Genomic DNA, 70,644 nt, shown 5'->3' with positions numbered 1-70,644 from the left:
CAGCCAGAGAAAGCCTCCAGTGGATGCAAAACAAGTCGAAGAGGCCAGGAAGATTTTCAAGTTTTAGTGAGGCTGCGTTGACTGAGACCTCATGTCCCAGTCTCTCTGACATATTGCAAAAATGTGAAGCAGCTGCTGATCTTGCTCTTTTGAGATAATAAACATGAACAAACGCTTTATGTATCTGGTGTGTTTGAAGTGTGTGTGATCTGGGGTTCCCGGTGTTACATCTAAAGAGGAAAGCTAACTAAACTCTCTTCAAGGAAAACAAAGCTTGTAAAGGAATGAACATAAAAAACACTAACCAGGCCTAGTGGTGAGTCCCTTAATCCCAGCACTTGGGAGGCAGAGGCAGGAGGAATTTTGTGAGTGTGGCTAGGCCAGCCTGGACTACAAATCGAGTCCATGTCAGCCAGGGCTACAGAGAAAAACTGTCTCAACACCCTCCCCAACCCAAATAAATCACTAGAGAGTGAAGGGGGGACTAACATCAATGTAGAATAAACCAAAATGTTTAAACATAAAATTAATTTAAAAGATTAGGGAATGAAAAAAAAAATGCAGAAAAAAACTTAAAGAGTGAAAAGAAAGACTACAAGCTGGGGGACCAGTCATTAGGTAGCTAGTGAAATAATTTTTTTTAAAAAAGGAAAATATAATGAAGAAAAAGAAACACAATATTAACTATTTAAAATACTGAAGGAGGATTTGGAGGGCCAGCTCAGAGGTGTAGAGCATGGGTTAATCTTACTGAGGACGCAGGTTAGGTCCCCAGCATCTCTACAACATCTCACAACCATCTCCAGGTCCAGGTCCATAGAACCTGATGTCCTCTTCCGGCCTCTGTGAGCACTGGACGCCCATGACATGCATACATGCATGCAGTCAGAACATCTCAACACATAAAATAAATTTAAAAAATATTTTAAAAGTAAAAATATATAGACAGGAAAAAAAATACTCATCCGAGAAAAAGAACAATAAGAGAAAGTATCTTTGAAATTTTTCAGTCTTTAGCCACATAAGGTAGCACACGCTATTCATCCCAGCACTTGGGAGACAGAGAACATGGATCTCTATGAGTCTGAGGCTAGCCTGGTCTACATAGTGAGTTTCAGGACAGCCAGAGCTACAGAATGTAGAGATACCCTGTCTTAACAACAACAACAACAACAAAGCGAAACAGAGTTCTGTCCTGGCCCACTGCGATCCCCTGACTTCACCCTGAAGGAGTCTGGTAACAGAAATTTGCCTCTTGGCCTTGGCAGATGTTGGGCTAATGCAAAGTTCAGTTTCTCAGAGCCTGACCTTGACAGTTTCTCCAGCAGGGTGCTTGCTCTGTTCCTGAGAACTAGATAACAAACCTCGTGTAACCTTGAGTGAATCCTTGGGTGTTTTGCCAAGTGAAGAAAATGGACTTTTGCCATGAGAAAGTTGCTTGTGGCTTTTGGCTTTAAAAAAGCCGTTTGAGAGCCTAATAAACGAGTTTCTTTCTCTGCCATGAGCTCAAAGCCTGTGACATGGGCTCTTTCATGACCAGTGTTCAAACACAACTCATCTCTGTGACTGAGACTTCCTCAGGAACCTGAGATCCTGTGAGTGCTCACATGCACACCCTAGAATGCAGCACTGCTAGATTTTAGAAACGTGAACTGCCCTTGAGGAATGAAATGTTACAGTTGGGGAGACATTAGCAGAATTTACCAAGACAAAGAGAGGCCAGCCCCAGCCGCTGGTAGGGTGAACACACTCAGGTGAGTGATATGCATCGCTTTGGCCAACCAGATCATCAGGTAATGATTAAGAAACCAAGACCCATGAACCAGTGGTTGTAACTAAAATCACCAATCAGCATTTGGTCTATGAGTACAGTCAATGGTAGATGTCCTGGTTTGTGCATGAGAGATAGGATTCTGAACTTGGCACATTCTCACTAGCTTGGAAATGACATTGGTAATGATGACAAGGCAACTTTCCACAGCAGTGACACAGGAGCTCAAAGGCTGCACTGAGACCCAGAGCATGCTGGGACAGACTGTTAATGGTCATCCAGGTGCAGTTAAGTGAGTTGTGAAATTCCTTTCTGCCCTTGGACTCCTGATTAAAACAGGACAAAGATTACGACAGATATCGTGCTATTGCAGGATTTTAGCATGCTCCATGAGATAAAATAATCAGGGGCCAGTGTATCCTGCTGGTTCAACTTAGCCTTGAATTTGAAACATCGTATTAGTTCTGTAATTTAGGGCTACATCACAAACTACTCCTCAGACTGAGTAGGTCAAACACACATTTTGCTATGATAGCTGAGGGGTCCGTGGGTTGACTCGGTTAAGGGTCGTGCTATTCAAGACTCTCAAGCAGCTTTCCTTTCTCTCCTTTCCTTCATTACCATCCTTCCACTCCATGTATGTGTGTGTGTGTGTATGTGTGTGTGTGTGTGTGAGAGAGAGAGAGAATGATATTACTAACAGAGAAAAGAATCTCTCTCTAGACTTATGTATAGAAGCATGTGTGAGGGGCATTTACAGACTGCAGGAACCTTATCAGTGGCCATATTAAAGGACTCTAGATCTTCATGGAGGGAAGGGGACTCATGGGTCCCTCCTCCTGATTGGTCATCTTTCTTGTCTATCCTGAAACTCTGGAATCTTGAACTCTGTGGGTGTGTATGGGAGAGGCTGTTCTCCATTGGTCCCCACATCCTGGCTTACAATTGTCACCTTTTTAAAGCAGTTTCCACACTCATCTGGAGCTGGAGTTGGGGAGCTGAGTGGAGAGGAAGCCTGAGCCCTCAGGAGGTCAGTACTGTTTTTTATAACCTGTGTAATGTTTTCTCTTGTTTGTATCATTGGAAAATAGGTTTTCAGTGTTTAATCTAGCATGCAGTAATTGTGCAAAATGCTGGTATTATTATGTAATTTTTCACTCATATTTATAATATACTTTGATTATATTCACTGCCCATTGGCATTGATATGGTTCCAGCTTATATGAATTGCTTTGTGACTAAGCAAGCTATTTCTCCTCTTTTCCTTCTCTCTTTCTGTCCTCCTTCCCTCCCTCTCTTTTTCTCTTCCTACCTTCCCTTCTTCCTTTCTTCCTCTCTCCAGTCTTCATTCTTCCCTTCTTCCTTTCCTTTCTGGCTCTACTCTCCTCTTTTTCCTCCTCTGCTTCTCCGTCTTCTCCCTTCCTTCCTTCTCCTTCAGGGTCACTGAACCACAGGATGGGGTTCCATGTGTTTGTGAGGGAATCTGCATGCATGGGATTTAGGATAGTGAGGAGTGGACCTGGGTGGGGTCTCAGGCAAACCAATGATCATATATGTTCTTTTCTTGCACTGAGTGTGCCGATCCCACGGGGAACCTGCAAGCGTCCTCTCACTGGAGAAATGAATTTCACCCCAGACTCTCTCCCCAGGCTGCCCTCCCAAAGCACTTTCCGTATTTGGTTTTCTACGTTACTTGTTTGCCATGTGAATTGCCATTGCTTTGCTAACTCTCTTTAAATAGCAGAGTACCAGATTTCATAGTTAATGTTTGTTACTTTATTACTAGTTTACTATTTAATTACCCAGCACAACCTGTGTTTTTGCATGGTGAGCACCAGAAAAAAAAAGTGTGAATCTTGAACTATTGAGCCCTGGCATATCTGAGGACTGTGCAATGAATGTTCCATCAGATATGGGGGGAGAGGGGAGGCTGATTGCTTATTTCCTCTGTGATCACAGATGTGTGTGTGAGGGAATGAACAGCAGAAAAGAAAACAGTACTCTTTGGAAACTGTAAAAGTTCAGAAAACATCAGTAAGAAGATACAGACAGAAGGAATCAATCTGTAGAACGAGGTTAATACAAGCTCTGGCACTGAGTGGTCATGTGGCCAATCCCATGCTGATGCTCAAAGCATTAATCATGAATGTGGAGAGGGCCTGGGGACTCCTAGGCAGCATGCAGCTCCACTCTGCGTGGTTAAAGAGAGAGCCACACACGTCAGCATGGATGTCGTTTATGAGGCACTCGTCACCAAGAGGGCTGTAAGGCAGTAGGCCCAGAGATGCTCTACAGTGACAGCAGCATGGGGAGGACAGAGTCAAGGGCTTGTCCAAAAGCCTCAGCATCTCAGAGTGCCTATGACATCCCCGGGACAGAAGCTTCCAGAGTTCATGGGAGAAAACCAGGAAAGGGAAACAAAGACAAAGAGAACAGAGCATTGTAGTGCTCTGGAGCCAGCTGTTAGGTGCCCACTAGGAGCAGCTGTAACCTGAGGGGGTTGGGAAGCCAGTGTCTGAGGGGTAAGAATGCAGCTGATGCCAGGCCACACACCTGTAATCCCAGAACTTGGAAAGCAGAGGCAGGCAGATCATTCAGGGTCTGAGGCCAGCCTGGTCTACAAAGGGATTTCCAGGACAGCCAAGTCTACACAGAGAAACACTGTATCAAAACAAAACAAAACAAAACAAAACAAAACAAAACAAAACAAAACGAATGAAAGAAAAAAGAAAGAAAGAGAAAGAAAGAAAGAAAGAAAGAAAGAAAGAAAGAAAGAAAGAAAGAAAGAAAAGACAGTAAAAGATTAAAAAAAATAATAAAAATACTGCTGTGGCCTGGTAATGATGACCCAGCATTCAGAGCACACGAGGTCTAGAGAATCTGATGTCTTCTAGACATTGCAGCCACTGAACTCATGTGCACTTACTTACACACACACACACACACACACACACACACACACACACACACACACTTAAAAGTAAAAATAGAATTTTTTTAAAAGACAGAGTCTGAAATTTTCTGTCTATTCTTTCCCATGTTCAAGACATTGCCCATGACCCATGATGCTGACTTCCACACACTGAGTAGCAGGGACCCAGCATGTCTGCCCAGAGTGCAGGACTCCTCAGCTGCCCTCACCAGGGCTTCCTCATCATGTGACTGTATGGACATCAGTGTCTTCTGCAAACTTGCAACAGCGACAGCTCCAGACCAGGCACCTTTGCGGTGATTAAATGGAAGGCCTGGGGCCAGCTGAGACCGGTCTGGTGCAGTCTCAGGTTGGCGGTTAAGGATGGATGAGAAATGAAGTCAAGAAATCGCCCTGGACCCTGCAGCCATCCACGGAGTAGGCAGGCTGCCCTTGCCTAGTGCTGCATAACTAAACAGATCTGCACAGTCTGCCCTGGGGCTGACCTCTTTGCTTCTCCTCCCTAGTTGGTGAACCACAGTTGCTGCCATGGCTGGGAAGCCTGTGCTTCACTACGTGTCTGCTCGGGGCAAAATGGAGTGCATCAGATGGCTCCTGGCTGCGGCAGGGGTGGAGGTAGGTTGGGCATGGCTCTTCTGCAGCTGGAGCTCAGATCTGCTTTAAAATACTTCTCTAAGCCGAGAGGCTCCACACCAGGAAATGGGAATGAAGTTGTGTCACCTGCCAGCAGAGACACTTGAATACCACCTGAGAGAGGGTTGGGGAGAGAGAGACAGAGCGACACAGAGAAGGACACCAAGTCTACATGCTGATCAGTTTAATGGTCGTTAAGTTAACAGTGAAGTAGGCAAAAAGGTACAAGCAGTTTCTCACGCAGGCAATTTTACTTAGCCAAAACATAAAAGGGATTACTTAAGGTTACACAGAACCTGCTGTCTGGTTACCATGGTTACATGAAATCTATGGTCTAGTTCTCAGGCCCGGAGCCCTCTGCTGCTAAGGTCAATGGCTTAGCCACCAAACTTTAGATAGGAACCAGGATCGAGAGGCCAAATTCCCTTGTTGACATGTGCATGCCAATTTGCCAAATACTCCAAAAAGGCTGCCACAAAGTTGTGCCTTACATGGTAACTGTCTTGTTCCCAGAAGGAGATGGTCTGATTTGAAGAAATGACCATTTTACTATGCTCTCTCTAAAGAACACATTCACAATTAAAAGGTCTTTTCAGGAGAAAAATTAAATCTTTACTTGGTTACTTGCTTATTTGAGTTGATTCAAGTCACATAATGAGACATGGAAATAGCAACTTGAATGTTGATTATGAGGTAATGCTATTTGATTATTGCATATTTGTGGTGTGATACTGTGATTTTTGTTTTAGAAAGACTGCTTACATTTAGAGCTTTACGGTGAGGTGTTTGTAATGGCAAATTGTGCCACCTCAGGTCCTCTTGATATCACGGTCAGAGTCTCAGAGAAGATGGCAAAGGGAGGAGCAGGGTGGACTTTACCTGTGGGTTATTGGAGCTGGTGATTGACAGGTTGAGGAATTTAGCATCTTGTGTGAAGTTTTACAAAACAGAACCAGAATAAAAATGGCTTAAAGATGCGGGGGGACTGAAATGATGGTTCAGTGGTTAAATTCTCATGCTGTTTTTGTTTAGGTTTGGTTTGGTATTTTGAGACAGGGTTCCTCAGTCCTGTCCTGGACTTGCTTTGTAGACCAGGCTGGCCTCAAACTCACAGAGAGCCACCTGCTTCTGCCTCCTGAGTGCTGGGATCACAGGTGTGCAACACTGTGCCCAGCTGGCATACTGTTCTTGCAGAGGACTCACGAAGGCTGTAACAAACACCTGCCACTCTAGCCTGGAGGGTTCCTGAGCCTCTGACCGCTATGAGTCTTTGACAGCTATGGGTACTTGCAAACACACACACACACACACACACACACACACCTTTCTGCATATAGTATTAAAAAACATTAAAGTGGACAAACTATACCAGAAAAGCCAAACAGAGTTACCATTTAAAACACACACCACAAATGGGAGGCCCGACACAGAAAGTTGTCACAATCGGCCTGTCCAAACAGAGCAATACTCAGTAATCACTTTAGAGAGACTGTCAAGTCCTGGGTGCAGGCCTGGTCGGGAAGATACAGGTGGTGAACAGGAAAGAGCTCGCTTCCTCAGGGGACCCCATGTCTATGAGCCTTCAGGGAAGTGTGTGAGGGGTCCAAGTATGGGGCAGAAACAGCATTCTGCACTTCAATGTCTTCCTGTCTAGCTTTTGAGCAGAAAATGCTGGTAGCCTTGAGTGCCGCCCTCTAGAGGCCTTACTGGGAAAAGCAGTTCTGGTTCACACCAGGGGAGCTCAGCAGTTGGGATTCTTGGAGAGGAAGTCATGGGCACTACTAGCTGGAGATCTTGCCCCCAGACAGGAGCAGAATGGGGGCTTAAAGAGTGAAGGGGCGTCCCGTGAAGGCAGCTTTGGTGTTGTCTCTCAGTGTCATGGCAACGTGTTTACCTCAGTTGTGGAATCACATTTCTCCATTCCTAAATGAATAGGGCTTCAGCTGGGCCCTTTCAAAAGAAGGGGTGTGTGAGAACTGAGACACCCCAGAGCCATCCTCAGAGGAACGCTTTAAATCAGGGAACAATTGGGTGCCAGAGTCTATGTCTGCTTTGTGACTCAGGGATGTGTTCTCAGCCATTGGGCTGCTGAGTTCAGAGAAGAGGAAAGTGGGGTTGGGGCCTTCTCCCAGAAGCCCCCTTCTGTGTGGCATGGTGACTGAGAAGGCAGTGGGCAGGGCTGCTAGAGTCCCTAGCTCTAACCTTCCAGGTTCAATGGTCCCACAGACTGGCCTTGACTTCAGCCTCATCAGCAACCTCATAGCCACCAACCCATCCCAGTTCAGCCCCCTGTGTGTTGACTGTCACCACTCCCTGTGCCTCTGAATGCTGTGCAAGGTTTTGGCACTTATCATTACATTGTCTATCAATCCAATACTGTGTGTTATGAAATCATCAGCAGACTGTCACTCCAAGTAAGGTAGAAGCCCAGTTCATCCTTTCATGATTAAAATGTTTCTTTAAAATGTGAAAGGAAAAGAGTAGTTTAAATTGCTCTATCAGGCTGGGAAAATGGCTAGGTGACTACATATTAAAATGGATCGGCTCAGATGACAGGAATGCATGTGAAAGGCCACAGTAGGTTGTCATTGGGTATGTGCATATAAAAATTTGAGCGAATTTGAATTTCCAAGGGGCCACGATCAGATTCCCTTGTATCTACAAGAAGTTGTAACTTCTCCGAATAAAGTACCAGGCAGGGATCACTGAAGTTCCAGAGTCTACAGAACACAGGAGGAGCTAATAGAATGCATTTACTTTTTCTGCTTTCAGTTTGAAGAGAAGTTTATAAATACACCAGAAGATTTTGAAAAACTAAAAAAAGGTATCACCAAGTATCTGTGTGACTGCTGTGCCTCATAGAAGGCTTACCTGAAGGTGATGGTGGTGGGTGGTGGGTGAAATAGTCACAAATGGCAGAGTGGTATGAGGTAGGTTGTGGGGCTCCTTGAGTGTTGTGAGAATGGGAACAGTGATGGGGGGGTAGATTTCCCCATGGATTTGTCTGGTGACTTGTGAACGTTTTCTCGTTTCTGCATGGAGTCAGCTGTCTCACTCAGGCTCACTCACTCACTCATTCAGTCCATGTTTTACCCACTCTGTCCAACAACCACACAGACACATGACCATGGATTAAATCATGGATGGAGAAACAGCTGGGACAGTTTTCTGAGCATTTTTATTATAGCTGATGATGAGTTCCTATCTCCTGACAAACACAGGCTGGAGGAGTCTGTGTTTCCTCTGGTGACTCACTCCACAGGAAACTTCCTCACAACACCTTAACCTCATGAACATAATGGGACTTTCAAAGTCCCTACTTAGCTCTGCTTGCATGGTGGCCCTCTGCTGTCCCTTCCTCGCTTCTGACTGTATCTAGAGACATGACTTGAACATAAAATCATGTATGAGAGATAGAGCATGTATCTCTATAGGAAATAAAGATGAATGAGAGAAGCTCAAAAGGCAAAAGAAGATGGGTGAGACAGGGAGGAAACAGAGGCTAAAAGTAGATGAGATTGTGCTTGAAAGACTCCAGCCAATGCTTTATGTTTCCCCTGCATGTTCAGACATTTCAACACAACTTTTCTGCTCCTGAGAAGTGAGATTTGGACAGTTGATGGACCTTTTCCCTTTCTCCTTTCACAGATGGGAGTTTGATGTTTGAGCAAGTGCCTATGGTAGAGATTGATGGGATGAAGCTGGTACAGACCAGAGCCATTCTCAACTACATCGCCACCAAATATGACCTATATGGGAAGGACATGAAGGAGAGAGCCCTGTACGGTACATTTCCTATTGTTACCCCAATGGGTTCTGGGCATAAACACTTAGGTCAAGTCTGGCAGAGTCTACAGAGGGGAGGAAAAGCAAATGGGGTGGGTTCTGGTGAGTGTGGCTACAGCAGAGGATGATGTTGCCAGCACAGCACAGGGACAGAGCTACATGGACAGTGATTCCTGAGCATGATGGAATCATGACCCCAAGTTCTCAAGGCTTCAGTGACTAGACCTCAGCCAACATCTTAGGACAAAGGACACAGGGCCTGAGCCTAGAGGAGCATCCTATGAAAGGAAGGTAAAAGAAGCTGCTGTCCATGTGCCAGGAGAAAGAACAGTGCAGAGCAAGAACCTGACTTTAAGCCAGTTCTATGGACTGGGCAACTCGAGGAGGCTTAGATAAGCTGGTTCCCAGGGACCAGGGTCACCTGAAGAGTTCAATTCAGGACTAAAGCAGCCAGGCTGATGGTAGCACCCACACTGGGATCTACTCTGCTGTGACAGAATCCTTCATCCATAAACCACTGTGTGGGAGTATTGTAGTTGGTCAGAAAGCTAAACGTGGTGTTAGCTCCAATATGGGGAACATTATGTCTGTGGGATGTAAAGACATGGTTTCGGTAGGACTTGTATAGAAATATTCCTAGCAGCATTATTTATCATTTTCTCCTATGGAATCATCCAAAGTATTCAATAACAGATAAAAGAAGTGCACAAATTTTAAGTTTATTTTAAGAATAGATGATGTGGTGAGAGAAGGAAAACAAAGGTAGAGTGAGTGTTGTATTATATAAAGAAATCAGACACCAGAACCATAACTTCCATCTTTCATTTCATATGTAATGTTCCCACCCTCCAATGGATAAGAAGGAAGTGGGTTAGTCCTTCCAGGAGAAACTACCAGAGTGGCAGGACTGGGAGTGAGAGGGGAATCAAATCCTTCTAACATTGGAGCGTGTCACTATTGTTAGACTGCTACAGGTGTACTGAAACAGAGAATGCTATCCTTTGGAGGGAGCAAATATGGTAGGGTGTGAAAACATGACAGAGAATCTCTTTTACAAAAAGAATCGTAGAAAGCACTGTTTGGAAAGAGGGAATATACGTGTCCTGTGATGTGCTGTGGGTTAACTGAATAAAGAAATAGACAAGTCTGCCAAATGCCAACACAGCCAGAATCTGGCAGCAGCATGAGGCTCTCATGAGAAATAGATGAGGAACTTCTAACACTGACCAAGAAATACTCTGGACTGGAGGCAGAATGAGCGATGAGCAGAGAGGCTTCTGGTGGCTCAGCCAGAGGCTCTGTGTTGAGCTTACATGGGAGGAAGCATGTTAGCCCTGAGAATCTCAGCGTGATGGTTGAGAACAAACCATGTCAGAGAGAGAGAGAGAGAGAGAGAGAGAGAGAGAGAATGTTGTAGATTAATGATTGTCTTTTGGGAGGCCACCAGTGTCTGGTGACAGTCTCTCTGGATGAGCCACTGAAGTTCTCTGTGCTTGCACTGGGCCATATGTTTGTAATAAAAATTATTAAAAAAAACAAAACAAAACTGGAAGGTGTGGAGAGTAGAGGAGAATATAATGTGGTCTGCATATAATGTTTGAGAAAAGAATTGTTTTTATCATTTCTTACAATTTATTCAATTTATATCCCAGCTGTGGCCCCTCCCTTGTCTCTTCCCAATTCCATCCTCCCTCCCTCTTCTTTCCTTATGCTCCTCCTCTAGCCCACTGATAGGGGAGGTCCTCCTCCCCTTCCCTCTGACCCCAGCCTATCAGGTCTCATCAGGATTGTCTGCATTGTTTTCCTCTGTGGCCTGGTAAGGCTGCACCCCACTGCCAGGGGGAGGTAATCCAAGAGCCAGCCACTGAGTTCATGTCAGAGATAGGCCCTGTTCCCAACACAAGGGACCCCACTTGGAGACTGAGTCTATGGGCTACATGAGAAAAGAATTTTTAAAAATATTTTAAAAGTGTATCTGGCCTGACAGAGTGTTGTAGGGGGAAGTTAACACATCTGTCAAATATAAACAGACAATGACCCATTAAAGGCAAATAACTTTGCAACCACCTTTCAGTGTTTCTCAGGTTTTAAGGTTAAAACATAAAATAGGGAATACTTGAAAACTCTTGAAAATTTGGGTCATTCTGTCTTTCAGGATTGACATGTATGCAGAGGGTATTGAAGATCTTTGTCAAATGTTCAGGGTACTGGCAGTATGTCTCCCAGATGAAAAAGAATCTAAGACTTCCTTGATAAGAGACAGGACCAAAAACCGTTACCTGCCTGCCTTTGAAAAGGTAAGTAGGGCCTGGCATGCAGGAGAAAGAGGCAGTCAGATCTCTGAGTTTGAGGATGGCCTGGTCTATATAGTGAGTTTCAGGACAGTCAAGGCTACACAGAGAAACCCTGTCTTGGGGGGAAAAAAAGAGGAGGAAAGGAAGGAAGAAAGGAAGGAAAAGAAAAGAAGTAAATAGGCTCTTTGAAGTTGGGGACACTGAGTTTCAAGGACAAGAGAAAGGCAGAGGCTGGGAGAGAAAGGTTGCTGCAGAACCCACCTTCACTTCCATGAGCCTTCCTGTACAGCTCCTTGCCCCACAGGGCACTGTATAAAAATTGCCTGGGGAAAAAAAAAACACGTCATGGTCATGCCAGTCTAGGGGTTAGTGTTCAACAGGGTTCATGGCCACAGCCAGAACTGGATCTGTGGAAGGCTGAGCCACCCCAGAGGTGGACCTAGATTCTGCAGAATACAACGGGTCTCAATTCCAGAGCAAACTGCAGAAAACAACAGAGGAGAAAGTATTGTCCTATTCTGTTGCACAGGGAGGCCAGAAGACAGCTGCCCATCAGAAGTATGACAGCGCCTCAAAGACAGAGGAGAAGTATCTGAACAAGGACAGTGATGGAGGGGGGAGAGGAGGAGGTTGATGAAGAGATGTTAAGAAAAACTGAGCTGCAGAAATTGGGGTTATGGATGCCAGGTTTAAGGGGAAAGCCATGCACACTCCACAAATGAAGGTTTGTCTGTGTACACGAAATACCTCTCTTAGTCAGGGCTTCTCTTTGAAGGTAAACTGAGGACACTTCAAAAATACTTAAACTTCTATCCATTAAAAGATTAAAGGCAAAGCTATGATCCCAGAGGATGAGGGCACCTTACGAATTCCTAAGATACCTTGTTTACTGCTCCAGAGGAGGCGGGACCTGGGAGAATGGATTTGATAATGAGACTAACTAATGTCTCATAAAACAGACAAATTGATTCAGAGGATCAGACAGTTTTTACTCTGAGAGTTAAGAAGAGTTACATGAGTAAAGCACACAATCACAACAGCAAGCGATTTGTGGTGGCCAAGCTGCAAGTGACAAAAATTTGTTCTTCCATATAAACAAATAACAATAGTCAGGTGTAATGGATAATCTGAAGAAAACTCAACCCTATCCACTCTGCCTGAGAGGGACGCAAAAGCATAATCTAAAAACTAGCCCATGTTTTTAAAGAAACTGCGGTCAGATGCCCTTTGTCTTGATGTCTTAGTGTTTTCCCATGAGCACTCAGAAGTCTCCTCACACAAACACATTCTTGGACCATGTCCTGACAAGATCTCACTAAAACCCCATTTTATAAAGTATCAGCTTATTTTTCATGCTTTCACTGGAAATTCGCTCATCACTGCCCCTGCTCTATGGAAGCAATGAGGCTTTTAGGAGTCATCAGAGAACCAGGAGTCTCAAAGAACCAGGTGGCCTATGGTGCTGACAGTCAAGGTCCTGTCTCACAGGACACACTGTCCAGCCATCACAGCTTAAGTCGTCTCTTATAGGAGATTCAACGACTACAAGTACAGAATGGATTATGTCGTGAAGAACATTCATTGCTTCTTTTTGTATTTTTGGTTTTTCTCCTTTTGTTCTCATTTTCTTTCTTCTCATCCTCCTTCTTCTAGACAGAGTCTCTCTGTTATGTAGCTCTGGCTCTCCTGGATCTCTCTCATGTGGATGGGCCTGAGGCTCACAGAGGTCCACCTGCCTCTGCTCCTTGAGAGCTGGGATTTACCGTGCATGACACCACACCCGGCTTCTTTTTGTGTTTGAAGATGGCAGCGGTATTTTTTTTGTGTGTGTGTGTACATGTACAGTGTGATAAGGTGACCACGCCATGCTGCAGTAGTTCTTTGTGTGAAGCTCACCATGTGATATGTACTTTTCATCATGTGATATGATCATCTGCGACTTTCATATTGCTGGGATACGAAAGAAAATGCCATGTGAGCATTTCTTTAAGTGCTTCTCTGCCATTCTATATTCCTCTACAGAGAATTCTCTGTTTAGCTCTGTTCCCCATTTTTTAAGTGGATTACTTGGTTTGTTGCTTTTCAGCTTCTTTAGTTCTTTATGTATACTGCATATTACCTCTGTCAGATAAAGGGTTGGTGAAGATTCTTTCCCAATCTGTAGGCATTTGTTTTGTTTTGATGACGGTGTCCTTTGCTTTACAGAAGCTTTTCAGTTTCATGAGGTCCCATTTATTGATTGTTGCTCTTAGAGCCTGTGCTGTTTGTTTTTTGTTCAGGAAGTTGTCTCCTGTGCCAATGAGTTCTAAGGTCTTCCCTGCTTTTTCTTCTAACTGATTTAATATGTCTGATTTAATGTGTCTGCTCTCCACAAGGAGAGCAAAGAACCAGAAAATTTGAACACAGGGGTCTTTCCAAAGACTCATACTCCAACCAAGTACCATGCATGGAGATAACTTAACACCCCTGCACAGATGTATCCCATGGCAGTTCAGTGTCCAATTGGGTTACATAGTAAGGGGAAGAGGGACTACCTCTGACATAATCTGATTGTCCTGCTCTTTGATCACCTCCCCCTGAGGGGGGAGCAGCCTTACCAGGCCACAGAAGATGACAATGCAGCCACTCCTAATGAGATCTGATAGACTAAGATCAGAAGGAAGGAGAGGGGGACCTCCCCCATCAGTGAACTTAGGGAGAAGCATGTGTGAGGAAGGGGAAGGGAAGGTGGGATTAGAAGGGGAGGAGGGAGGGGTTTATGGGGGGGATACAAAGTGAATAAAGTGTAATTAATTAAAAAAATGCCATGTGAGTACAGCTAAAGCAGTGCTATTACTCAAAATTCATACAACCAGAAATGTCGAAATACATGTTCAATATATGTATATATATTTAAATCCAAAGCCAGCAACCAGACGACAAGATTGGCACCACGTGCTGCTGGTTTTGTCACAGGTGTTTATCTGTCCACTCACATCCCCATCACTGCAGTGTTCATTGGTTCTAAGTTACTTATATTCCCCAGCCCAGTTCACAGTTTACATGCTGTAAACTACAGCATGTCAGTGGTGACACAGTGAACCTTAGGAGTCAGAGCCAATGATGTAGTTCAGATTCCAGAGAAACAAGGAAGGCAGGCAAGGGCAGAGTACTGACACCGGATGTTCTCTGGGGTGAATGGCCTAAAGATGGAGTCTCTGTTCATGAAAGGCTGGAGGGGAGGGGGAATGTCCTGAAATCCCAGGGCTCTGTCACTTTAATATGAGGGGGAGGACCATGAAGTATCAAGGGCCAAACCCTTATCACATGTGGAAAATGCACGTAAGAGTGGACAGTGTGAAAGCCCCAGGGATGTGGCAATGACAGAGAAAGATCACCTGGGCGCTCAAGGGGTCACACACATCACTTCTCACTCTCCCTCCTGCATCCTAGGCTTAGAGAAATGGCTGCAGTTCTATACCTGCCCAGCAAAGGGACAGTGTCGCCTTGAGAGACTTGGGGAAAGTTAGCAGCTCCAGACCAACTCCATGTGCCCATAATCTGTCTCCTTTAATTTTGTAGGTGTTGAAGAGCCATGGACAAGACTACTTTGTAGGCAACAGGCTGACCAGGGTGGACATTCAACTGATGGAACTTCTCATCTATATTGAAGAGCTTGACCCCAGCCTTCTGGCCCCCTTCCCTCTGCTGAAGGTGAGACCACTCAGAGAGGTGGCCATCTCATGTGTCCTGTCTTTGCACACTCAGTGTCTGAGCAGCTGTCATGCTGCTCCCCTTCCCTCAGCTCTGTCTCCTGCTCTTAGCTCTGTGCTTCCTTCTCCATAGCCTCTACCATGCTGTCTCCTGGGCCCCACTGAGGCCATCTTTGTCTCCCACTCTGAACATTGACTGTGAGTTGCTTCTGGTTAGGCTTTGGTGTTTCCTGTCTCTGTTTCCAACTCAGTTTTTCATGTCTTCAGTTTTCTTTGGTTCTCTCTCCTTTCATGCCTGAGAGACAGGGTGCTGCCTGCTTGGCACCACAGAAAGCAGATCTACAGGGTGTGTTTGTTAGGAGATGGGAATTGAATGTCAAAAAGGTTTTAAGACAATTTACACTGTCTTAGAAATTATGGTTTCTGGCTTATGGATTTGATATGCTTCTCATGTCTACCCTGGAGCTGTTGCAGGGATGGAGTTGGCCATCTTCTGGGAGGGGCTCAGATTTCCTGGGCTGTGCACACAAGCAGTTCCCACTCTCAGGCTGTGGTTTCTGGGTTATAGGCCCTGAGGAGCAGAATCAGCAACCTCCCCAATGTGAAGAAGTTCCTACAGCCTGGCAGCCAGAGAAAGCCTCCCATGAATGCAAAACAAGTCGAAGAGGCCAGGAAGATTTTCAAGTTTTAGTGAGGCTGCGTTGACTGAGTCCTCGTGTCCCAGTCTCTCTGGCGTTTTGCAAAAATGTGAAGCAGCTGCTGATCCTGCTCTTTTGAGATAATAAACATGAAGAAACGCTTTATGTATCTGGTGTGTTTGAAGTGTGTGTGAGCTGGGGCTCCCGGTGTTACATCTAAAGAGGAAGGCTAACTAAACTCGCTTCAAGGAAAGCAAAGCTTGTAAAGGAATGAACATAAAGAACACTAACAGGCCTAGTGGTGAGTCCCTTAATCCCAGCACTTGGGAGGCAGAGGCAGGAGGAACTCTGTGAGTGTGGCTAGGCCAGCCTGGACTACAAACCGAGTCCATGTCAGCCAGGGCTACAGAGAAAAACTGTCTCAACACCCTCCCCAACACAAATAAATCACTAGAGAGTGAAGGGGGGACTAACATCAATGTAGAATAAACCAAAATGTTTAAACGTAAAATTAATTTAAAAGATTAGGGAATGAAAAGAAAAATGGGGAAGATTGAAAAGAAAAGACTGCAAGTTAGGGAAGCAGGCATTAGGAAGCTAGTGAAAGAACTTTTTTAAAAAAGGAAAATATAATGAAGAAAAGGAAAAACAATATTAACTATTTAACATAGCGAGGGAGGATTTGGAGGGCCAGCTCAGAGGTGTAGAGCACGGGTTAATCTTACTGAGGACCCAGGTTAGGTCCCCAGCATCTCTACATCTCTCAACCATCTCCAAGTCCAGGTCCATAGAACCTGATGTCCTCTTCCGGCCTCTGTGAGCACTGGACGCCCCTGATACGCATACATGCATGCAGTCAGAACATCTCAACACATAAAATAAATTAAAAAAATATTTTAAAAGTAAAAATATATAGACAGGAAAAAATACACATCTGAGTGAAAGAACAATAAGAGAAAGAAAGTATCTTGGAAATTTTTCAGTCTTTAGCCACATATGATAGCACATGCTATTCATCCCAGCACTTGGGAGACAGAGAACATGGATCTCTATGAATTTGAGGCTAGCCTGGTCTACATAGTGAGTTTCAGGACAGTCAGAGCTACAGAATAAAAAATACCGTCTCAAAAACAAAACAAAACAAAACAACAACAAAAAAACAAAGTTCTGTCCTTGCCCCACTGCAATCCCCTGATTTCACCTCTTCTGTGCAGCATCAAACCTCCAGGTCCAGTCAGTCCTGCCCTGAATTGCTTGTGTTCAGGTCTAGCCTGCCTAATCCTTCTCTCTGCATAGCCCCTCCCCTTTACTCAGATCTAGCCTGGGCTCCACACCCTTACCCTGGTATGTTCTCATGATCTCCACTTACACTGTCATCAGACCAGGACACACATCCTTCATATGGGTCCAGCCCCTTTTCCCATCTGTGGGAGGCACAGAGGTCTTTGTGATCACAGATAAGTGGGGATCCAGAAATGGTAAACACACAGGGTTGTCCCTTCAAGGAGAGGGATATATAACCTGTTTTTCACCTGGAAGACTGGGAGAGAACGTTGCTAAGAGCCAGATAATCTTTGAGCAATCTGTGTGATTGCTGAGACCACACTGGATCATCCCCCAGATGAGCTTGCCAATAACAAGCTCAAAATATAGAATAGAATACAGATGTATATATATATATATAAAACCCATCATTATGGAAGATGTCACATGTGCTTTACAAGCAGTTTTGATGTCTTTAAGCTTTATTGTGTACACAGGATTGAGTTAATTATCACCAAGAAATTTTTCACCAAATTGTGCTTAAATATGCCTAAAATAAACCACTCAGAGGACACGGTGGCACATGACTTTGGTCCCAGCACTCAGGAGGCAGGGGCAAGGCGGATCCATGTGCATTGATGCAAATTCAATGCCAGCCTGGTCTACAAGGCGAGTCCAGGACATTCAAATCTACACAGAGAAACCTTGTCTCAAAATAAAGGAAATAAATCACACAGGATTGTCCCTTTATGTGTATATGTCATAAAGGTTAAAGAAAAGGGGGCTTTGAATCTATTTGGGAGAGAGGTTGGGAGGGGTGCACATTGGAAGGTTGGAAGGGAGGAAACAAAAGTGATGAATGGTGTAAAAAGTACCTTTTAAGGAAAAATATTACAACAAATAACCATGAAGGTGTCACAAGATGGCCCAGTGAGTAAAGGCCCCGTCTCCCCAAACTACCTACCTAAATTTATTTCCCTGATTTTACACAGTGAAAGGAGAAAAATCAACTACAGTAAGTTGTTCTCTGGCCTTTTACGTGCTCTATGACACATAGACATGTGTATACACTGATGAATAAATAAATAAGTATGAAACGTGACAACGTGAGGAAAGGGGAACACTTACTGATTACGGGTGGTATGAAAAGCAATATAGAGGTTCCTAAAAAAACCAGAAAACAATACCTCCACATGACCCAGCTAAAGCAATCCTGGGTACATACCCAAAGACTCCAGGTCTATGAGAACAGAGATGACAGCATCTCTGTGATCTACAACAACAGGAAACAGAACCAGCCCAGATAAAAGTCTATATTATGCACACACAGTGGGATTTTATGCATTAGCAAAGAAAATCTTGGCATTTTCATGAAAATAGAAGGGAGTGGAAGTCATTACATTAAATGAAATAAGACTCAAAATGCTTTGGCTTTCCTCTTCTATAAAGAAACTGTGTGTGGGGGGGGGTGCATACACGAGTGTATATTCATGTTTGTAGGTCACAAAACAGAAAGGATTTCTGAGAGCAGAGGAAGAGATGGGGGGGAACTGGGAGAGTAATGGAATCAAGGTAAGAGGAAAGTAGAACTACCAAACTAACCCGGGGAAAGGGCTTCCCTTTGCCAGAGAGGAGAGAGTGATAGGATAAGATGATATGTGTATATATGATACATATGAACATAGCCACCCTGATAAAATCTATTGCCTTCCTGTGATAACCTGAAATTGTTTTAATGGGTTACATTTGCAATTTTAAAAGTAATAAAGAAATTAAAAAGTTGTGACATCAACAGTTTTGCACCTGGTTTTAATAACACTTATTATAACCTATTGTGTGTTTCCTATGATAAAGGAGAGATAGTAAGAACGAGGTTTGTTTTGACACTCACTGGTCGCTGGTGGGGAACAAAGGGAAAGTATACAGTTTCTGCTGGGAAAGGATCAGAGAACCTGTGTCATGGAGGTTTTTCAGAATGTTGAAAATCAGAAAAGCTCCCAAACCTTATCAAAATCACTCTGAAAACTTCTACTTACATTTTTTCTTTTATTTTCGAGATATTTTTCTCTTCCCTTTCCTCCCTCCAAATTCTCCAATACACACCTGCTTGTTGTCTTTCTAATTAGCAGACTCTTTTCTCACTAACTGCTGTTGCAGAATGTATATATGCGTACATACATTTACAGCTATCTATTGTTTAAAACTGCTTTATCATTTTGTTTTGTATTTGAAAGCAGGACCTTCCTACATAGCCCAGGCTGGCTGAGAGTTCAAGGTCTTCCTGCCTCTTCCTTTCAGGTGCTGGGATTGCAGCCCAGAACTGGGCACTTCTGACCTAAGATTTTACCATTTAAAAGAGTATAATGTAGCCAGGTATGATGGTACACACCTGTAATCTCAGCACTCTAGGAGGCAGAGGCACGTGGATCTTTGTGTGTTCGAGGCCAGCCTGGTCTACAAACTGAGTCCAGGACAGCCAAGACTACAGAGAGAAACCCTGTCTTGAAAAAAAAAAAAAAAAAGAAAAACAAAGAGAGAAAGGTGTTCATGATTTAATTTTTACTTGAAGTTAAATTAGTAAGACTCTACCTTAGACATAAAAAGCCAGCCATGGCCTGCCAGTGGTGGAGTAACTTTAATCCCAGCACCTAGGAGGCAGAGGTAGAAGGATCTCTTTAAGTGTGAGTCCAGCCTTGTTTACAAAGCAAGTTCCAGAACAGCCACGGTTACACAGAGAAATCTTATCTTGAAAAAACAAAAAAAAACAAAAACAAAACAACCAACCTCCCAACACAAACAAACAAAAAACTGAGCCACATAGTGTGGCATGAAGGGCATGGAAACAGGACAGTAAACTCCATGCCAAGGCTGGTTTACACAGAGAGCCCCAGTATCTAACTAATAAAACAGCAAAGAATATAGTCTGTTTGTCATATAAGTTTTGGCTTACTAATTATGGAACTAGATCTACAATTACTCAGCGTATTTTACTCTTGAAATGCTAAGCCCTGCATTAGGTAACTCTAGACCACGAAGGGTATAGATAAGAGGATATTTGAACTCAACGACCCATCTTCAGTCATCTTGCCTCTGGAGCCTCAGCTATCTTCAGGTGCACCTGGACTGTTAGACTCCAAATCCTACTGCCACTTTCTCAGAAGCCAGATCATTACACCCTCATAACTCTTGCCCCTCCAATTCCAGCCCCTGTCCCAACTAAATACAAAAACAAAACAAAAACCTAGGCTTGTTTTTTTAAAGGTGGATTTCTCTGTGTATCCCTGGCTGTCCTGGAACTCATTGTGTAGACAAGGTTGACCTCTTACTCAGAGATCAGCCTGCCTCTGAGCGCTGGAATTAAACCTGGCGAGCCTAGGGTTTTTTTTTTGTTTGTTTGTTTTGTTTTGTTTTTTGTTTGTTTGTTTGTTGTTTTTTACCCAGGAAGATCAATTCTACTTACTATGAGAAAAAATCCCACAAAACTTGTTCCACAAGCATCTCCATTTCAAATCTCTATCCCAGTCTAGCTCAGTTTCTAAAAGGCTCAGGCTGAATCTTCACTCCTGCCAGCGCTAGCAGTGAGCCCAATGGTACCCAACGCAGATGGAGTCCTTTCTCCACAATCGCACTGCTGCCGGCATCTCTTCTATCTCTCCCCAGCTACCTCCATGAAATTTAGCTCTGAGGCAGGCCCAGGTGAGAGCCTGATCTTCAGCAGTGGGCACAACGGACTCCTCCAGAGAAAAAAAACTCACACGCAATCCCAAACTCCATGAGAAGATGAGTTTTACCTCCTCTCACTTGATAAAGAACATGTATGTTTCAGAGAAACTAAACTAAAAAGCAATAATAGAAACCAACAAAACAAACAATCAAAACCAGACTAAGATCTTCCTCATCAAAGTCTTTGCCAGTTGCACCTTTTATTTATTATAAAACCATTAAAACTCCATTTGAGAGCCGGACGTTGCAATGATAAAAAAAATCACATAGAGTTAAGAACCCTGCTAAAACCCCACCCCACCCCTCCCCACCCCTCCCCACCCGCCGTGGTACAGACAGATCTGGAGCTTGTCCTTCTGGTCTCCAGGTCAGCAGGCTTTTCCACAGGAAAGGCTGTCCCTGGTGAAGCCATGGCATGGCTCATGTGAACACCTCAGATGAAGTACCTCGAGGACCACCACACTGGATGGTGCAGGCCCCTGGCCCAGGCTCTCGCTAAAGAGAAAGCAGCTGGTCAGGTGCATGCTTGCAGGGGTGATTATCCAGGGATGGTCCTGGAACTTGGGCCTGTGTTGGGATCTTCTGGAGGGCTTGTTTAAACTCAGGCTGCCTCTCCAATGTCTGGTTCCGTGGCAGTGGAGAGGGCACCTGAGTGGACTAAGATTTTTAACCAGTGACTGGGTGACCCTGAAGCTTCTGCTCCTCAGACTCAAGGCTGAGATGAACCAATCTAAGGTGATGGGCCAGGCAAACATTTGACAGAACCCATCCTTCTAAACAGAGGAGCTACCTAGGGATGCAATTCCACACCTGGAAAGCTCAGCAACTAGATCTTCCCCCATCTGAGTCAAACACAAGTCACCTTTTCCACCTGCGTCTCTCTGGTCCTGCTCTGAAACCAAAACCCACGACTGGAGGTCGTTGGATTGGGTGGTGGCTTTCAGGACTCTCTGCCCCTGGGCCTCAGGCAACGGAACTAAGTAGAGGGAACACAGACGGTGGGGAATGCCATCTTTTCAGATCCCCCTGGGAAATACAATCCCCTCTACCAGGATACACGAAGCCATTTACCTCGATTTCGTTTGATCCGGAGATTCCAAGCCAGTGACACAATCAGGATCATTGTCAAAGTCCTGTAAAGTTTCTGTCCATAAATGAACAGGGCAATGCCATTTATTTTTATTCTAATTACAATATGAACACTGTAGAGTGTCTCAAAATTCCACAGCAGTTCATTGTTCAGACCTGAGAAGGGAAGAAGATGGTTAGTCGGCAGCAGCCGCTGCTGCAGGAAGAGAATAGGCCTTGAAGGGAAAGGGCATTTCTGTGGTGTCCGCCTAGGCTGGGCTGATGTCTTGTCTACCTTTCCAAGAGATGCTGTGTTAAGGACCCCCTGGGCTAGGAAGTTTGGTAGCAATTACCAGACCACATTCAACTGGCTTACTCTCCAAGGGCGCAAGCTCCTACCATGCTCACCAAACAATCCTTTGTAGACCCACAGCTCCAGGTGCACAGCCACACACTCCAGAGGGGTACCGAAAGACAGGGGCCGATCCTCGCAATCATAAAAGGGCCCAAAAAACCTTCGAATATCACACATCCTTGTCCTGCAAAAAGAGCATCGGAAGATCCTGTCCAACCCCGCCTCCTTCTAAAAGGTGCCTTCTGCCCACTCCTTCACATCTCTTCACCCCTCTCCCCCAACCCCAAGGCACCCCGTGGTTCCAAGCCCACTGGCCTACTGGCCAGTGCCCCATTTCTTCTCTTTCAGTCACTGCCCATTTACATTCTTTCCTGCCATCTGAGATCCCTAAAAGTACTCAAGGCTCCAAAGCCTTCATTGGCAAAGGGCTTCTAGCAATGAACCAGCCATGAAGGGCTATCTCTGACCAGGAATACCACATGCCAAGGCTAAAGAATATGGAGTTGGAGGAGGCTGCTGTCAATGGGGCCCACACCTCCTCTGAGGATTCCCTCACTCCCAAAGACTCCATAGTTCCAGAACGGCCCATCTCCACCTCCCTCATCCCCTGTCCTGCAGCCTCAACGCTACACCTAATTTACAGGTGTAAATTACAGCCCACATTGTAGGCTCCAACACAGACCTCAGGTACACTGGGATGAGAGGCATTTGGCTGCTTACTGGCTGAGATCAAGACAGTGCAGGAGGAACCTGAGGCCCCAAACCTTAAGGTCAAGGAACCCGAACTTGGGCCCAAGGTCTGAGTAGAGGTGAAAATGCAGGATTCTCCCTATCTGGGCATTCTAAATTCCCCAAGACAGCAGACACCTGGAGGAAGGGTGTCTGATTGTTCCCACGTGGCTCTCTCCCTGGCCTCCGGCTCTCTGCTCGGTACACTCAGCCTTAACTCTTTACGTTCCCAGGCTGCTGCTGCCTTGTGTCATCCCACTCACTGCTACCCTGGTTTCCAGTGTGTCTCTGACCATGCCTGCTCATGACTGGCAGCCTTTCAGAACAGGAAGGAGTTGGTGAGGGATGGGGAGCTGGAACCAGACCTAGTGCTTTTGAATCACCCTGCCTTTTAGGCTGCTCCAAGCTTACCAGCCTCACCAGCGTGCCCAAAGGAGTAAATAAACTGCCACACCTGTGACTGTCTATACCGCGCTCAGGAGCCTGAGGTACAAACTGCAGAGGAATCTTAATTCAAAACATGGCTGCTCTGGCAAGAGATCACATCAAAAGTCCTTTCTAGGTCTGTGTGATCTAGCTGAAATACAAACAAGCCTTTAATCCAGGAAACAGGGGCAAGCAGATCTGAATTCAAGGCCAGCCTGGTATTGAGCAAGTTTCAGGTAAAGAAAAGCTTAGGTCCAGACATGGTGGTATACATGCCTTTAATCCTAAACAATGAAGGTAAAATAGAAGGAAGCACCCACATTTAAAAGTGATATCTAATTTTGTGGCAGAAAAAAGAAAGTGACAAATCAGAGTAGAACTGACAGAATAGGATAGGCCCAACTCTCACCAGAGAAGAGGAAAAGGAAGCTACTTAAGGGGCAATGCAGAGAGAAAGAGAGAGAGAGAGAGAAGGATGAGGAGAAAGAGGATGCCGTTTTACCCAGACAGTAATAGAGAGACTGATTGCAGAGAGAGAACTCAGGTGAAGACCAAATGAGCCAGAGGTTAGAAAAGATTGCCAGAGTTCGTTTGAGGCCAAGCAGAGCAATTCAGAGGCCTAGAGAAAAGCCAAATTGAATAAGTCAGCTGGATCAAACCAGTCAGCCCAGAGCTCAATAAAAGGGTGAGTTTATTAAGCAGTAAGCCTCAGAAGCTGAAAACATTCTAGGCCTAGGTTAGATTATGTGAGGGCTAGAAGCTTTCAGGACTAGACCTAGGGGTAAGGCCTAGGGAGTAAGCCTCCAAGACAGCAGTTGAAACAGGCGAATAAAAGTTCCTTTTACAACAAACACTGGGGGATTCTGCAGCCCCTGACAGAGGACTGTGAATCCTGACACCAGCAGGAAAACTACTGGAAATTTGAGTTCTGTCAGGGAGGTGTGTGCAGAATTCTGTCTTCGGTGCAGTCTTAGTTTAAACGACTACATGTGTGATCTTGGGTATTTACTATAATGACCTTTTTTTGTGACGGAAGAAGAAAATAAGAACTGATTAAGTGTTGGAGGACAGCTAGCAAGAGCTACTGCTGAATTCAAAATATTGTGTCTCAGCAAACAGTGCTTCCTCTTTGCCCCAGGCATATTCACCACAATTCCTCTAACCAGGAAGTGAGGAGAGAGGTGGCTACAGTCACTTTCCTGTCTTAACACTTTGCTTTCGTCATCGTTGATAATTAATTAGTCAGCACGTGCAGGTGCATGAGCGTGTCTGCCTGTCTGTCCTTGTCTGTGTGTTCAAAGGCATTTTAATAGACGGGCTCACGGGCTGTGCTCTGGGTATTCCAACAATGATCGTCTCACACTGCAGAGCCCAGGAACCTAGCAGAAGTTCAGCCCACAAGGCTAGATGTCTCAGCAATCCCAGGCTGCCACTGGAGTTACTTGTCTTTTGTTTGTGTTATAATCCCAATGCAGCTGGTCCTAATAGCAGTAAAGGAATGCCACAGCCACAGGGCAGATGAACATGCCAGTCAGAGTCAGGGTACACAGGCAAAAAAAGCAAAGTTTCTTTCTTTAGTGTCCATCTATCTGGGCTTTCACCAACAGGTGTCACATTTAGAGTGGGCCTTTTCTCAAGGAATCTTATCAAAGAAGAGGCTGGAGAGATGACTCTTCTGTTAAGAACACTGGATACTTACTTTACCAAAGGATGTGGATTTGATCCCCAGCACCCACATGCCTGTGTGGCCCTCCTGAGGGCCACCTTCAAGAGGCAGGATGGAAGGGTGCAGGTGGGTTTCTCGAGGTACCAGTGACAGGCAACATCCAAAGGACCAGCTGAGAAATCCATCCTCATTTCCTGAACAACTAATGGATTCTTGGACTTTCCATTGGTAAACAGCCATTGTTGGACTAGCTGGACTACAGTAAAGTATTCTCTCTCCCTCTCTCTCTCTCTCTCTCTCGATAGACAGACAGACAGACAGACAGACAGACAGACAGACAGACAGATAGATAGATAGATAGATAGATAGATAGATAGATAGATAGATAGATAGATTCAATCTATAAGTACTGATCTCTAGAGAACACTGACGAATACAACCACGAATTATAACTTCAAGGCCTTATCAGAACTACAGCGCATGGACAGTCACATGGTTGAGAGCCTGACCATGCCCCCTGAAAACCTGGAGTCAGAAAATACCTTTGTGCTATGGAACTTAAAGGTCTGCATCCCTTGAGGGCCCCATCATGGCTTCCTATGGTCACAATACTATCTCCCCTAATGAGTGCCTGTTGGAACACTGTCCAAGAATGGAGTCATGTGAGAACTGAGCGCTTGTGAGGACACTCCCAAGAAAACAGGACAAGAGTCTTCTGCACTCAGTTACTTCAGAAACATGGAATTTTTTCTTGGGATGTATTTCAATGCTCCTCCTAAATGTAGCAGATAGGAGTGAATTTGCTTGTTTACTTGTTATTCATGTGGCTCTCTGGGAAAACATGTTTTTGCCCCATGTCTCTTGTCCTTGTGATTATATGCTTTCCTCAGGTGACTCTTGTTGACACCCAGGGGATAAATTGTCTGATGGCCTGAATAAAGCCGTCTATTGCATGAGACTTCAGTCTGCCTCATTTTTAGGACTCACTCTCCAGGTTCACGCCACCAATAGAGAGGTAAACAGGTACCCACTGTAGATCTTCGTCGTGATTGTTACGGCCATGCCTGTAAGTCTACCAACATAATTTCTCTGAAAGGTAGTTTGTCTCAGATTTTCTTTTCTGTGAACCCCTGGAATTATTTACTTATTAAATTAAAAAATGTTTTTTTCTCATATATTATATTCTGACCACTGTTTACCCTCCCATCTCCCATCCCATCCCTCCCCTCCCCTACACTTCCCTTTTCCCTCCCTCTTCCCCCATACATTGCTCTCTCTCCCTTCAGAAAAGGGCAGGCAACCAAACGTGGCAAATGAAGTTGCAATAAGGCTAGGCACACTCCTCATATTAAGGCTGGACGAGGCAAACCATGTTGCTTGTGTTTTTGATCTTAGCCATTCTGACAGGTGTTAGGATGGAATCTCAGTCATTTTCATTTGCATTCCCCCTGATGGTTAAGGAGGTTGAACATTTCTTCAAGTGCTTTTCAGCCATTTGAGATTCCTCTGTTGAGAAGTCCTTGTCTAGATCTGTATCATATTTTATTGTTTTGTTTTGTGTTTGAGACAGGGTTTCTTCTATGTGCCTTGGCTGTCCTGGAGCTCACTCTGTACACTAGGGCTGGCCTTGAACTCAGAGATCCAATTCCCTCTTTCTCTCCAGTGCATGTGCCACCACCTGCCCTGGGCAAGACTTTTTTGTTTGTTTGTTTGTTTGTTTGTTTTTTGAGACATGGTTTCTCCATGTGGCCTCAGCTATCTTGGAACTCTGTAGTCCAGGCTGGCCTCAAACTCATTGTACCACATTTTTAAACTGGCTGATGTCGTTTGTTGACATCTGGTTTCTTGAGGTCTTCATATATTTTGGAAATTAGCCCACTGTCAGATGTAGAGTTGGAGAAAATATTTCCCCATTCTGCAGGCTGCCATTTTGTCCTATTGACGGTGTCCTTTGCTTTACGGAAGTTTTTCAGATTCATGTGGTCTCGTTTATAAATGGTTGACCTTAGAGCCTGTGCTGTTGGTGTTCTGTTCAGGAAGTTGAATCCTGCACCAATGTGTTCAAGGCTATTTCCCACTTTCTCTTCTGTCAGGTTCAGTGTATCTGGTATTATGTTGAGGTCTTTGACTCACTTGAACTTGAGTTTTGTGCAGGGTAATAAATATAAATCTATTTGCATTCTTCTACTTACCAACATCCAGTTAGACCAGCACCATTTGTTAAAAATGTTTTGTTTGTTCCATTGTATAATTCTGACTTCTTTGTCAAAAATCAGGTGTCCATAGGTGTGTAGATTTACAACTGCATCTTTTATTTTATTGCATCAATCAACCTGTCTGTTTTTATGCAAATATCATGCAGTGTTTATTATTATAGTTCTATAATAGAGCTTAAAATCAGGAATGATGATACCTCTGGAAGTTCTTTTATTGTATAGGATTGTTTTAGCTATCCTGGGCTTTTTTGTGTTTTCCTATGTTGTTGAGGATTGTTCTGTTAAGGTCTGTAATAAATTGTATTGGAATTTTCATGGGGATTGTGTTGAATCTGTAGATGGTTTTTGGTAAAATGGGAATTTTCACTCTGTTAATCCTATTGATCCATGAGCATGGGAGATCTTTCCATCTTCTGATGTCTTCTTCAATTTCTTTCTTCAAAGACTTGAAGTTCTTGTCATGCAGGTCTTTCACGTGTGTGGTTAGAGTACCCCAGGGTATTTTATAATATTTGTGGCTATCATGTAGGTTGTTGTTTTCCTGATTTCTTTCTCAGCTCATGTAGTGTTTGTATATAGGAGGGCTACTGATTTTTTTTAACTTAATCTTGTATGCAGCTACTTTACTGGTGTTTATCAGCTACAAGAATTCCCTGGTAGAATTTGGGAGATTGCTAATGTAAATTACCCTATTACCTGTGAATAGCGATGACTTCTTCCTTATCAGTGTGTATCCCCTTGATCTCCTGTAGTTGTCTTATTGTTCTAGCTAGAACTTCAAGTACTATATTGAATAGATAATGGAAGGAGTGAACGGTCTTGTCTTGTTTTCATGGAATTGATTTGATTCTCTCCATTTAATTTGAGGTTGGCTATAGGCTTGCTGTATATTGCCTTTGTTGTGTTTAGATATGTGCCTTGAATCCCTTATCTTTGCAAGACTTATATCATGAAGGGGTGTTGGATTTTGTCAAAGGCTTTTTTAGCATCTAATGAGATGATCATGTGATTATTTTGTTTTCTTTCAGTTTTTTATATGGTGTATTACATTGACAGATTTTTGTATGTTGAACTATCCTGCATCCTGGGATAAAGCCTTCTTGATCATGGTGGATGATCTTATTGATGTATTCTTGGACATGGTTTGCAAGTGTTTTGTTGAGTATTTTTGCATCAATGTTCAGAGAGAAATTGGTCTGTGATTCTCTTTCTTTGTTGGGTTTTTGTGTGTTTTAGTTATCAGGGTGACTGTAGACTCTTAGAATGAATTTGGCAATGCTCCTTTGAGATTACCAGGCCTGATCCCCTCCCCCAACACACACACACAAGTTATCAGTCCCGAGTACTAGGCCATAGGTCACCAATTCTAGGAAGAAGACCATAACATTCCCTACCCAAGGAATAGCCTGGCAGTAACTACAAGAATGGAAAGGTATCTTACCTCAGGGTGGGGCATCTTTGCTGGGCAGCCAACCAGCCTTGTAGTAGAACATTCATGGCACAGGAAATACAGAACATTCCTGAGGTCAACAGATAGCTCCTTCAATGTTATGTTAGTTAGCCAATCACTTTGTAATAAGTTTGCCCTTGCTGAATATCACCCAATCGTATAACTGTTAGGCTGGAAATTTCCAGTTCTTGCTCAAACCTCAATAAAAACCCTTCCTTGCAACTGCTCGGGGCTCTCCTCCCTGATCCACTGCATTGGTGATGGTGGAGAGATTGAGCTTAAGCCTGAAAAAAGCTCTTTTCTCTTGCATACATAGTCCAGTTCCTGATGGTGTTTGGGGACCCTAAGATCTGAGCATAACACCTTTTGTTTTTATTTTGTGGAATAATTTGAGGAGGATTGGTATTAGCTCTTCTTTGAAAGTCTGGTAGGATTCTGCACTAAAACCCTCTGAGCCTGAGATTTTTTTGGGAGGGGGGGACTTTTTAATGACTGCTTCTGTTTCACTAGGGGTTATAGGTCTATTTAAATTGTTTGGCAAGTGGTATCTATCAAGAAAATTGTCACCAGGTGTGGTGATCCATGCCTTTAATATCAGCACTCAGTAGGCAGAGGCAGGCCAATTTCTGTGAGTTCCAAGCCAGTGTGGTCTACAAAGAGAGTCTAGAAGACATCTGTCCAGGGATTTCTGGCTTTTAGAGACTGAACTGAGAAGTTGGGTGTGATTCTAATGGGTTTGCCTTTATATGTTACTTGGCCTTTTTCTTTCACAGCTTTTAATATTCTTTCTTTATTTTGTATGTTTAATGTTTTGATTATTATATGGTAGGGAGGACTTTCTTTTCTGCTCTAATATTTTTGGTGTTCTGTAACCTTCTCGTACTTTTATAGGCACATCCTTCTTTAAAATTAGGAAATTTTTCTATGATTTTATTAAAAATATATTCTGGTTCTTTGAGTTGGGATTCTTCTTCTATTCCTATTATTCCTGGGTTTGCTCTTTTCATAGTGTCCCTGATTTCTTAACTGTTTTGTGTCAGGAAATCTATTTATTTGCTTTATATATATATAAGTGTTTTGCCTGCATGTATGTCTGTGTACTATGCACATGCCTGGTGTCTGTAGAGTCCAGAAGAGGACATGGAATCCCCTGGAACTGTAGTTACAGATAATTGTAAGCCACCATGTCAGTGCTGGGAATCAAAGCCAGGTCCTCTGGAAAAGCAACCAGTGCTCTTAACTGCTGTGCCATAGGTTTTTGTTTGTTTGTTTGTTTTTCCCTTTTTGTTTGTTTGTTTGTTCCCTTCTCATCTTCTGAATTTCCTTGATATCTGCTGTAATGTTTCCCTGCTCATCTGTTTTGATAACCTGGCTCTTCTCTACCTTTTTTGTTTTTTCTTAATCTGGCTAAGAGTCTATCAATCTTATATTTTTTTTTCACCAAGAACTAGCATGTAGATTCATTGTTTCTTTGTAATGTGTTTGTTGTTCCATGTTTTCTGCCCTGATTTTTATTGTTTCTTTCCTTCTGTTATATTTGGACTTGGTGTGGTTTTGTTTTCTAAACTCTTGAGGTACACCAGTAAGTTTTTATTTGTACTTTCTGGTTTTTTGTTTTTGTTTTTCCTAGTATAGGCACTAGAGCCATACCTGTCCTTCTTAGGGCTCCTTTTAATGTGTCTCAGAGGTTTTGTTTTGTTGTCTTTCTGTTTACATTTAGTTCCAGGAAGTCTTTTTTATTTCTTTCTTGATTTCTTTTTGACACATTCATCATTCAAGAATGAGTTGTTTAATCACGAGTTTGTGTCCTTACTAGTTTTTTTTTTTCTGTGAATTTTAAGTTTAATTATGGTCAGATATAGAATTATTTCAATTTTTCTTTATTTGTGAGATTCATTTCATGTCCTATAGAATGCGGTCTATTTTAAAGAAGCTTCCATAAACTACCGAGTGAAAACACCAGCATTATCTGGTGTTTGGGTAGAATATTCTATAGTCCAGTTGATATATCCTATCACTTAATTCTGATGTTTCTGTATGTGTTTTTTGTTTGGTTCGTTGTTTTGTTTTTTACTTGTTTGTTTGTTTGTCCACATGACTAGTCTATTTGTAGAAAATGGGGTATTTAAATAACCTATTATCACTGCGCTGGAGCTAAGATGTGCCTGCGGTGGTCTGAATGAGAACACCCCTCGTAGGTTCATATATTGAATTGCTCAGGGAGTGGCAGTACTCAAAAGAGTTATGGGGTGTGGCTTCGCTCAGCAAAGTGTGTCACGGGGAGAGAGCGTTGGTGTTTCAAAAGCCTAAGCTTTCTCTCCCTGCTGCCTGCTGAATGTAGAATACTCAGATACTGCACCATGTCTGCCTGCATGCTGCCATGTTTCCCTCCATGACGAAAGGGGATCAAACCTCTGAAATGGCAAGCAAGCCACAGTTAAATTCTTTTTTTCCTAAGAGCTTCAGGAGTCACAGTGTCTCTTCACAGCAATAGCACAGTGACTAAGATAGTGTCTTTAAGCCCACTGTACACTTTTTATGAAAATTTTTATTAATAACACTTTATTCACTTTGTATCCCCCCTATAGCTCCCTCACTCCATCCCTTCCAATCCCACCCTCTCTCCCCATTCTCCTCCCATGCCCCTCCCCAAGTCCACTGATAGGGGAGGACTTCTTTTCCTTCCTTCTGATCCTAGTCTATCAGTTCTCATCAGGAGTGGCTGCATTGTCATCTTCTGTGGCCTGGTAATGCTGCTCCCCCCTCAGAGGGAGGTAATCAAAGAATAGGCCAATCAGTTCATGTCAGAGACAGTCCCTCTTCCCATTACTATGGAACCCACTTGGACACTGAACTGCCATGGGCTGCATCTGTGCAGGGGTTCTAGGTTATCTCCATACATGATACTTTGTTGAAGTATCAGTCTCAGGAAAGACCCCTGTGCTCAGATTTTTTTGTTGTTGTTGTTCTGTTGCTCTCCTTGTGGAACCCCTGCCCTCTCCAGATTTCACTATTTCCTACTTCTTTCATAAGGTGCCCTGCACTCTGCCCAAAGGTTGGCTATAAGTTTCAGCATCTGCTTTGATAGTCTGCAGGGCAGAGCCTTTCAGAGGTCCTCTGTGGCAGGTTCTGTCCTGTTCCCTGTTTTTTCCTTCTTCTGATGTCCATCCTCTTTGCCTTTCTGGATGGGGATTTTCCCAGATGCCCCTCAATTGAGGAATGGATACAGAAATTGTGGTACATCTACACAATGGAATATTACTCAACAATAAAAAACAAGGAAATCATGAAATTTACAGGTAAATAGTGGGAACTAGAAAATATCATCCTGAGTGAGTTATCCCAGAAGCAGGAAGACACACATGGTATATACTCACTCATATAGACATATAATATAGGATAAACCTACTAAAATCTGTACACCTAAAGGAACTAATCAAGAGGGAGGACTCTGGCTAAAAAGCTCAATCCCCATCCAGAAAGGCAAAGAGGATGGACACCAGAAGAAGAAGAAAACAGTATACACTTTTTATGAAATTTCATTTGCCAGAGTTTGGTATATATATGTTCAGGATTGTAATGTCTTCTCGGTTCATAGTTCCCTTGATCAGAATGAAGGGTCCTTCTGTATGTTTTGTGATTAATTTTTGTTTGAGGCCCATTTGTCAGATATTAGAATAGCAACATCTTCTTGTTTGCTGGTCCCATTTGCTTGTACTTTTTCCCATCCTCTCATTCTAAGTTGTTGCCTAATCTCGAAAGTAAGAGAACAAAAGATGGATTTTTGTTTCTTGTTTTAAATAATTTTAAATAAATAATTTATTTATTTTATGTAGTACTCTATCTGCATGTATACCTGCATGCCAGAAGAAGGTATCAGATCGCACTGTAGAAGGTTCTGAGCCACCATTTGGTTCCTGGAAATTGAACTCAGGACCTCTGGAAGAGCAGACAGGGCTCTTAACCACTGAGCCATCTTTCCAGCCCTGGAATTTTTTTTCTTAATCCATTCAACTAATCTGTGTCTTTTGACTTGGGTGTTTGAGGCCATTTGTATTTAAAGTTATTATTGAAAGGTGTGTGTTGATTGCTATCATTTTGTTGTTGGCTTTGTATTTTTTCTGTTTATGTCTTTGTCCAACTATTAAATTTCAATTATTATAGCTTCATTTGTTTTTTTTTTTAACTTGTAGTCTTTTTGCTATGATTATTCCTTTCTTCTATCTGAAATATTGTTTCAGTATTTTCTGCAAGCCTGGTTTGGTGGACATAAATGCAGTCTTGTAGAATTTTGAAAGCATCATTTCAAGCTCATCTGGTTTTTAAGGTTTCCATTGGGAAGGCAGCTGTTATTCTGATGGGTTTGCACTGATATGTGATTTGTGACTTCTCTTTTGCAGCTTTCAACTCCCTTTGCTCTTATGTGTTTAGTGTTTAACGGTAGTAGGACACAGGGTGTCTCCTTTCCGTTCTGTCTAGTTGGTGTTCTGTGTGCCTCTGGTATCTGCATTGACATGTTTCCCTTCACTTGGGGAAATGTTCTTCTATGATCCAGTTGAAGATCTGGTCTATGCCATTGACCTTGGATTCCTCTCCTTTTTCTATGCCTATGATTCACAGATTTAGTAGTTTTGTGGTATCCCAAAATTTCTGGGTATTCTGTGTGTGTGTGTGTGTGTGTGTGTGTGTGTGTGTGAATCAATTTCTTTAACTGAATGGTCAAATTCCTCTACTTCACTTTAGGTCCTGATATTTATTCTTTCTTTCTTTCTTTCCCTTTTTTTTTTTTTTTTTTTTTTGTCCATTCTACTGGTATGACTGTCTATTGAGTTTTGCAACTGGGTCTGTGAATTTTTCAATTCCATTTTCATTTTAATCAGTTTAATCATTAATTCAGTGTAATCATCTTCCACATTTCTATCTTCTTATTAATTTTCAGTTTTCAACTCCTGAATTGTCTTCAAATTTGCACTCAGCCATTTGCATTTTCTTAGACTTAGGGGTTTATTTCTGTCTCTTTAAGAACACTGAGTGTTGTCCTATATCCTCTCTAAACTTCTTAAATTCCTTGATCATGTTTCTAATTTCCCTTTTAAATTCTGTGTCCTAAGATTCATCTAAATAATTCCCATTGGAGAACACTTTCATAGGACTAGTGGACTTTAGAGAGGTGGTGCAGTGTCTTAATGTTGCATAAGACAATATATACAACTTTATAGTTTTATTACCCAGGCATGTAATTTACTTTGTGGGTTGTGTTTAGGGTATGAGAGCCTAACCTGACTATATTGATTGGAAGTATGGTTCTGTTTTTGTTGTTGTCCAAGCTTGCTTAATTTTGGGTGAGCTAGGAGTGGTAAACAGGTCATTTCTTTAGATGGTCAGATAGGTCAATTCTGATTCAGTGGTAACCAGTGTGACATGGGAATCTTAGGGGTAACATGAGATTGCTTGAGTGAAGACCAAGAAAGTCTCCTAGGGTAGCTCCAGGAAAAAGATATGAAAATTAGGCACAGGTGAAGGGATTAAATAGACTCATTGAAAAAGCAGCAAATTTGATCCCCAGTTAGGCCTGGGCTGGGGTGGAGGGGCAGTGTGGAAGGAGAGACCGAGTCAAACTCATGAAGAGAGCTCAGGAGTATATCTTGTATCTGGGCATGGAAGAGAATAATGGAGGGTAGCTCAGGGTTCTTGAACTGGTCAAGATAGCAAGATGCTGCTGCTTTGGCCTGGGCCTGAAGGGGCAGAGTTAGCTGAGAGTCCCAGGGCAGACTCAGCAAGAGAGTGAGCTGCTGCTGCTGCTCATGCCTGGACCTGGGCCTGGCCCACAGAGGCATCGTAGAATAAAGGTACTGAACCAGACACACCAAGAGAGGTCATGGATATGGCCTGGTAGCCTGGGCTGAAGAGGCAGCAATGAGATGAAGCTCGGGTAAGAGTCCTGGGTCACACCAGGCAAGACAATTCAAGCATGTAGCTCTCACCTGGGTCTGGGAATAGGCCAAGAGGAAGAAGCTGGTTCGGTGGTGAAGGGTGAAATTCTGGGTCAGAATTGTCAGGATCGTGAAGAATTATCTCCTGCTTGAGCATGGTCTTCCTGAAAGAACAGTGGGGGGGAGGGGAATCTTACTGTGAGTCACCAAGATAGCTCACAGACTCTGTACCCTCAAGAATCTTAAGGGACAGATGGACAGGTAGTGCTGGCTAGAATCCAGAGTCGGACTGTCAGGATAAGGCAAGATTCAAGCTCCCTCCTGGGCCTGAGCCTGGAAGAGCAGCCTTGGTGGATGGCTTGGGATGAGGGTGCTGCTTAGGTTAGCTTGCTTTCCCTTGAAGCGAGTTTAGTTAGCCATCCTCTTTAGATGTAACACCGGGAGCCCCAGCTCACACACACTTCAAACACACCAGATACATAAAGCGTTTCTTCATGTTTATTATCTCAAAAGAGCAAGATCAGCAGCTGCTTCACATTTTTGCAAAATGCCAGAGAGACTGGGACATGAGGACTCAGTAATGCAGCCTCACTAAAACTTGAAAATCTTCCTGGCCTCTTCGATTTTTTTCGCATCCATGGGAGGCTTTCTCTGGCTGCCAGGCTGTAGGAACTTCTTCACATTGGGGAGGTTGCTGATTCTGCTCCTTAGGGCCTGTAACCCAGAAACCACAGCCTGAGAGTGGGAACTGCTTGTGTGCACAGCCCAGGAAATCTGAGCCCCTCCCAGAAGATGACCAACTCCATCCTGCAACAGCTCCAGTGTAGACATGAGAAGCATAACAAATCCATAAGCCAGAAACCGTAATTTCTAAGACAGTGTAATTTGTCTTAAAACTTTTTTGACATTCAGTTCCCATCTCCTAACAGACACACCCTGTAGATCTGCTTTCTGTGGTGCCAAGCAGGCAGCACCCTTTCTCTCAGGCATGAAAGGAGAGAGAACCAAAGAAAACTGAAGACATGAAAAACTGAGTTGGAAACAGAGACAGGAAACACCAAAGCCTAACCAGAAGGAACTCACAGTCAATGTCCAGAATGGGAGACAAAGATGGCCTCAGTGGGGCCCAGGAGACAGCATGGTAGAGGCTGTAGAAAAGGAAGCACAGAGCTAAGAGCAGGAGACAGAACTGAGGGAAGGGGAGCAGCATGACAGAGATCTGCTCAGACACTGAGTGTACAAAGACAGGATGCACGAGATGGAAGATGAAAGAGAGGTCAGAAGCAGCCTGCAAGGAACAGGGGTCCAGGGAGAGAGCTTTGGGGTCCTGCACCTTTCTCACTATGAAAGCAAAGTATTCTTCTTGGGGTGCCATCTTCACATCTCTGCACATAAAAAGATGATCTTCCAGCCTGAAACCCAGGGTCTAGCAGCTGAGTTAGGAGACTAGAGGGTGGGATGTCAGCAGCCCATAGGCCCACATTATATTCTCAGAGGCATGTGAGTGTCCGCCTCTCTGAGTGGTCTCACCTTCAGCAGAGGGAAGGGGGCCAGAAGGCTGGGGTCAAGCTCTTCAACAGAGAGGAGAAGTTCCACCAGGTGAATGTCTGCCCTGGTCAGCCTGTTGCCTACAAGGTAGTTTTGTCCATGGCTCTTCAACACCTGAAAATTAAAGGAGACAGATTATGGGCACATGGAGTTGGTCTGGAGCCACTAACTTTCCCCAAGTCTCTCAAGGCTTTGCCTCTACTCAGCTTCAAGTAAAAAACCATTAATAGGCTTATACATTGTCTATGTATGCAGAGAAAAGAATTATAATTACCACGTTCACAAACAAAAGTAAGCATCAAGTGTTCTTCTGTACATAGCTCATTGTGTACAAGAAGCTCATGGTTCTCAACCAGACATGACGTAAGCAGCCATGGCTGGCTAGAGTGTCACCTGTGTGTTGTGGATGTTTTGGTTTATGATATGTAACCATGTTTTCATTAAAATTCCACGTTAGGGATTTTAGTTTGTCCACACCTGTTAAGTGACTCGTTTGGAGCATGGCGTTTGCCAGACAGAATTAGTTGAATCCTAAGGACTTTGAGGGCTCAGGATTTATATGCGACAGCCTAGAGGAAGAAGGCACGGCTACTTGGAGGAGGGCAGCTTGCTGCTGGTTTGTCCTGCTGCTGCATTTGATGTTTGCTGGTTTGCTGGTTACCTGGATTTCTGGATGACTGATACTGCGCTATCACTTCCAACAGAATCCTACGACCCTACACAGCAGGAAGTAGCAGAGAGAACTCTGCCCCTGTCCCCACTAACCCTCTTTCCTCCCACCTGGTGTTGGGAGGGGAGGGGTTGGAAAAGAGGTAAAAGCTTTTAATAACCCTAAATAATGTAGGTTTGTTAAAAAATCAAGGTCAACACCTATGAGACAGGCCCTTGACTGTCAGCCTGACAGGCTGTGGGGGACTGTGTGAGGACCTGATGGCTCCTGAAACTCTTACTACTTCCATGGTGCAAAAAATAGCTGTGAGTGAAGGTTCAGAGAATGAATGAAAATAAGGTAATACTTTATAAAATGAGATTTCAACTAAGGTCTTGTTGGAACACAGTTCAAGAATGAAGCTGTGGAAGGAGACTTCTGAGTGCTTATGAGAAAACTCTAAAAGAACCAAGACAAGAGTCTTGTCACCTCAGTTTCTTCAAACATGTGCAGTCGTTCTTGGATCACGCTTTCGCGCCCCTCCTAGGTGGACTGGAGACTAGTGAGTTTACTTCAGATTATTCACTGAAACCGGCTACTGTCATTTGGGTCCACGTCTCTATGGGAAAACATGCTTTTCTGTCACTTGGGACACCATGGCTACCACACATGGCTTGCTCTTGTGACTGTACATTTTACTCATGTGACACTTTTTTTTCTAGGTGTATCACTTTATTAGGGGATCAAAAATGTTAACATTTTTTTCTTTTTTTTATTAATTACAGTTTATTCACTTTGTATCCCCCCATAAGCCCCTCCCTCCTCCCCTTCTGGTCCCACCCTTCCTCCCCCTTCTTCACGCATGCCCTTCCCCAAGTCCACTGATAGAGGAGGTCCTCCTCTCCTTCCTTCTGATCTTAGTCTATCAGATCACATCAGGAGTGGCTGCATTGTCATCTTCTGTGGCCTGGGAAGGCTGCTCTCCCCTCAGGGGGAGGTGATCAAAGAGCAGGCCAATCAGATTATGTCAGAGGCAGTCCCTCTTCATGTGACTCTTAACCTTCAAAGTAAAAATTGTCTGACGCTCTGAATAAAGTTGGCTATTGAATGAGACTTTAGTTAGCCTCATTTATCATCTCTATTTTCCCAGGCTCCACCTTCTCTGGAGCAGTAAACAAGGTATCACAGGAATTTGTAAGGTGCCCTCATCCTCTGGGATCATAGTTTTGCCTCTTATCTTTTACTTGACAGATTTCTGAAGTGTCCTCAGTATACCTCCCAAGAGAGGCACTACGTGTTCCCAGACAAACCTTCATTTGTCGAGTGCACATGGCTTTCCCCTTAAACCTGACACCCATGACCCCAATTCCTGAGCTCAGTTTTCCTTAATATCTCTTCATCAACCTCCTCCTCTCCACCCTCCATCACTGTCCTTGTTCAGATACTTCTCCTCTGTCTTTGAGGCGCTGTCATACTTCTGATGGGCAGCTGTTTTCTGGCCTCCCTGTGCAACAGAATAGGACAATACTTTCTCCTCTGTTGTTTTCTGCAGTTTGCTCTGGAATTGAGACCCGTTGTATTCTGCAAAATCTAGGTCCACCTCTGGGGTGGCTTAGCCTTCCCCAGGTCCAGTTCTAGTTGTGGCCATGAACCCTGTTGAATACTGAATGCTAGGTTGTCATGACCATGCCCAGGCCATTTTTATACAGTGCCTTGTAGGGGCAGGAAAATGTATAGGAAGGCTCACGGAAGTGAAGGTGGGTTCTGCAGCAACCTTTCTCTCCCAGCCTCTGCCTTTCTCTTGTCCTTGAAACTCAGTGTCCCCAGACTTCAAAGAGCCTACTTACTTTTTCAAAGGAAGGCAAGTAACGGTTTTTGGTCCTGTCTTTTAGCAAGGAAACCTTGGCTTCTTTTTGGTCTGGGGGACATATGACCATCTGCAAAATCATTTCAGTCACATCAAAAATACCTTCTGAATACATGTCAATCCTGAAATAGAAAGGTATTCAAATTGTCAAGAGCTCTGTAATTTACATTTTAACCTAAAAGCCTGAGAAATTTACACCACTCGCCTTTAGTGGATCATTACTTTTATGCTTAACAGGTAGAGTAACTTTCCCCATAAAAAGTCCTGTCAGTCCAGATACACTTTTAGAATATTTTTAAAACTCTCCTCTCATACATACATTCAGACCACTGTTTCCCCTCTCCCTCCATGCCTCCCAATTTTTTCAGAAATTTTGTTAGACACATGTGGCCCAACCCAAGCACAAAGAATGTCCCTGGCCCATCTAGAGATGCAGTCATGAGATATTTGGTGGCATCACAGAAGATAATCACCAACTCTACAACAGGCATTCTCTCTCACTCCGTCTCTCTCTCTCCCTGACAGGGTTTGTTCTCAACCATCACGCTTAGATTTTCAGGGCTAACAAGCTTCCTCCCATGTAAGCTCAACACAGAGCCTCTGGCTGAGCCACCAGAAGCCTCTCTGCTCATCGCTCATTCTGCCTCCCAGTCCAGTCCAGAGTCTTTCCTGGTCAGTGTTAAAAGTTCTCCATCTGCTTCTCATGAAGCATCTCTGTTTAACCTTCACCTACCGCTGATTTGAAATGTCTGGCCTTGTTAGCATTTGTCAGTTTAACCACAGCATACCCCAGGGTTCGTGGACTCCCCTGTTTCAAACGGTACTTTCTACAAATTCTTTTTGGAAAAGAAATTCGCTGTCACATATTCACATGGCCTTAAAACGTAGCACTCTGTTTCATTACTTTTGCAGAATTCTGAAAACGATATTCTCCGGTTTTAAAAGACTTTGGTCATTCCCCATCCCCAAATCTTGCCACCACGGCAGCTGCTAATCCACTTCCTCCTTCGTCATAGTAGAAACTTGTGCCCTGGTGTCTCGTGTTGTTATATAATAAAGTGCTCCCTCTTTACCTTTGTTTGGCTTCCCTCACCACTTCAGCTATTTTCATGGTTAAAATCCACAGTTTGTGTTCCTCCTTCATCTATTATTGGATACCTTGGATGATTCCACCAGTAGAAATGATAAATAACGCTGCTAGGAATATTTCTACACAAGTACTACTGAAACCGTGTCTTTATATCCCACGGACATATGTTCCCCATGTTGGAGTTGCTGGCTAACACCACGTTCAGCTTCCTGAGCTACTGCAATACTCCCACACAGTGGTTTATGAATGAAGGATTCTGTTGCAGCAGAGTGGATCCCAGTGTGGGTACTACCATCAGCCTGGCTGCTTTAGTCCTGAATTGAACTCTTCAGGTGACCCTGGTCCCTGGGAACCAGCTGCTCTAAGCCTCCTCGAGTTGCCCAATACATAGAACTCGCTTAAAGTCAGGTTCTTGCTCTGCACTGTTCTTTCTCCTGGCACATAGACAGCAGCTTCTTTTGCCTTCCTTTCATAGGATGCTCCTCTAGGATCAGGCCCTGTGTCCTTTGTCCTAAGCTGTTGGCTGAAGTCTAGTCACTGAAGCCTTGAGAACTTGGGGTCATGATTCCATCATGCTCAGGACTCACAGTCCATGTAGCTCTGTCCCTGTGCTGTGCTGGCAACATCATCCTCTGCTGTAGCCACACTCACCAGAACCCACCCCATTTGCTTTTCCTCCCCTCTGTAGACTCTGCCAGACTTGGCCTAAGTGTTTATGCCCAGAACCCATTGGGGGTAACAACAGGAAATGTACCGTACAGGGCTCTCTCCTTTATGTCCTTCCCATATAGGTCGTATTTGGTGGCGATGTAGTTGAGAATGGCTCTGGTCTGTACCAGCTTCATCCCATCAATCTCTACCATAGGCACTTGCTCAAACATCAAACTCCCATCTGTGAAAGGAGAAAGGGAAAAGGTCCATCAACTGTCCAAATCTCACTTCTCAGGAGCAGAAAAGTTGTGTTGAAATGTCTGAACGTGCAGGGGAAACAAAGCATTGGCTGGAGTCTTTCAAGCAGAATCTCATCTACTTTTAGCCTCTGTTTCCTCCCTATCTCACCCATCTTCTTTTGCCTTTTGAGCTTCTCTCATTCATCTTTATTTCCTATCCAGATACATGCTCTGTCTCTCATACATGTTTTTATGTTCAAGTCATGTCTCTAAGATACAGTCAGAAGCGAGGAAGGGACAGCAGAGGGCCACCATGCAAGCAGAGCTAAGTAGGGACTTTGAAAGTCCCATTATGTTCATGAGGTTAAGGTGTTGTGAGGAAGTTTCCTGTGGAGTAAGTCACCAGAGGAAACACAGACTCCTCCAGCCTGTGTTTGTTAGGAGATAGGAACTCATCATCAGCTATGATGAAAATGCTCAGAAAACTGTCCCAGCTGTTTCTCCATCCATGACTTAATCCATGGTCATGTGTCTGTGTGGCTATTGGACAGAGTGGGTAAAACATGGACTGAATGAGTGAGTGAGTGAGCCTGAGTGAGACAGCTGACTCCATGCAGAAACGAGAAAACGTTCACAAGTCACCAGACAAATCCATGGGGAAATCTGCCTCCCCCATCACTGTTCCCATTCTCACAGCACTCAAGGAGCCCCACAACCTACCTCATACCACTCTGCCATTTGTAACTATCTCCACCCACCACCCACCACCATCACCTTCAGGTAAGCCTTCTATGAGGCACAGCAGTCACACAGATACTTGGTGATACCTTTTCTTAGTTTTTCCAAATCTTCTGGAGTGTTTATAAACTTCTCTTCAAACTGAAAGCAGAAAAAGTAAATGCATTCTATTAGCTCCTCCTGTGTTCTGTAGACTCTGGAACTTCAGTGATCCCTGCCTGGTACTTTATTTGGAGAAGTTACAACTTCTTGTAGATACAAGGGAATCTGATCGTGGCCCCTTGGAAATTCAGATTCGCTCTGTGAACAACAAGGTGTTGATCAAACGAAGGTGCCAGTTCCTATACTGTTCCTCCACCCTGACTCCACGATTAGATCCTAAGAAGAGAATGATCTCTCTGGCGGGCCAGCACTGGGAAATGGACTGTTGAGGTTTTGTGCTCTCAGGAAAGCCTGGTAACTCCAGTGAGAACAGAACAGGAGTTTCTGTGTGTCCATCATGGTGGATGGTGTGGGCTCATCATCATCTACATTTCTTAATTTCGGGATTTATTTTATTTTTTTATAATATTTTATTAAGAAAGGGGAGTTCCAGATAGCCAGAACTGCAAAAAGAAACCCTGTCTCAAAAACAAAACAAAACAACAACAACAAAAAACCAACTTCCCCACCTTCCCCATGTCCTCCCAAAAGAAGAGGCCTATTTTGTTACTTCTCAACTGTAAATAATGAGAATATAACACATCATGATGACATCAGGGATCACAGTAGACTAACTCCTACATTGTCCTTTATATAAGTGATGAGTATTATTTAAGCAAAATTAATACTTATTAAAGAACCATTTCTGAGCCAGGCAGTGGTGGTGCATACCTTTAATCCCAGCATTCAGGAGGCAGGGGACAGAGTACCTCTGTTAGTTCAAGGCCAGCCTGATCTACAGGCCAGCCAGGGCTACTTAGTGATGACTATCTGGAAAAAAAAAATCTTTTATTTTTGTTTTCAAGACAGTGTTTCAAGACAGTGTTTCTCTGTGTAGCCTTGGCTGTTCTGGTGTCAGTTTGTAGACCAGGCTGGCCTTGAACTCACAGAGATCTGCCTACCTAATAATTTCATTTCATCTTTGCCATCCTTGAGCTTTAAATATTATGCCTTTGCATTTGCTGGCCCTATTTCAAGATCCTACAAACAACAGCTAATTGTTACCTGACAATTTGGCATCTTCTATTTACAACTATCAATACTGAGTTCAGCCTAACATTGTAGGTTGTATTCTGAATATACCTTCTTTCTCAGTAACAACCTTTGAAGTGTTCACATATCTTAAAAACTTTTGCATATTTTAATAGCCTTCTTCTGGTTCTGAGACTTGAAAATGTATTTTCAATGTTTTTTAAAAATATTTATGTATTTTTATTTACATGAGTGCTCTATCTCCATGCCAGAAGGGGGCATCAGATCCCATTATAGATGGTTGTGAGCCACCATGTGGTTGCTGGGGATTGAAATCAGAACCTCTGGAAGATCAGACAGTGCCCTTAATCACCAAGCCATCTTTCCAGACCAGAATTTTTTTTACAGTCTTCAGTTATTAATAAAAATATATCTATATATCTTTATAAAAATTGTATTTATTTTATTTTATATTTATCCCTAAATGTATGTCTGTGCACCATGCACATGCCTGGTGCCCTCAGAGGCCAGAAGAGGACAGTAGATCCTCTAGAATAGGAATTACAGGAATTAATCTTGTTAGCCACAGCATGGGTGCTAGAAATTGAACCATGATCCCCTGGAAGAGCAGCCAGTGCTCTGAACCTCTTAGCCATTGCTTCTCCCCCTTCCTACATCTTTCAGTTTTATATTTGGGGGCTGGAGAGATGGTGGTTAATAGTACCAACTGCTTTTCCACGGTGCCCACATATTCATTCAGGCAAAACACCAATACACATAAAAAAGCTTTCTTAGTTGGCCAGACACAGTGGCACATGCCTCTAACCCCCTTCAATCTAGGAAGCAGAGGCAGGCAGATCTCTGTGAGTATGAGGCCAGCCTGGTCTACAGAGTGAATCCAGAACAGCCAAGGCTGCACAGAGAAACCCTATCTCGAAAAAAAAACAAAAATATTTTAAATTAAATTTACGTATACATTCTTATGGCAGACTGTCACGGTCTTTGGGGAACAGCCCAGCTGCCCTTTCTTTCAGAACTTCACATCCTCAGCGACATACAATTGGCAGATTTTTCACCTCTACTCCTACATTTCCAAGCATCCTTACTACACAGTCTTTTAGTTATCAGACCAACTCCCCTGTTCTATGTCCAAAGGAAGGGTTAAAACTATTCTGATCAAGAACTGGGAACCCAGTGTATCGACAGTTGAACTTACCGTGCTCAACAATCCCTCTCGATCATGCTAATAATAAAAGTTTTCATATTCAAATATTTTAATATAAATACCTGCTACACCTGTTCCCACTCTCCTTTGAGAAGTCTCAGTCCTGCATCATAAGTTTCTTAATAATGCAATCGAAAGTACAACCTTATAAAGTTGAGGTCTCCCCACTGTGAATCAGGTGCCTTTTTCCTCATATATATATATATATATATATATATATATATATATATATATGATGCATGGAAATTGTGTGCAGTTTGGGGAATGATATCCACAAACAATTCTAACATAATTTGACCAGTTCCATCTCTTTGATGTCCACTGCAGGTTCTTGGCATTGGAAGGCTTAGATGAAGGGACAGATGAGACATGCCTAGAGAGGGTACACTGGACTCTTTGATGGGGTTGCTTGGTGTTCGAGCCAGATCTAAACTACTTACTTTTATTATCCTTAATTATTGGTATATAGGTGCTTGTTTGTGAAAACTGGCGCAGAATCCACAGAGGAAATAGGCAGCAGAGTCCATGGATTATTGCTCCACCTAGAACTAGAGTTATGGGCAGTTCTGGGCCACCGTATGTAGGTGCTGGAAACCAAATCTGTGCCCTCTGCAAGCCCATGTAGGCATGCTAAAATGCTGGGCCATATTTCTGACCTCTCATCTACAGCATGGGATGTCTTTTTTTTTTTTTTTTTTTTTTTGGTGTTTTGTTTGTTTTGTTTTGTATTTCAAGACAGGGTCTCTCTGTGTAGCCTTGGCTTGGTCTACTCTGTAGACCAGATGGACTTTGAACTCACAGAATTCTTCCATATCCTGCCTCTGACGTACAGGGATTAAAGGCATGTGCCAACACCTCCCCCCCCCGACTTCTCATTTCTTTTTTCAATAGTTATTTATTTAGTGTGTGCACATGCATTTTTATTAATGTGGCCGCATAGGCATACACACGAACACACAGCAAAACATGTTGTGTTATATCAAAAGACAAACCAATTTGTGTTTTTACATAGGTTCCTAGGCTCCAAAATCTGGTCATGCCATTTTGCCTTTACCTTCTATCTCATCCTTTAAGTCATTCCTTTCCCTTCATAGGTTAAAGGAACTTTTTAGCCATGGAAGGTTACAAATGGGCTTCTACCTTACGCGGCGAGACAGTCTGCTGATGATTTCATAACACGTGGTATTGGATTGATAGGCAATGTAATGATGAGTGCCAAAACCTTGCACAGCCTTCAGAGGCACAGGGAGTGGTGACAGCCAACACACAGGGGGCTGAATTAGGATGGGTTGGTGGCTATGAGGCTGAAGTCAAGGTCAGTCTGTGGGCCCATTGCACCTGGAAGGTTAGAGGTAGGGATTCTAGCAGCCCTGCCCACTGCCTTCTCAGTCATCATGCCACACAGAAGGGGGCTTCTGGGCAGATGGCCCCAATCCCACTTTCCTCTTGTCTGAACTCAGCAACCAAATGGCTGAGACCATCTCCCTGAGCCACAAAGCAGACATAGACTCTGGTACCCAAGTGTTCCCTGATTTAAAGCGTTCCTCTGAGGATGGCTCTGGGGTATCTCAGTTCTCATGCACCCCTTCATTTGAAAGGGGCCAGCTGAAGCCCTATTCATTTAGGAATGGAGAAATGTGATTCCACAGCTGAGGTAAACACGTTGCCATGACACTGAGAGACAACACCAAAGCTGCCTTCACAGGACGCCCCTTCACTCTTTAAGCCCCCATTCTGCTCCTGTCTGGGGGCAAGATCTCCAGCTAGTAGTGCCCATGACTTCCTCTCCAAGAATCCCAACTGCTGAGCTCCCCTGGTGTGAACCAGAACTGCTTTTCCCAGTAAGGCCTCTAGAGGGCGGCACTCAAGCCTACCAGCATTTTCTGCTCAAAAGCTAGACAGGAAGACATTGAAGTGCAGAATGCTGTTTCTGCCCCACACTTGGACCACTCACACACTTCCCTGAAGGCTCATAGATATGGGGTCCCCTGAGGAAGCGAGCTCTTTCCAATTCACCACCTATATCTTCCTGACCAGCCCTGCACCCAGGACTTGACAGTCTCTCTAAAGTGATTACTGAGTATTGCTCTGTTTGGACAGGCCGATTGTGACAACTTTCTGTGTCGGGCCTCCCATTTGTGGTGTGTGTTTTAAATGGTAACTCTATTTGGCTTTTCTGGTATAGTTTACATACTTTAATGTTTTTTAATACTATATGCAGAAAGGCGTGTGTGTGTGTGTGTGTTTGCAAGTGTCCATGGTGGTCACAGACCCAAGAAGCCTCTGAGGCTATAGAGACAGGTTTGTTAGCAGCCTGACTGGGTTCTCTGTAAGAACAGAATGAGAATTTAACCACTGAGCCATCACTTCAGCCCCCCAAACCCTTTAAACCATTTTTTATCATGGAATTTTCTGGTTCTGTGTTGTAAAACTTCACACAAGATGCTAAATTCCTCCATCTGTCAGTCACCAGCTCCAATAACCCACAGCTAAAGTCCACCCTGCTCATCCCTGTGCCATCTTCTCTGAGACTCTGACCGTGATATCAAGAGGACCTGAGGTGGCACAAGTAGCCATTACAAACACCTCACCGTAAATCTCTAAACGTAAGCAGTCTTTAAAAAAAAAAATCACAGTATCACACCACAAATATGTAATAATCAAATAGCATTACCTCATAATCAACATTCAAGTTGCTATTTCCACGTCTCCTTATGTGACTTGATTCAGCTCAAATAAACAAGGAGCCAAATAAAGATTTAATTTTTCTCCTGAAAAGATCTTTTAATTGTGAATGTGTTCTTTAGAGAGAGCATAGAAAATGGTCATTTTTTCAAATTGGACCATCTCCTTCTGAGTACAAGACAGTTACCATGTAAGGCACAACTACATACCCTCTCAGCTTAGACAAGTATTTTAACGTGGATCTGAGCTCCAGCTGCAGAAGAGCCATGCCCAACCTACCTCCACCCCTGCCGCAGCCAGGAGCCACCTGATGCACTCCATTCTGCCTCGGGCATCGAAGTAGTGAAGCACGGGCTTCCCAGCCATGGCAGCAACTGTGGTTCACCAACTAGGGAGGAGAAGCAGAGAGGTCAGCCCCAGGGCAGACTGTGCAGATCTGTTTAGTTATGCAGCACTAGGCAAGGGCAGCCTGCCTCCTCTGTGGATGGCTGCAGGGTGCAGGGCGATTTCTTGACTTCATTTCTCATCCATCCTTAACCGCCAACCTGAGACTGCATCAGACCGGTCTCAGCTGGCCCCAGGCCTTCAGTTTGAGGACATAAATGAGCATGGTCTGGATCCAACAGTGATGAAGCGTCTGGGAGTCTGGTGATCCTTAGAAAGCTGGGACATCCCAGGGGTTGAGGCCAAGTCCCTCCCCAGTCTTTTGGCTCCTGGGCTGCGCAATTCAGCTTTTGTTGGCTTTGTGTCAGCATGGCTATGCCAAACCCTAACCCTCCCCACAGGAGAGGAGCTCATCTCTTGTTGTGGTCGTTTCCCACTGCTACACTGGACCACATTTCCTGAGGCAGAAGGAGAGTAGCTGGTGTGTGAGCTCCATATCACAAGAGAAGTAACTGCCTTCCATGTCATGTGATCACGGCAGGTGCTCAGTTGAACTTCATTTAATCACCTCAAAGTTCACTGGTGTGGAGCTGTCACTGTTGCAAGTTTGCAGGAGAAGACAGTGGTGTCCATACAGTCACATGATGAGGAAGCCCTGGTGAGGGCAGCTGAGGAGTCCTGCACTGTGGGCAGACATGCTGGGTCCCTCAGTGTGTGGAAGTCAGCATCATGGGTCATGGGCAATGTCTTGAACTTGAGATAGGATAGACAGAAAATTTCAGACTCTGTCTTTTACAAAGAATTCTGTTTTTACTTTTAAGTGTGTGTGTGTGTGTGTGTGTAAGTGCACATGAGTTCAGTGGCTACAAATTCTAGAAGACATCAGATTCTCTAGACCTCGTGTGCTCCGAATGCTGGGTCATCATTACCAGACCTTAGCAGCATTCTCTCCCCCCACCCCACCCCTTTTCATTTCTTTTTTTCTTTTTCTGCTTGCCTTCTTCCCTCCTTCTTTCCTTCCTTTCATTGTATTGTCTTATTTAATACGGGGTTGCTCTGTGTAGACCTGGCTGTCCTGGAACTTGCTCTGTAGACCAGGCTGGCCTCAGACTCAGAGAAATCTACCAGCCTCTGCTTCTCAAGTGCTGGAATTGCAGGCATGTGGCCTGGCTTCAGCAGCATTCTTACCCACAGACATTGGCTTCCCAATCCAGCTGTTCCTGTGGGCACCTAACAGCTACCTGCAGAGCATTACAATGCTCTGTTCTCTTTGCCTTTCTGTTTCCCTTTCTTTCCATTGCTTTTTGGGGCTCACCATTTAAAAACCCAGGTTGTGCTGGGTAATTAAACAGTAAACTAGCAAGGAAGTAACAAACCTTAACTATGAAACCTGGTACTCTACTATTTAAAGAGAGTTAGCAAAGCATTGGCAATTCACATGGCAAACAAGAAAGGTAGAAAACCAAATACGGAAAGTGCTTTGGGAGAGGGTGGTCTGGGGAAAGAGTCTGGGGTGAAATTCAGTACTCCAGTGAGAGGACTCTGCAGGTTCACTGTGGGATCGGCACACTCAGCACAAGAGAAGAACATAATTGATCTTAGGTTTTCCTGAGACACCACCCAGGTCCACTCCTCACTATCCTAAATCCCATGCATGTAGATTCCCTCGAAAACACATGGAACCCCATCCTGTGGTTCAGTGACACTAAAGGAGAAGGAAGAAGTGAAAAGATGGAGAAGCAGAGGAAGAAAAAGAGGACAGGAGAGCCAGAAAGGAAAAGAAGAAGGAAAGAATGAAGACAGGAGAGAGGAAGAAAGGAAGAAGGGAAGGCAGGAAGGGAAGAAGAGAGAGAGGGACGGAAGGAGGAAAGAGAAGAGGAGAAATAGCTTGCTACTTGATGTTAGTCACAAAGCAATTCATATGAGCTGGAACCAAATGCAGGTAAAATCAATGCTAATGAGCAGTGAATATAATCAAAGTATATTATATACATGAGTGAAAATTACATAATAATACCAGCATTTTTACACAATTAGTGTATGCTAGATTAAACACTGAAAACCTATTTTCCAGTGATACAGACAAGAGAACATGTCACACAAGTTATAAAAGCAGTACTGACCTCCTGAGGGCTCAGGCTTCCTCTCTACTCAGCTCCCCAATTCCAGCTCCAAATGAGTGTGGAAACTGCTTTAAAAAGATGGCAATTCTAAGCCAGGGTCTGGTGACCAATAGGAAACAGCCATTCCCTTACACACCCACAGAGTTCAAGATTCCAGACTTTCAGGATAGACAAGAAAAAAGAACAATCAGGAGGAGGGACCCATGAGTCCCCTCCCCTCCCTGAAAATCTAGAATCCTTTAATATGGCCACTGATAAGGTTCCTACAGTCTGTAAATGACCCTCACACATGCTTCTATATACAGCTCTACAGAGAGAGATTCTTTTCTCTGTTAGTAATATAATTCTCTCTCTCATACAGGGAGTGGAGGGATGGGAAGGAAGGAAAGGAGAGAACAGAAAACTATTTGACAGTCTTGAATAGCACGACCCTTAACCGAGTCAACCCACAGACCCCTCAGCTATCATATCAAAATGTGTGTTTGAACTACTCAGTCTGAGGAGTAGTTTGTGATGTAGCCCTAAATAACAGAACTAATATGTTGTTTCAAATTCAAGGCTAAGTTGAATCAGCAGGATACACTGGCCCCTGATTATTTTATCTCATGGAGCATGCTAAAATCCTGCAGTAACACAATATCTGTCTTAACCTTTGTCCTGGTTTAATCAAGGGCAGAAAGGAATTTCACAACTCACTTAACTGCACCTGGATGACCATTAACAGTCTGTCCCAGCATGCTCTGGGTCTCAGTGCAGCCTTTGAGCTCCTGTGTTACTGCTGTGGAAAAGTTGCCTTGTCATCATTACTAATGTCATTTCCAAGCTAGTGAGAATAAGTGTTACTTCGTACCAACTCAAGAATTCTTTCTCTCATGCACAAACTAGGACATCTACCATTGAGTGTACTCATATTTGTGATTTTAGTTACAACCACTGGTTCATAGGTCTTGTTTTCTTAATCATTACCTGATGATCTGGTTGGCCAAAGTGATGCATATCACTCACCTGAGTCTGTTCACCCTACCAGTGGCCGGGACTGGCCTCTCTTTGTCTTGGTAAACTCTGCTAATGTCTCCCCAGCTGTAACATTTCATTCCTCAAGGGCAGTTCACGTTTCTAAAATCTAGCAGTGCTGCATTCCAGGGTGTGCACATGAGAACTCACAGGATCTCAGGTTCCTGAGGAAGTCTCAGTCACAGGGATGAGTTGTGTTTGAACACTGGTCATGCAAGAGTCCATGTCACAGGCTTTGAGCTTATGGCAGAGAAAGAAACAGGGTCTGTGGGGAAAGGAGAGTCCCGGGAGAGCAGTGTTGAGACTTGGCAGAGAGACCTGGAAGATCTCAAGTGCACACAAGGCTGAATCCGGAGTCCTGCTGAGGAGTGCTGTTGCCTTAGAACTGAGAACACTGTCCCAGCCTGGAAAGGAAGGAAGCGCTCAGCTGCCTCGCTGTCCTGGGCCATTTGCCTGTGATCCTGTTGGCTCCCTCTACAAGCCTGCTTTAGCCTTTCTCTGCAGCCCAGCCTCTGCCCTCTTCAGCTGGGCCTACTCCTCTCCACCCTCAGGGCACGGTGCTGCCTTCATCAGGTCCCTGTCCAGACAGTGGGTGAGCAGCTCTCCTGGGCGTGATTCCAAGTTCCCATGGCTGACCAAGTGTGCGGCACAGAGAGAGGCCTCGGTGATCATGTGGCCAACTCTCCTTCAGTGTTGGAGATGTGTCAGTGTGGACAGGGTCTAGAAAGGACAGTCAGGTGGCCCATCGTGTGCCCGCCACCCAACTAACGGGTGTAAAAGTTCTTTGGTGTAAATCTTGGACTTAATCTTCAATAAAAATGTAATGTGTCCTTCAAATGTGTTCTTTAGCGTAACTTGGGCTTTAGGAGACTTTCACAGGGCAGGGAATGCCCCTTGGTGGTAAAGCTTGTTCTGGCATGCTCCCAAGAACCTGGAGTAGAGCCCCAGTGAGGGAAAGAAAAGTTCAATGGGATAGTCCCCAAATACTCTTCCCCCAGTGTGACAGTTAATGTGGGCACCAACACCCTCTGTCACCTCATTCTTACACTGTCTCTCTTTGCCTCTGAAAAGTTTGTGCTTTTGAAACGTGCTAGCCAAGCTTTTTGAAGTGTGTCTCGGGCCTTGGGGAATGTCAACCAATCTACGGCTCTTCCAAGTCCCCAATGAAAGAACAGAGGGAACCTAGTTCTGTGTCCTTCTCAGGAGTGGACTTGGAAAGGACAGTTTGGGGATGAGGCCCGGTCCTCAAAGGAGTTAAGGTTTTGGTTCCTGGGAATTTGGCTTTCCCTGCTGAAGAGACTGGAGTTATCAGTCTCAAGGCCGCCGTGTGCTCTGTCTGAAACATTCATGGGATGCCCTGTGTTCCCTTTGTACAACATTGAATTATTAGCCTCCTCCTGACTTTGTCCCATTTCTCCCCTAAAAATAGTACAGAAGATGCTATACTTCTCAGTAAGCTTTCTTGGCATAAGAAACAGTTTGTATAGAACCCTCCCCCGATTCCAAGGTTTTCTATCTCCTGAAGAATGACCTACCGGCCCAAGTCAGGGCTTTCTTGTTATTTTCAGATAACTTGAATAAAGTTAAATATTTTTTTTTTGTAAAAATAAGGCAAATTAATGTCATTTCTCCCCCAATCTACGATTTCTCAGTGTCATATGCAGTAGGGAATATTTGGAGACTTCCTGGAGACTTTCTATAGCAAAGCTATTCTAGATTTATATTTATTTCTTATTCTGGGGCCAAGACCTCTGCTGTTCTTTCATAGAAACCTAGTGGTTTGCCTGCCTGTACGCATGTTCAGCACTGTCTGGTGCATGCAGAGGTCAGAGGGGGCTTTGGATACCTGAAACTGGAGTTATGCCATGCGGATGCTGGAAAATGAACCTGAGTCCTCTTCTAGGACAAACGCCCTTAACTGCTGAGCTGTCTCTCCAGATGGCAGGAATCCGCTGTACAACAGTGGCACATGCTGGTCACCTCGGCACTTGGGACGCAGAAGCAGGAGTGGCCGGTACAGAGTTTCAGGCCACCTGTGAGTACACAGTAAAACCCTGTTCCCAAAGTAAAAAATACCTAAGTAAACAATTTTAAAACGGGAAGCAGAGAGATCGGTTCCCAGAATCCATGCCGGGAGCCTCACAACTGTCCAGCTCCAGGAGATCTTCTGCCTCTAGGAGAACCTGCATACACAAGCAGCATATATGTACAAACACACACACACACACACACACACACACACACACACACACACACGAATAAGTAATAAGCTAAGGATGAAAATGAGGGTTTGGGATAGAGAACAGTGGTAGAGCTGTGTGAGGCTGTAGCTTCAACTTCCTGTGCCACAAAATAAAATGAAAAGCATAGCCAGCCTGGCACAGGATTGACTTTGCTGGCACCGATTCAACTGGCTCAGTGTCTTAGGCCGCTACAGTTCGTAACCGTACATGAAGAACTCGGAACTCAGAGCTCAGGCCTGAACACCAGCCCAACTGCTCACTGGCTTGCGCTCCCTGGCTTTTCTATGAGCCCAATCCTTGAGAGGGGAAGCAGAGCTGCTGACAGGGCTAGTGCAAACGTGTGTGCGGCGCCACACACCATCGCCTAGGGCAGCTGTGGTCAGGGTACGCTGCGCGCCTAATCTGCATGGACAGAGACGAGTTGCGCATGTCCACAGGCTGCAGGAATCTCGGATCCTGGGTCCACAGGGTGCGGGTAGGAAGATCGCAGAGTCAAGGCAGCACTCAAAGTTCTAGAGTCTCGTCAGGCAGAATCTCACCAAAGGAAGAGTGGAGTCTAGATAAATATCGATGAGAAGTGCAATCCAAAGTTAACGGTCAAGTTTGAAAAGACACTGAAACTCAAAGTCCAGGTCATCAGCACCTGGAGTCCTTCGGTAAATAAACCCAGTGGAAGTTCAGTGCCATGAAGCAAGAGGTCAAAGTGCCAAAATTAATGTGAGGCCTTAAAGGGACAGGCTGAAGCCAGGCTTGGAAAACACCAGATGCTTGCTGGAATGTGGTCTTGGGAACTTTGCTGCTTTATAGCACATCTAACAAATTAGGGAATCTTTACCTTCCATTTTCAACAGAGACCCACACTCTCTGACCCACAGAAGCCTCTAACCACATGCATTCCCTGACTCTGTTCACCTGTTTATGTGGTATTTGAGATGCTTTCAGTTGCAAGTACCAGAGGACTCCACATATCTCAGCAAGAAGGACCACACATCAGCCCAGGAACTGCAGTGACCCTGGGGACTGTTGACTTGGCAACAGGCTGATACTATCAAGGACCCTAGGAAGTTTCAGCTCCTCGTCCTTGTCAGCAACGGGCTAGAACTGAGCAGAAGCTCCCTTCCTCCTAAGGTCCTAAAACCCTCCCCACTCCTGTCACTTAGAGACTATGAACACAGTGAAGGGACCACTCCACCATGGTTCTGTGGGGAGGAAGCCCCTCTACCAGCACTCAGTGCTTATGTGGTGTCTCTGGCTGGACGGAGGACACATACAGAAAACACAGTGACAAGAGAAAAGCACAAACGTTTTATGAAATCCCATGTACGTGGGGATCTTCGTTAGAGATGAGGTCCGAAGCATGATAACTGCATAAGGTTAAGACAAGGGACAGTGTGGTTGTACGAGACAGGACACACAGACCTCAGAGTTAAAAGAGTACATTCTGGGGGTGTGGTAGCGGGGACAGGGGGAAAGGCTAGTGCAAGGTCAGAGTTCAGGGCTACTCTCATTACAGCCCCAGCAGTGGCCTCCTGTGATCAGAGCTACTTCTGTCCTTCTCCCAAAGGATTGTCACAGATCCCTGCACGTAGGAAGAGACCGGTCAAGGAGTCCCTTCTGAAGTTACACGTCAGTGATTTCAAGCCTGAGATAGTTCATGGACTGTGGGCATTACGTGCTTGACGTGGCCAGGTGACCACACGCCTCAGAGATGTCCTTGATTCTAGACCAGCTGGCAGTGCTTGGGATTCTTCCATTGCCGCTTCCGCTCTGTGTTCTGCAGACGCGGTGAGAGAGCTGCACCTCCAACCCCTCTCCTAGCATGTGCAAAGGCCAATCTGGGTAACTTCCAAACAAATTGGAGTCTGAGTAAGAAAACTGATTCTGGAGTAATGTTTTCCCATCCCTATACCCCCACACCTCCACACCCCCACATCCCCACATCCCCACATCCCCATTCCCAGGCGCCAGCCTGCAGCTTTGGTCACACCTCACGTCTAGCCAGTTATCTCCAGTGAGTGGTTGACATGCCTCTGCTACAGTCTATGAGCAGAACCGCCTCCACACAAGGTGGAGGTTTCATCTGTGCAGGGCTCTCGGATCTCAACTGCAGATGTGGTTTGTGTAGCACCCCCCAACACACACACACACACACACACACACACACACACACACACACACACACATATATACACACGGTCCAGGAAGGCAGCAGGAGCAGATCTTTAGCCCTTGGGAGAAATCCAGTTCTAGGCCCCACCCAACCCTACTGAGCCACTTTATCATGATACCGAGGTAACTTTTGTTTAGATTAGAGTTTGAAACTGCTTCTATACAACCCGGTTACAATTTTAGCATCTTAACATCTCCAGATATGCAAATGCCCTATAAGTGTTAGTCCCCTGTTGCTGTTTTCACCTTGAGAGCTTCTCCCTATCTCTGCCCACTCAGGTCTGAGACCCTCCGTGGCTCTCATGTGTGGTGCTGTTTGTCACTCTCAGAAGCCTGGGACTATGTTTTACCCCATCCAGTTCGGCGATACTTTTATAGGAAGGTACATCCTTCTCAGCAGCCAGGGAAAAGTCTCGAAAGCTGGCCACATGTTGAGACACTGTTGTTCTGCCCAGTCCATGAACCCCAAAAGACCAGGAATAACTAGACTCCGCTGTAAATACATGAGGTTCTTTTTATTGTAAATTACAAGCTGCAGCTTGGGCCCGCACACCCTCACTGCCAAAGCTATGACTTTTGGGTCAGATATACACATTAAACAGATGTTTTTAACATGACGAGAAGCACCTTTAAGTGTATCTCCAGAAGCCAACCAAAGGAAATTAAAATCTCAACCTGGTGACTGAATAATAAGCAGTCAGTGCTCCATCAACTTATCAGAACTCTATTGATTAATGCCAAAACTCTGAACTTCTAAAATCTTATAACATAAGCACAACAGTAGCAAAGGGGGGGGGGGGAAGAAATCTAAAGTATCTCTAATTTTTAATGTGTTTTAAATTGTTTTTTGTATCTTTATAACTCATAATTATACCTTAAAATATCAACTTAGACTCTCCAATTTTTTTTGCATTTATTAACCCTGAAACATTTTCTCAGACCAAATAACAACATTTTTTAGATTTTTAAAACCTAAACTCCTACATCTTCACATCCTACATAAGCTCCATTTATTTATCTTAAGATACAGGCAATTAACATGAGTCCTGTGAGCAAGGCAAACCTGTTTTTCTTCTAAATAAGAGATCTATTACCTAGTAGTTTTAACTAGCTAATGAACTGATCAATGAGCTAACAGTGGATCTAATTGTCTTCTCTCTAGCTGCAAAGCTGCCATAAGCTTATCATAGCCATCAGGTGTTCAGAGACCTGAGAAGGATAAATTATAAGCTAAATAAATATACCAATCCTTGTGCCAATAAAAATGACAGAGATGACTAGTTAGTCCATCACTTAGGCAGTGTCCCTGGCTCCTGTGTCTCACGGCATCCTGAACAGAGGCAGTCCAGCCAGGCACAGAAGATGAGAGACTGTTTCTGTGGAGAAAGAAACGAGAGAATGGCCTCACCTTGCCCTTAGCAACATGAAACATTGACTCTCCAGGTGTCCACAGTTTAGGCTGGGCACTAGCAGTGGGCCAGTTGAGGCAGTATTGCCCAGTGGTTAGCATACCACAGTCCAGAGTCACGGTCATCTGTTGTTGTGCCCAAATCTTCTCAGAGACCTTGGGGAGCTACTGCCAGGATTTGGGGACTTTCTGTCACAATAAGCTTACACATGTTAAAATGCCATATTCATCAGATCTCTGACAAGTTTGAGGGCCAGCATATCTGAGTTACTCTTTGTTTTATCATCTGCTCTAAACTGTGACCTATAAAACAGAATGCTATACTCTCTAATTCTAGCATATTTCTGAGATGCATGTTCTAGAACTATATATTTTAAGACAAATAGGCAAACTTCATAGTTACCCATCCTAGGCTTAACCTTAAAAAACCCTGAACAGAGAGACTAGGTAAGGCTCAACTGCAGTATTTAGCATGACTTTAAATCTGCGCTTTCTGAACTAAAATCAAAGCAAACCTTTTAATCAGATACAGTTTATAGAGAGGCTAGCAAATCTTGCTGCTCCTACCACTTGCATTAAAACTGTACAGTAAAAAGCTTTGCACTTAACATTAATCAGAGGACTGAACATAACTGAGAGTCCTAAACAAAAATGATCGCAAACTCATGGCTCCACCCTCTTTGTCTCCGGACCAGCATGGCGGCTGGCCACGTGTAACTGAACTCAGCTGGAAGTCCTAAACAAATATGGCAGCAAAACTACAGCTTCACGTGCTCTCTATCCCTGAACCATCATGGCAGCTAGCCATGTGTTAGCACAGGCTGTGACTGACAATACCAAACATAGCCATTAGGTGTTGCTAGTGATACAGCAAACACTGTGGAGCATCCACAATCCTCCACATCCAAAAGTTCTAAGATAGTGATCAAATAAGTTTTAGAACCAACTGCATAACAGAACAGTACAGAACAATTTTAAACTGTACAAATTATTCTAACCATATCAAACCTATCAGCCAGAATTCTTTCCCCTTAAAAGAGCAAAAAAAACCATTTTGCAATGAGGAATCATCAGCCTTTTAAATGAAGTACAACATATTTAAATACAGTTCTTTCTCAAATCATATTAACTCTCTGGCTTTTTATAATACATCCACTAACCTTCTGCAACATTCTATATACCTTAAAAACTCTCATCAAAATCCTTTCCATTCTGACATGATCCTGCTGGAGCCCAGTGTCTCCAATTTGCTTTTTATACACAATGCAAAAACAAGTTACATTAATACAAAAAGTTCTGAAACTGCCAAATTCTTTTTTAAAATAACTTCCCTGTAGCAGATAACATAAAGGTAACATAAACAAACTCTAAGAAACTTAGAACAAGTTTTAAGGAACTTGGTGAAACTTCCTCTTTTCTGTCTCAAGGTAAAGAACAGGGTGAAAACATGTTTTTCCATAAGCAAAGCAGCTTAACAAACAAACAATTCTCCACAAGATACATTTTAAAAACCATAATTTTCTCAGTTAGTGCAAAGCACATGGCTCAGTTTTACTTAGTAAAATTAATAAAATAAATACCAAAGTATTTTTATTCTCCCCCAAAGTATCGAGAAACTTTCAAATTCTGGACGAGCCCCCAAAATGTTCTGCCCAGTTCATGAATCCCAAAAGACCAGAAATAACTAGACTTCGCTGTAAATAGATGAGGTTCTTTTTATTGTAAATTACAAGCTGCAGCTTGGGCCCACATACACCCACTGCCAAAGCGGTGGGAGCCGGGCACGTGTGCCCAGGTTAGTTGGGTCATTTAAAGATTCTGGTTCATCCCAGCATGCCCAAAGCAGGGGAGATTCCTGCCTGGCAAACATTTATTGGTCAAAATGCTACATTTTGAATTGATTGGCTATAGGAAGGTCCCCAGACCATTAGTGACCTGGTGGTCCTCCCTAGGGGAATGGTCCAGTTTCCTAGCAACTATATCTCTAGTGGATGGGGAAAGAATGCAGTAAGGCGGTCCTTCCCCTCAGGGTATTACTGGACTTCTCCACCCACCTAGTTCAGGCCTTAATTAATAATAGCTGCTAATTTATCTTTTGGTCTCTCACTGTCTCAACAAATATTGGAAATTGAAATAACCTCCGTATTCTATCTGACTATGATAAAATAAAGCTAGATTTCAACAGTAATAAAAACTGAACAAAGTACAAAAACCAAACTCATGAAGACTGAGCAACACAGTACCAAATAACGATTGAGTCACTAATGGGATCAATAAGGAGATAAAATGTTCCTTATTAGAATAGAATGAACAATATGTCAAAATCTTTGGGATATAGTGAAGACAGTTCAAAAAGGGAAGTTTACAGTAATTTTTTATGGGTTTTTTTTTGATATAGGATTTCCTTGTGTAGACTTGCCTGTCCTAGAACTAGTTCTGTAGACCAGGCTAGCCTGGAACTCAGAGATCTGCTTTCCTCTTCCTCTTGAGCACTAGGTTAAAGATGAAAGCCACCACCAACAACCAACCTGAATTAGTAAATTAATGATGCACTAAATTTAAGAGTGAATTCACCCTTGGAAAAGAAAACCAAAGCAATGGAAGTAACAACAACAAAAACAGTATATAAGAATATATATCTCGAATCAGGGCAGAAATTAATGAAACACAAACATTAAAAAGTACAATTAAGGGGCCAGAGAGATGGCCCAGTGGATAGTCTGTTCTTCCAGAGGTCCTGAGTTCAATTCCCAGCAACCACATGGTGGCTCACGCCCATCTATACTGGAATCTGATGCCCTCTTCTGGCATGCAGGCAAATATGCAGATAGAACACTCATATATTAAATAAATAAATAAATAAAATCTTTTTTAAAAAATGCAAAGAGTAATCGGGGCACAGTAGCACACACCTTTCATTCCAGTGCTCAGGAGGCAGTGTCAGGTGGATCTCTGAGTTCCAGCAGGGCCAGGGCTACACGCAGAAACCCTGTCTCAGGAAAAAAAAACAAACACACAGTTAGTTGTGGTTTTGGTTTTGTTGGAGTGTCAAGACAGGGTTTCTCTGTGTGATCCTGGCTGTCCTGGAACCTACTATATAAACCAGGATGGCTCTGAATTTACAGACCCATTCTACTGTGGCTCAGGAGTTCTGGGATTAAAGGTGTGGGCCACCACCACCACTAGGCTCAAAGTTGGTTTTTGAAAAGATAAAAAAATAAACAAACTCTTGGCCAATCTGACCTCGACAAAGAGAGAGAAGTCCCAAAAAAGAAACTTGAAAATGATAAGGGTGACAAGACAACAGATACTAACTTAATTTAGAAAGTCATAAGAGCATACTTTAAAAATCTCTATGCCATACCCACCATGGAGGCACATGCCTTTAATCTCAGCACTTGGGAGGCAGAGGCAGGAGGATCTCTGTGAGCTGGAGGTCAGCCTGGTCTACAGAGCAAGTTCCAGGACAGCCAGAGCTGTTTCACACAGAAATTTTGTCTTATAAAAAAACAAAACAAAACAAAACAAAAAAAAAACAACAAACAACCAAACCAAACCAAACAAACAAAAAACCCAAAAAACTCTTGGCCAGTAAATTGGAAAATGTAAAATAAGTGGATGAATTTCTAGATCCATATGATCTAGCAAAATTAAGCCAAGAAAAAAAAAAAAGTCTTGGCTTCTGCCCCACTCCCACCACCTATTTCTTTTTAAATGAAACTTTTTTTTTTCTCTATTAGTTTCATTTCTAAGTATAAGGCCCTGAATCTCACACCAGTTTTGTATAAAATAAAATCCCGAGCTTTAACAGCTCAAGTTAAACCAGGTGTGGTGGCTCATGGTTTTAATCTTAGCATCTAGGAGGCAGGAGACGGGGGACAGGCAGATCTAGGAGTTCAAGGCTAGCCTAGTCTACAGCGTGAGTTCCAGAGCAGCTTGGGCTACACAGAGAAATGCCCCTCCTCTCAGCCCCCAAAAGAGCTCAAGGTGGAAGCATTAGATATTGGACATTTTCTTTCCTATTTCTTTGTACAGGTGAACATTAATTTGGCATTTTAATGAAGGTCACTACCATACCCCAATACTACATCTAATCATACCTTAATCATTTTACGTTTATTATCTATTTATTTGTGTGCATGTCAGCACTTGCGCAGGTCAGAAATCAACTTTGGGCAGCCACTTTTCTCCTCCAGGTGGGTATTGAACTCACATCACTGGGTTTTGGCAGTAAGTGCTTTGGTCACTAAACCATCTTCCTGGCCCTAGCTGTGCTTCTTATTAAAGCTAGAAAGAAAACAGAAACTCCATAAAATCAAGTCATTTTAGTGGCTAGACTTTGGCTGGCCCACTGCTTATGTTTCTGCTACAGAAATCACCTGGGACCTGGGCAAGTCACCATCTCTAGAACAATTCCCACTCTCAGGTCCAAATGCCTTATAGACACTCTCCCCTGGGGATGGCAGAATCCACACTTGTCATGTTAGGCCCAGCAAGAGCCTAAATATAAGAAGGTATGAAGAGAACTCAGGAAACTAATCATCCATCGATGCAAAAACGCAAGGGACTCACTTTTCTTGACCATTGCAATGGGGTCACCCCTGCTGATCAGCTAGGAGAGGCCCCGGGAGACAAAGACCTTGGGTTTTTAAAAGACACAAGGTGGGAATCTCCTGGGGTTGCCTTCTTGGCCATTTAGGGTTGGAGGAAGTGTTTAACTTTTAAAGTAGTTGGTCAGTTCTGGTCACCCTTAGGTCCAGTCAGTCCTGCCGTAAATATCTGATCTCCAAGTCAGTTTGGAATTTCTTGCCACATGGGATATAGCCACAGTTAAAGATGGGAGAGTAACTAATTTATCCCGTGTCTTTTCTGAGGAATGGGGGTTACAGGCTTTGGATCAAAGGTCAGGAACTATGCAGGAGAAGAATTGGGGTCATTTGGCCCGGTTTTCAAACAAAGCCCATTTCCCAGGCGCCAATCAGTGATTTACTCTTCATTTAGTAGGGATCTCTGCTTGTTCTCTTTCTTATCTCTGCCCTCACAGATGGCTAATGTCAGGAACTTTTACATTCCTCGGTTCTCTGGAGAAGCACTAAGAGGCTTTAATTAACATGGGCCTAAAACTTGCAAATATAAGTTATAAGGCAATTAAAAGAAATATAGATTACAAAGTTAGTCTGATTCTTTCAGTTTAGTTAGTAAACAAGTTATCTTTTCAAATTTCCTCCGTGTAAATAGCATCCTGAAAATGTTCCCTCAGATTCCCAATATAGTTTTTGGTTTTTGGGGTTTCTCTGTGTAGCCTTGGCTGTCCTGGACTCACTTTGTAGAGCAGGGTGGCCTCAAACTCACAGAGTCCCACCTACCTCTGCGTTGCCGAGGGCTGAAATTACAGGCGTGCGCCACCGTGCCTGGCTCTCCGATATGTTCTTTAGTCACACCATGCTGCTCCTGCAAAGATGGCAAAGCACACACTCAAATCTAATCGTGCCATCGTACAGCTCAGTGGTACAATGGGTGGTTTAACGTGTGAGTCCCTGCACTCTGTACTCAGCACCAAGAAACAAAAAGAGATTAGCAGGAGATATAATTCGTAAGATCAGCGGAGAAGTAGGAGAGAGCGTCAAGAACCGGGATCCAGATTGAGTTCCCAGTTGGAAGACAAGGGGAACGTAACTGCTCGGCTGTGGACAGAGAGCAAATCACTTCCTGTCCCAAGCCCTTGGCTTCTTCCATTTCTTCGGAAGGTTTGGGACTCAGCACGCCTGCCCCTGGCGGTTCCCTCCACACCCGTCCTGCAGGGCCTCTCTTTCCATACTAGGTGCTTAGGGCTCACGCAGAGGCAGCTTCTTGGGGCACTTTACCATCTGGCTCCTTGTTGGAGTTAGCACTGACGTAATTTTACAGATCCTAAAGCCGTAGGATTCCTAACAGCCTGGAACCTACTAGAAGACAGAGCCCTCCTTTCTGAAGAGGCTGATGTTGCCTCCAGATACCTTCGGAGAGGGCCAGGGACTCCGGGACCCTGGCAAACAGCGTCTCCTATCTTACTGAGATACCTGCCGACTCGAGGAGCAAAGCATTTCTTACAGCCCTCAGAAATGATATACACTCAAACACGGAAATGCCAACACTTGCCAGGCGGTGATGGTGGCGTATGCCTTTGATGTCAGCATTCCGGGCGAGGCAGAGGCATGCAGATCTCTGTGAGTTCAAGGACAGCCTGGTCTGCAGAGCTAGTTCTAGGACAGCCAAGGATACACAGAGAAACTATCTAGAAAAACAAAACAAAAAAGCAACAACAACCAAACAAAAAAAGCCAGGCACAGTGGTGTACGCCTCTAATGCCAGCAGGAATCAGAGGCAGGAGGTTCAGTGAGTTTGAGGACCGCCTGGTCTACAAAGCAAGTCTAGGACAGCCAAGTTTACACACACACACACACACAAAACAAAAAAAAACCCCAAAAAACAAGGAGAGCAACAGAGAGAAATGCCAACCCAACCCATAGGACCTGTGCTAGGGACGAACGTCCTGTATTGTAAGAACACATTTCTGCTTCATGCTATAGGAAGGACTGCAGGAACTCACTAATGATGTTTATTAGCCTTCAACCTAAGCCATCCTAAGGACTGGCTGACATGGCCTAGGGTCTCAGGACACTCCCTTTCCACAGAGAAAGAGAAAGGCCACCTGACCAGAAGGGCAAGACTAAGTTTGGAGCAAAGGCAGAATACCACCTTTGTTTCCCCTCCCTAGACAAGCTGCTGGCTAAAGACGAGATATGACAGATCCTTAGGACTCAATCTCAGGTCAATGGCTCTGGGAATAAAATGCAGTTTAAAAATTCAATACCTGCTTTTTGTTAGTTTTGTTAGTTTTTTTTTTTTTTTTTGGCATGTGTGAAATGAAGCAGGTCACTTGTAATTAACAACAATGAGATTTCCTCAACCGTACAGATGCCCAAGGCTCCTAATATGAAATATTTTTAATTTAATTAAAAATAGCCTTGGCTGTGGTTACCGTCGTAAGCCATTTTGTTTGGCTTTTGTTAAGGAGGTAGCACTGGAATTTTTGTTTTGGGGAGGGAATTATTCTTCACCCTCTTGCAAAGCCCCGGTCCAACTTCAGGTTTTCCAGCCTCCTTCTGCTGCGTTATTGACGACAGGACACAGACGCACCCCACCCAATCAGCCCTTTCCATTGTACCATCCACAGCAAACAGCTCTCCGAGCACAGTAGGGTTTGACCTCTTTCATTTCCACAACAATGAGAGCAGGGGGTGGCCCTTTTGTTTTGTTTGATTTTTTTTTTTCTTTTATGATTAGTTTGTGACATCTGGGCCAGCGCCACAAGCCTGTAATACCAGCATTCAGGGAGGCAGAGGCAGGCAGATCTCTGTAAATTCAAGGTCAGCCTGGTAAACAATGCAAGTCTAGGACAGCCAAGGCTATACAGAGAAATCCTGTCTCGAGAAAAAAAACAAAGCTGTTTCAAATAATACATTGACGTTCAGGCCATTACTTCCAAAACTCTTCCTTTGAACTTTCTTAAAGCATTCTTCGGTTTGTTATATTAGGGCTGAAAAATCCTTTCATCTGTCACACATTTGGAATTCACAGTATTTTCTGAATTTCCCATTTTTCTATGTGCTAGGGCACAGATTCTCAAAGGCGAGGCCAGTCTTCGTTGTTGTGGGAGGGGTGTTGTGAGTTGGGGGCTGAGGCCTGAGCACAGACAGAGGTCCCTGCCACCCATTCTTCCAGGTCAGATTTGGAATACTGGGCTCTCGCTGCAGTACTGAACCCCAACCACCAGTTAACACTGCCACAATTCCTCTGTCAACTGATCCTTTCCAAGGTTCATGACAGCACACTGAAGAAAATACTGCCACTACCGGCTCATTAAAAAAAAAAAAAAAATGGTGTCTGAGTGGGCCTTTGAAGAAATAGTCAATCTCTTTGTATTGCCTCAAGGGAGCAAGTGAGACTGTTGCCACCCTTGCTGAAGGGAAGTGGTAACAGCTGGCAAAAAAGCACGTGAGGCATTTTGTGTGGGTGCCCTGTGTGTGACGCTGGAGATTTAAGCCAGGGCCCGGAGCATGCCAGATTAGTCTTCTACTAATCGTATCCCCATGCTTCCTTTCTGTCCCCCAATAGAACAGCAATTCACCCCTAGGAATTTAGCTTACAGACATGTTGGCAAAAACAACAGCAATCACTGAATTCAACACACCCGAGAAGATGAAAGGTTGCGAACGGCCCTTCGAAATCTAACTCACTAAATGAGTATCCGACAGTGTGGGAAGAAGGTCACCTACATTTATAACTGACAGACTCTGACTGGGTGGTGGCTCACGCCTAGAATCCCAGCAAGCAGAGTCTGAGGCAGAAGGCTTGCCACACCTTGCCAGGGCTACATACACAGTGAGACCCTGTCTCAAAACACCAGAGTCAGCAAGACGGCTCAACTGGTAAAGGCACTTGCTGTCAAGCCTGATGACCTGAGTCTAGAGCCCCAAAACCTATAGCTTGAAAGGAGAGATACAACTCCAGCAAGACATCCTCTGGTCTCTACCCATTTGAGAGTGGTACTCACATCCCCCCTCCACACACATAGAGAGACGAAGGCATAAATACCATTTTTCAAAACCCTGGAAATATATATAGGAAAATAAAAACTCTCTCATTGCTGCAGAGAAAATGGATGAGCATGAAATCGGTAGTAGACTTCTCTGTCGTTTCAGGGTTCTAAAAGTTTACATTTCTGTATTTGCGTGTGTACAGTGTGTGTCTGTGTAGGGGTGGGGATAAGTGTGTGCCGTTTGTGGGGAGGTCACAGCACAGCTTGAGGAAGCCAGTTGTTTTCCCTCACCTGCCAATACTTGCTATTACAGACACGTAAATCAAAGCTGAGCGGCTGTAGCACTTAGGCGGCAGAGGTAAGTGGATCTCTGTGAGTTCGGGGACAGCCAGAGCTACAACAGAGAAACTTTTTTTTCCCCCTCAAGATAGTGTTTCTCTGTGCAGCCTCGGCTGCCCGGGACTCGCTTTGTTGACTGGGCTGGCCTGAAACTCACTTCGATCTGTCTGCCTCTGCTTCCCTGAGTGCTGGGACTAGAGGCATGCACCATCATGCCCGGTTATCTTACGATTTGACTAAGGCTCAGTACAGCTGTGACTTGTTTATTCTCTACCCTTATCCTCACAGATGGAAGACTGAAGGACCATGTTTATATGCTCACGATGAGAGTAAGTGGAGGATCCAAGATTTAAAGACAGCCTGGCAGTGTGTCTTATACTGTTTTTCATTTTTTAATGCTTTACTCTATTAGCTGTTTCTTATAAAATTGCCTTAAGCTCATACTCGGGTAGAGAAAAGGTACAAAGGAGCTGCTGACACTGTCAGGTTTGTGAACGCCAAGGAAGGAAAGCAGGGAGGGGCTCTCAATAGATGTAAATGTGGAAAACAGACAAGCAAAGCCAGCTCCTGGGTGCTCCCGGTTCCCAGCACCCAGGAGGCAAAGGCAGAAGGAGCCCCGAGTTCAGGAACAGCCTGATAGAGGGAGTTCCAGGCCAGCCAGGGGTACAGAGTGAGGCCCCACCAAAAGATAAAACAAAAGCAAAAAATAAAGCAAAAGATCTTCAAGCAGCAGACTTGGTATCCAGAAGGAAGTTGGAGAAGTAGGCGATTCGTACTAAGCCCGCATGAGATCACTTAAGGCCTAAAAAAGGTGGGGAGGAGTTTGAATTTAAATCCAACAAAGACTTCTTGGCCCTGGGTGTGACTGCACACAGCTATAACCCCATTGCTTTGGGCGTGGGAGTAAGAGGGCTAGGAGTTGAAGGTCATCCTCAGGTAGGCAGCAAAACAACGTTTTCCTTAGTGACCACAAGAGGGACAGCAGTTACTGAGTTTGAAAACATGATTTGCCTCCACAGCTTATGCTTTTCTCCCATTACTGTCAATACTATGTGTGCTACATGTGGTACTTGTTTCTGACCGCCCTACACACAAATGCAGATGTATACAGGAATATTTTTAAGAGCCGGTCTCTGTTAACCTGAAATGACCCATAACTCGCTTTGTGGTTGAGGCTGGCCGCATAAACTCCTGATCCCCCTGCTTCCTAGAGACCCTACATATACTAAGTTTAAAGTAGACGGAAGGCAAAAATGGGTGGGGGAGTTAAACAACCTGTCTAAGGTCTTAAAGTCAGAAAGCTCCCCAAAGTGGGGGCTGTTCCAAGCTAACTACCAAACTGGTCTCCACTAGGGAAAATACCTGCTTTGGTGGCTCCTCACCCATAAGAAGTTCCAGCTGCCCTTTGGTGCCCAAATCAGAAATTCACATCCTCATACTGCAACCTAGGTAGTATTTCGTACCAGGCTGAAGGCAGAAGCTAAAAGATCCCACAGGCAGTGTCCTGATAAGGCCATTTGCAAAGGCACAAAGGTGCAGGGGAGGGTCCTGGCTCTTCCGGATTTTAAACTTTACATTAGTGGCTTTCAGAGCTATTGTTCTTAATGATATTCCTGAGGCATTCCAGACACTACTGTACGGTACACGCTTCCCTAGAACTTCGGTTCAGTGACACGAACCAAATTCACTGAATTCAGTTAAAGGTTAGGCTCAAGAATCCCACCTTCATGGTGCGTCTGATAGAAAACTGTGACCTTCAATCCAGTAGATACAAGAAGCTATTTAATTACTTAAATTTTATTATTTACTTAGCAACCTTGGAAAGAGATATTCACACTAGAGCTCACCGCAAAGCAGGGTGGTCCAGTGATATCTTGCTGGAATACAAAGGATATAAAAGAAAGTTAAAAAGCAAGCCAGACCCATCCCATGGGGCCACAGCCTACTCTCCAGCCAGGACGAGTCCCGGCGACCGGAAACTGACTTCACTCCAAGAACCCTATTTCCAGGTTCTTCATGGCTTCCTCCAGGTTGATCATTCCTGCATGAGAAACACCAACAGGAGGATTGAGTGTTGTGGAAGAAAAGGAGCCCTCAGGATTCACCTCCTCTTTCAGCATCTTTTGTGGACCTCTCATTCCATTCTGAGTCTAGAACCTGGGTCTAGACCTGGGCACCCCTGGGACAGTTCTAACGTTCTTCTAGAAGCCTGGAGGTGGGGATAGAGAGGGACAGAGTTACCCAGGATAAATAACCCAGCCTAGAGGGACCAGTCCAATCCTCTCTCACCGTAGACTCACCTCTGGGGCCCTGAACTCTCAAAGATTCTGAGAGGCAGTTCAGAGAGTTATGGGGAAGGGGTCCCTGGTGATGCCCAAGGTAAGACAGCCTTAGGGGAATGCAAGCCGTGGATAGGTGAGAAGGGGGCAGTGGAGGGAGGAGGTTGCTCTACCAGGCCTTAATTCAGAGCACCTGCAGTGTCTCACCTCTCTCCTGACGCAGGCGGAACCTCTCAGCCATGGACTGAAGAATCCATTTAGCCCGAAGCTTGTTGTTATGAGAGCCATAAATTAAGATCTCGGTGAATTCAGGAGATTCCAGAGTCTTGACCTCGAACATGGCTTGGCTCACCTGCTCGATGTGAGGGATTCGAGATCCCTGTGGGCCTGTTGGGGGAAAGGAAATAAGAGCTGAGGGCCAAGGAGCTGGGCCTGGGCCGCCGGGTCAAGACTTGCCACTCACCGAACAGATGCTTTAGCACCAGCGACTGCACTTGTAACACTGCTGGATCTTCCAGGTCTTCAGGAACTTTCACCCACGGTGGGATATCTTTACGGGTCCAGACGGTTTCCATCCTCAGTTCCTCGCAGGCAATCAGTTCCCAGAGAAGACTAGGTCAGGCTTAACCCTGTGGCCCACAGCCCCAGCATTCAGAAAGCTTATCACCGAAGGGGGCGGTGCCTGGCTAGACCACTCCCATAGGGCCCGCCTCCCTTGGGGACCCAGGCTCAGACCCACTGCCAGAACCCTCAGGCTGTGCCTTAGGAGACCCTTCCCGGGTCAGCTGTCCCAAACTAACTAGGCTTGTTGCCTGTATTGTCTTGTTCTTCCGAATCCAGGGGGCTGGGGGATAGAAGCGGGTACTGACGGCCTTCCTCTATGAAAAAAAAAAAAAAAAAAAAAAACTGACTGGAGCTGAACCCGAAAAGCGAAGGCCCACGCTGGAAGACTACTAAAAGACTGTGGTTTTCCTCATCCTGAAGGAACCGGATCGTGGCGTCCATTTGTGGGGTGCCCGAGCAACTCCCAAGAACTCAAAAATAATTCTTGTCATTTAGTAAAAATGGAAACAAAAGCTGGAAATCCATTCCTTTCACTAAAACCCGCGCGTGCCTTTGAAGTGTGTCCACTCTCTTCCTTGAAGGCCCTGGTTTGACTGTTATCCACTGAGCTGGATTTCAAAGCTCACATGTTCTTTGACTAACCACTCTGCCCCAAATTGGTCTAGGCTTCAAGGTAGCATCTGAATAAACTTGCCTTATTCATTATTAAAAACAGTATTTCAAACAAAATTGAAGCCGCGTAGTGGGTTCACGGTGAGAGTGGATTTCAGTGTTTTATGGTTTACGGTGAAGAACAGCCTGAGTAACTTTTGCTTTGGGTTTTTTGTTTTATTTTGTTTTGTTTTATTGTTTGTTTGTTTGGGGTTTTTTGTTTTTATTTTTATTTTTTTTCGAGACAGATTTCTCTGTATAGCCTTGGCTTTCCTGGACTTACTTTGTAGACCAGGCTGGCCTCGAACTCACAGAAATTCCCCTGCCTCTGCCTCCCCGAGTGCTAGGATTACAGGTGTGTGCTGCCAGGCCTAGCTGAGTTTGTTTCTTTGTTTCTTGGTATATGCATGGCTGTCCTGGAGCTAGCTCTGTAAACCAGGCTGGCCTTAACAATTCAGAGATCCGCCTGCCTCAGCCTCCCAAGGGCTGAGACCCAGTTTGGTTTGGTCTTTATTATAAGCACCAGCATTAACGCTTTAGAAAATGGTCACCAATAGCTAAAACTGTTGGACAAAGGTTAGTGAAGACTAGACATTTAAAAGGTCTGGAAGTCTTAGGACATTGCTTTACCACTGAGACAACAGGGCAAGGAGAAAACTGGTTTGTCAACTGTCACGTAAACAAAGGAAGTCAGAGGCCCATTTAATTAGTAGATTAAAGGGACAGCTGAATGCTGTGCAAATAAGTGTTCTTGACTCAAAGACTAGCTCAATGCAAGGAAGAAAACAAAGATGAGCAGTATTATGAAGTTGTTCAGAAATTTCTACAGAGTAGCTGGAGTAAGCACTTGGGGCGCTGAGGTATGAGGCAACTGAGCCTAAAGCTGGACTGACAGACTGAGCTACTCTGTGAGTCCTGTTTCAACAACAGAGAGGGGACTCGAGCTGGCCCAGTGGGTTAAGAATACTGTGTAGGGGCATATGAGTTTAGTTAGTTATGGAGGGCAGAGGTCACATTCCATGGAGACAGAGTTACAGGATTACACAGGCACTAAGGATCAAAAATTGGATCTCCTGCTTACAGCCCCCCCTCCCCCGCTTCAAAATAAACCAATCATCTATGCTCTCAACTCTTCTGTAATTTGTTTTTTTTTTAAATAATATTTTTCTGTAGGAAATTATGAATGAAAAAGAAATAAAAGCTGGGCACGGAGGCACATGCCTGTAATCCCAGCACTCAGGGAGGCACAGGCAGGTGGATCTCTGTGAGTTTGAGGCCAGCCTGGTCTAGATATTGAGTCTAGGACAGCCAAGGCTACACAGAGGAACCCAGTCTTGAAAAGAAAAGAAAAGAAAAGAAAAGAAAAGAAAAGAAAAGAAAAGAAAAGAAAAGAAAAGAAAAGAAAAGAAAAGAACATGATGGCCCCTAGGTTTGATGAAGGAGAATGTGTATTGCAGATGTGTGGGAGGGCATGGCCAGAGGGAGGAGTATCTGGGAGAGTCCAGAGTAGACTTGTTGCTAAACCATGTGAGGAGATGGGGGGAGGCACCCGACAACCAAGAGGGGCAACCTAGGCCTAGAGCATAAACAAAAAAGGCCAGAAAACCAAAATGGTTGGAGTATAGGTAGAAGGATGGCTGGAGGAAGGATAGCTCTAGGCTAGAGAAGTTTAGGGCAGGGGCGGGGTGTGCCAGACAGGAGGGGCTGTAGAATGCTGGGAGGACCTGGATGCCAGATCCGATTTGATGATAGGCACCTCAGTCCTTGTCCCAGGTTTGAAACCTAACACAAGTATGTGCACATACACAGTGTGGAGGAAGTCAGAGGACAACATAGAAGTGGTTCTCTCCATCCACAGTGTGGGTTCTGGGACCTGAACTCAGGCGGTTAGACTGGGGACAAGTGACTATACCCAATGAACATCGCAACCACCCTCAAAATTGTTTTGTTGTTGTTGTTTTTTCAAGATAAGATTTCTCTGTACAGTCCTGGCTGTCCTGGAACTCACCAAGCCAGCCTTGAACTCAGAGATGTGCCTGCCTCTGCCTCCTGAGTGCTGGGATTAAAGGCGTGGTCCGCCATCCCCAATCCCTTAAATATATTTAAACTTTTTTTCTTTTTGGTTTTTCAAGGCAGAGTTTATCTATGTAGCCTTGGCTGTCCTGGACTCACTGGACCAGGCTGGCCTTGAACTCACAGAGATCTGCCTACCTCTGCCAGCAGAGTGCTGGGATTAAAGGCATGTGCCACCTTGCCCTGCTCCTGAAATTTTTGTTTGTTGGTTGGTTGGTTTGTTATTCAAGACAGGGTTTCTCTGTGTAGCCCTGGCTGTCCTGGTCTCCCTTTGTAGAGCAGGCTGGCTTGAAACTCACAGAGATCCTCCTGCTTCTGTCTCTCCAAGTGTTGGGATTACTGGCATGTGCCACCATGTCCAGCTTCTTTGAAATTT

At 44.3% G+C, this 70,644-nt stretch overlaps 4 protein-coding genes across 4 annotated transcripts in view; 2 read left to right on the top strand and 2 right to left on the bottom strand.

The window, feature by feature from the left end:
- LOC110560493 (glutathione S-transferase A2) overlaps positions 1–179 on the top strand; it is an 11,766-nt gene extending 11,587 nt beyond the window's left edge. Inside the window, exon 8 of the mRNA XM_021656447.2 lies at positions 1–179. This exon is cut by the window's left edge and continues 56 nt beyond it. Within this exon, the coding sequence (XP_021512122.1) occupies positions 1–67 (67 nt within the window). The 3' untranslated portion in view covers positions 68–179.
- A 2,538-nt stretch (positions 180–2,717) lies between these two features.
- On the top strand, positions 2,718–15,911 carry LOC110560494 (glutathione S-transferase A2-like). Its single transcript, XM_021656448.2, has 7 exons — positions 2,718–2,801; positions 5,210–5,318; positions 8,109–8,160; positions 8,985–9,117; positions 11,278–11,419; positions 14,978–15,109; positions 15,677–15,911. Exons 2-7 carry the CDS (start codon positions 5,232–5,234, stop codon positions 15,797–15,799), a joined length of 669 nt encoding a protein of 222 aa, XP_021512123.2. The 5' UTR covers positions 2,718–2,801; positions 5,210–5,231; the 3' UTR covers positions 15,800–15,911.
- Positions 15,912–35,055: 19,144 nt separating this feature from the next.
- Positions 35,056–49,029, bottom strand: LOC110560497 (glutathione S-transferase A2-like). The gene is made up of 7 exons (XM_021656451.2): positions 48,948–49,029; positions 46,720–46,828; positions 41,447–41,498; positions 40,489–40,621; positions 38,620–38,761; positions 36,106–36,237; positions 35,056–35,289 (listed from the first exon to the last, which is right to left on the bottom strand). Exons 2-7 carry the CDS (start codon positions 46,804–46,806, stop codon positions 35,167–35,169), a joined length of 669 nt encoding a protein of 222 aa, XP_021512126.1. The 5' UTR covers positions 46,807–46,828; positions 48,948–49,029; the 3' UTR covers positions 35,056–35,166.
- A 17,657-nt stretch (positions 49,030–66,686) lies between these two features.
- Dppa5 (developmental pluripotency associated 5) lies at positions 66,687–67,555 on the bottom strand. The gene is made up of 3 exons (XM_021656446.1): positions 67,444–67,555; positions 67,188–67,367; positions 66,687–66,742 (listed from the first exon to the last, which is right to left on the bottom strand). The coding sequence occupies exons 1-3, from the start codon at positions 67,553–67,555 to the stop codon at positions 66,687–66,689; spliced, it is 348 nt and encodes a 115-aa protein (XP_021512121.1).
- Positions 67,556–70,644: the final 3,089 nt, after the last annotated feature.

This window comes from Meriones unguiculatus, chromosome 6 (genome assembly GCF_030254825.1).
Source record: "Meriones unguiculatus strain TT.TT164.6M chromosome 6, Bangor_MerUng_6.1, whole genome shotgun sequence".
Lineage (NCBI taxonomy): Eukaryota > Metazoa > Chordata > Mammalia > Rodentia > Muridae > Meriones > Meriones unguiculatus.
This window is presented reverse-complemented; position numbering and strand designations above follow the sequence as displayed.

Bases quoted from the DNA above. Each gene is read 5' to 3' on its own strand.
- LOC110560494 (XM_021656448.2), top strand. From the start codon at position 5,232: ATGGCTGGGAAGCCTGTGCTTCACTACGTGTCTGCTCGGGGCAAAATG. The intron at 5,319-8,108 runs GTAGGTTGGGCA...TTCTGCTTTCAG, and splicing joins TGGCTGCGGCAGGGGTGGAG to TTTGAAGAGAAGTTTATAAA. The intron at 9,118-11,277 runs GTACGGTACATT...TCTGTCTTTCAG, and splicing joins GACATGAAGGAGAGAGCCCT to GATTGACATGTATGCAGAGG.
- LOC110560497 (XM_021656451.2), bottom strand. From the start codon at position 46,806: ATGGCTGGGAAGCCCGTGCTTCACTACTTCGATGCCCGAGGCAGAATG. The intron at 36,238-38,619 runs GTAAGTAGGCTC...TTTAATTTTCAG, and splicing joins ACTTGCCTTCCTTTGAAAAA to GTGTTGAAGAGCCATGGACA. The intron at 35,290-36,105 runs GTGAGACCACTC...TCTGGGTTACAG, and splicing joins CCCCCTTCCCTCTGCTGAAG to GCCCTAAGGAGCAGAATCAG.
- Dppa5 (XM_021656446.1), bottom strand. From the start codon at position 67,555: ATGGAAACCGTCTGGACCCGTAAAGATATCCCACCGTGGGTGAAAGTT. The intron at 67,368-67,443 runs GTGAGTGGCAAG...TTCCCCCAACAG, and splicing joins GGTGCTAAAGCATCTGTTCG to GCCCACAGGGATCTCGAATC. The intron at 66,743-67,187 runs GTGAGACACTGC...TTTCTCATGCAG, and splicing joins CCGCCTGCGTCAGGAGAGAG to GAATGATCAACCTGGAGGAA.